Source organism: Oncorhynchus tshawytscha, linkage group LG10, assembly GCF_018296145.1.
Source record: "Oncorhynchus tshawytscha isolate Ot180627B linkage group LG10, Otsh_v2.0, whole genome shotgun sequence".
NCBI classification, from domain to species: domain Eukaryota; kingdom Metazoa; phylum Chordata; class Actinopteri; order Salmoniformes; family Salmonidae; genus Oncorhynchus; species Oncorhynchus tshawytscha.
In genome coordinates this window covers 65712253-65783493 of record NC_056438.1, presented here as the reverse complement: position 1 = coordinate 65783493, position 71241 = coordinate 65712253, and the positions used below count along the sequence as shown (strand labels likewise).

At 42.0% G+C, this 71241-nt stretch overlaps 5 protein-coding genes across 12 annotated transcripts; 2 read left to right on the top strand and 3 right to left on the bottom strand.

Moving 5' to 3' along the window:
- Positions 1-17300: 17300 nt before the first annotated feature.
- On the bottom strand, positions 17301-24705 carry LOC112261132 (lymphocyte expansion molecule-like). Of its 3 annotated transcripts, none has more exons than XM_024436469.2 (10): positions 24464-24704; positions 23720-23807; positions 23311-23481; positions 22814-22933; positions 22406-22549; positions 20470-20613; positions 19846-20019; positions 19482-19613; positions 19200-19345; positions 17301-17479 (listed from the first exon to the last, which is right to left on the bottom strand). In XM_024436469.2, exons 1-10 carry the CDS (start codon positions 24481-24483, stop codon positions 17380-17382), a joined length of 1239 nt encoding a protein of 412 aa, XP_024292237.1. In that variant the 5' UTR covers positions 24484-24704; the 3' UTR covers positions 17301-17379. The 3 variants fall into 3 exon arrangements, with proteins under 3 accessions (XP_024292237.1, XP_024292239.1, XP_024292238.1); XM_024436471.2 differs by having other exon boundaries at positions 23720-23793; positions 24464-24703; XM_024436470.2 differs by lacking the exon at positions 22814-22933 and having other exon boundaries at positions 24464-24705.
- A 47-nt stretch (positions 24706-24752) lies between these two features.
- LOC112261133 (leucine rich adaptor protein 1-like) lies at positions 24753-26425 on the top strand. Its single transcript, XM_024436472.2, has 2 exons — positions 24753-25064; positions 25380-26425. The coding sequence occupies exons 1-2, from the start codon at positions 24858-24860 to the stop codon at positions 25902-25904; spliced, it is 732 nt and encodes a 243-aa protein (XP_024292240.1). The 5' UTR covers positions 24753-24857; the 3' UTR covers positions 25905-26425.
- Positions 26426-28463: 2038 nt separating this feature from the next.
- On the bottom strand, positions 28464-35152 carry LOC112260674 (tripartite motif-containing protein 75). Its single transcript, XM_024435958.2, has 6 exons — positions 34416-35152; positions 34161-34256; positions 30311-30544; positions 30015-30034; positions 29627-29754; positions 28464-29426 (listed from the first exon to the last, which is right to left on the bottom strand). Exons 1-6 carry the CDS (start codon positions 35010-35012, stop codon positions 28843-28845), a joined length of 1659 nt encoding a protein of 552 aa, XP_024291726.1. The 5' UTR covers positions 35013-35152; the 3' UTR covers positions 28464-28842.
- Positions 35153-35446: 294 nt separating this feature from the next.
- Positions 35447-58268, top strand: LOC112260675 (outer dense fiber protein 2-like). 6 transcript variants are annotated; one of them, XM_042328854.1, is made up of 13 exons: positions 35447-35531; positions 40439-40568; positions 40712-40843; positions 44000-44071; positions 44209-44312; positions 44667-44852; positions 45003-45112; positions 45620-45753; positions 48894-49236; positions 51525-51625; positions 51913-52075; positions 57519-57644; positions 57822-58268. In XM_042328854.1, exons 9-13 carry the CDS (start codon positions 49147-49149, stop codon positions 57999-58001), a joined length of 660 nt encoding a protein of 219 aa, XP_042184788.1. In that variant the 5' UTR covers positions 35447-35531; positions 40439-40568; positions 40712-40843; positions 44000-44071; positions 44209-44312; positions 44667-44852; positions 45003-45112; positions 45620-45753; positions 48894-49146; the 3' UTR covers positions 58002-58268. The 6 variants fall into 6 exon arrangements, with proteins under 6 accessions (XP_042184788.1, XP_042184790.1, XP_042184789.1 ...); XM_042328856.1 differs by having other exon boundaries at positions 44667-44862; XM_042328855.1 differs by lacking the exon at positions 45620-45753.
- Positions 58269-64608: 6340 nt separating this feature from the next.
- Positions 64609-68479, bottom strand: LOC112260673 (CCN family member 1). Its single transcript, XM_024435957.2, has 5 exons — positions 67797-68479; positions 67371-67584; positions 66605-66952; positions 66183-66391; positions 64609-65995 (listed from the first exon to the last, which is right to left on the bottom strand). Exons 1-5 carry the CDS (start codon positions 67848-67850, stop codon positions 65702-65704), a joined length of 1119 nt encoding a protein of 372 aa, XP_024291725.1. The 5' UTR covers positions 67851-68479; the 3' UTR covers positions 64609-65701.
- Positions 68480-71241: the final 2762 nt, after the last annotated feature.

Below are 71241 nucleotides of genomic sequence, written 5' to 3'. Positions count from 1 at the left end.
CACACACACACACACACACACACACACACACACACACACACACACACAGCAAGAATGGAGTGACAAAGTGCGGTGCTTAAAGACACACAGAGCCTGCAATGGCATTTCCATATTCTCTAGGCTGTGCTGAGTTCAACGAGATGCCCCGCTTGACCGTAGCTTGCTCTGAGTGCAGCGACCGTGAAAAAAAGTAGGCCCAAAATGAAGCCTGGCCCTAAATGTAATTTGCTTTTGGGTGACAGTGAGAGAACCGTTAGGGTGAGAAGCACAATTCGACCTCAGGTACGATCCTGAGCATCCCGGCATTAACCCTTAACAGTAAAACAGGGTTTTTTGATCTCACAGATTACAATGACATCTCTCCCCATAGGAATACATTGCCTGCTCCTCTAAAGTCAACCTGAAGCCTATGTGAGTTATGAATGCCTTGTGAACCTGTCTTCAATGACAGTCCATCAGGACACTATGAGGTCTACCTGTGTCGATTCTAAGCTTCCTGAAGCAACCGGAAGTGGTTAAAATCACCCTAAACGTGTTTTTCCATACCCAACCAGCAGTTTGTGATAAATAGTGCATTCATCCCTGTGTAAATCGGTCAATTCTTAACGTAAACACTTAAAACTCGGGATTCTGTAAAGGCATACCCCAATGAGGATATGTATTTTACTTATAGCTTCCTGTGCCATCCGGAAGTGCCATAATTGGTGTCACAGGGGCTGTTTGAAAGGGTTAAAAAAGTCCAATCTTTCCAAAACTTCATATGTGTGATTAGGCAACCCCCATGAACTGTAAATCAGTCATTTCTCCCCAAAAAATTCAAAGAAAAACTAAATCACACACACACACACAGCTTGGAAGGAGGGACACATTGGGGTGCGTAGAGACAGACAGTGCCTGCATTAGTTAACCTTGTTGGAACTATTAAAGAACCGTCAGACCTAGAGTTCCGAAACTTTATAAACCTGTTCTAGACATCAGGTCGATAGTGCATGGTGAGTTACGTGGCTCTAGAAGGTTCTCGGACCGAGAAACAGCCTCGTACATTTGCAATAACTTCAATTCATTTTTGCATCACGAAAATCACGACATTTAGAAATGTCCCAGAGTCACAAGACTAGGTGCATTGCGACCATCTCGGCCCATATAGATGGACCTCAACGTTTCTGTCCGATAGCTCATTCAAGGACCCCGTAGCAAGTCATGGGAAAAAAATTGATTTTCAGCACCAATTAGGGTCTTGCTCGGGCACCAAATGACCTATCGAGCCGAAACGTGGGATTCGGGGTCGCCTCAGCTAGGCCTACACATAACATCAGAACTGGACCCGCAGCTGGACGTTTTTATTATGGTTTGAATAGGAGTTGGGCCAGCTCTGTAGTATGTGATAGTTGGCTACTAAACGAGTTGGAAAAAGTGGGTTTGGTGTCAGTTTGTATCAGTTTGGTGTCAGAATGATATCTAATTGACTGATGGACAGTGACTTGCTGGTGACTATTGTCCATTTGCAATATGTTTAAACAGTGAGGTACCATCACCAAAGTGACATTCTGAAATCAACCCTAACGAGCGATGGAGAGGAACCAGAATCACTGCCCAGCCATCCCGAGTTCATCGGGCCAGTCAATTATGCAATTCTGCATGATTTTTGAGCATGACAAATTCGTGATGGTACATGCCCATTGAAACATATTGCAAATGCACGTGCATTTGCAATATGATTCAACAGTGAAAAAAACATCACCAAATGGACATGCTGAAGTCAACACAACGAGTGATGGAAAGGAACAACTATCACTGCCCGGCCATCCTGTGTTCATCAGGCCAGTCAATTTTGCATTTCTGCAGGATTTTTGAGCATGACAAATTCATGATGGTACATGCCCATTGAAACATATTGCAAATGCACGTGCATATGGTCACTAGTGTAGCCAGGAGGTGAGGCCTCATTTAACACAGTAAATTCATCAGGCTTAAGCCATGTTTCAGTCAGGCCAATCAGATCAAGATTATGATCAGTGATTAGATCATTGACTATAACTGCCTTTGAAGTAAGGGATCTAACATTAAGTAACCCTATTTTGAGATGTGAGGTATCATGATATCTTTCAATAATGACAAGAATGGAGGTGGTCTTTATCCTAGGGAGATTGCTAAGGTTCTTACACATGATTAATTGACAAAAAAAACAAAGAATTTCGAAAAATGGTCCAGAAAACACTTTTTTACGGGGGTGATAAAGTTTTTGAAAAACAGTTCACATTTTCGACTTTTGACTTCCTATGAAATCATATTGCAAATGGACAAAACATATGCCTTATTCACAAGTTATTTTTATTTTTTTATTATGATAATACAATATGACTAAAGTATGTTGATACAGTTCTTATACATGTGTAATTGACACAAAATTCGAAAGAATTTCGAAAAACGGTCCAGAAAGCACTTTTTTAAGGGTGTGTGAAGTTTTTTCAAAATTTGTGCTATTTTTGACTTTTGACTTCCTATGAAATCATATTGCAAATGGACAAATTAAAAAAAAAAAAATACAAAAATGTTGATAATAAAATTGGACAAAAGTATATTCATACAGTTCTTACACATGTGTAATTGCCAAAATAAAATCAAAAGAATTTCGAAAAACGGTCCAGAAAGCACTTTTTTTAGGGGGTGTTAGGTTTTTTAAATTTTTTTTCACTTCTTCAAAATGTTACTTTTGGATGTTGACTTGTGTTGCATTTGCAATATGAAAAACCACGGTGGAGCGCATTCGCCACCTGTTCGCCACCTATTTTTAAAGTGCTACACCTGGCATTTGCCATATGGCATTTGCAATCAACTTTGAATGAAACGACGCCGAATTGAGTGGTATTGGACACCGTGTATATGGTTTGTCCAGTGCCAATGACTTCCCATTCATTTTTGTCCATTTCAGGGGGGTATTCCCTTACTCTAGTTGTGACTCACAACCATTTCCTGATGTCCCTAAAGAAGTGTGTTCTACATAGTTATTGCTATCTATTCTCTTGCCAGTTATGGTATTTGCCCACCATCGTCTTCCTGAGTAGATACTTGGCACAATTGAGGACTGAGAGGCCTGAGCAGTAACAGTGCCTTAAAACCTCAAAGTCAGTTTAGTCTCTCTCTGTTTCTATAAACAACACTAGTGAAAGTTACACAAACCAAACATGGAGCTTTTTTTCTGAGAGATGAAACGCTATTGACGCACAACTTTTTATTACTACCAAACATGGTTGTCTCTTTAATCTATTTTTTTGAACTACTGCCATAGAAGTCATAATAGTTAAAGGAAGATTAAGAAAGAATTTACAGTCTCTGAACTCTACATCTCAATGAAATAAATGTCGTTGTCTGATGAAGACAGTGGCCAAGAGTCTAATAGATATTCAGAAATGTGATGTGAAGCCTTCTTGAACCCCTTCGTTATGATCAGATGGTAAAGGTTTATTACTAGTCCAACTATGATGGGAACTACAGGTTCAAGGGCTTCATAAACCCTTCATAAGGCCTTTATAGATGCTTCAGAAATCCCTCTGTGTGCCAGTTCGACCTATATGTGTTGCAATGATTTGAAGTGAAATGTTTGACTTAAAGTTTTTCTCTTTGTTTTGACCAAACGTGTTTTATTGTTTCAGTTAGGGTCACTAACAGGCTTTTTTTCTTATTTTTTCTTATAAACATTTCTGTGTTGCAATTATTGGGAATGAAATGTTTGGCTTGAGGTTGTATACACAGTACTTTTTAAACATATGGCCACAACAGACATGCCATTTCTGGGAATTCTCCTCATGTTTTTTTTTCATTGAGAGAAAGAACCATTTCTTCATCAACAGTCCTAAGCATACTAATAATGGAATCTCTTAGATGTGGTCTTATAACAAAGAGGCTCATTTGTTGTTCGTGTTTTCCCACAGTCATTTAACGCCTATTATGTGTGCGGTCGCATTTTTGTGTTGAGTGTTGCCCTGACAGCATTCTTCACATGCAGTTAGCTCTGTGGAACTGTTGTGGTCACCTCTGAAGTCACATTTCAAGATTATATTTTTCTTGTTTGGTTATTCAAAGGGCCCCCCCCTTCTGCTCTTGAAATGTGAAACTTGAAGCAAAGCACAAATGTTATCAATTAAAATGACTGAAGCGGTTTATTTCTATCACACAAACAAATTAGGAGATTTGCTGAGGGGGCTCTGCTACATTCTCTGAGCAGCATTTTACAATGTGTGAGCTGTTATTTTGATGTGAGGTCTTATAAATGTGGAAAGTGGAACAACATACAACAACCATTAGAAGTTACATGTGATATTAAACTCCACTGATAGCGAGCATAACAAATGAGCTAAAGGGATAAGAGAAGAAGAACAACAGCAGCCAGTGTACATTGTTTGAAGAGTGCAGACCTAAGTGAGGAAGATCATTTTCTCCATTCAAGATCTCTCATATGGTCTGTCAGTTGTTGATGTTGCTGAAATCATCCCTCCCTCCATCCCTCCCTCTGACAGATTGGGGGTTGGCGCCCATTGCCTCGGCTGATAACTGGCCTCACACACACCCCCCACACACACACACGTATGCACACAGCTGATAGGTGACCTCATTACAACGTGGGTCTCTACTCAACATGTTCTGCACGAATCACAGGCCTTCACCCATGAGACTCCAACCAGCACCAGACTACGAGAGGGTAGTCAGTGTGCGTCATCGCACACATAAACACATCCACGAGCATGCACACACACACACACACACAAACACACACACTTTATACCTCTTTCCATCTCCCTACATAACCTTCCTTTTTAACTAGAGTATTTGTTGCCCATTAATGTTTTATGTGAAAGGTCTGGAATAAACGCTGGGCACTTGGGTGAGAAAAAAAAGAGTTAAGTATCAAAGACTTATGTACAAGGAGAGTTAACATCAATAGCATGCATGTCAATCTATCTCTGCTCAAAGTAGAGGAGAGATTGACTGCACCACTCCTTGTCTTTGAGAGAGGTATTGACATGTTGAAAGCACCGAACTGTCTGTTCAAACAACTAGCACACAGCTCGAACACCCATGTATATATATTTCACAGCCCCCGACGCCAGAAAAGACTATGGGAAATGCACAGTACTACATAGAGCCATGACTACATGAAACTCTATTCCACATGAAGTAACTCAAGCAATCAGATTAAAACATTTTTAAAAAAATAAAACGACACCTTACTGAACAACACGGACTGTGAAGAGACATAAACAGGCAAACACACACATGCATACGAACACACATGCCCTCACACACACACACACACACACACACACACACACACACACACACACACACACACACACACAGTATATTGTAATGTTGTGATTGGGATTGTATTGGGATATTAAACATTTTGTATTACAGATATCTATTGGAAGAGTAGTGGCGTAATAATGTGTTTTATGATGTACTGTTTCATTTAAAAAATGGTGATGTAATTGTCTTAATCTTGTTTGGACCCCAGGAGGAGTAGCTGCTCCCTTGGCAGGAAGTAATGGGGATCTAAAAACTAATACAAATACATGGGCAATGAAGTGAAATATTCTGAATGTGCAGACAGAGATGTAATAAATAGAGTTGACACAATTCCCTATTCTACTTGACAGACTATCACATCTGTTCTACACCATACACAACCGCTCAAAAAGTTGGGGTCAATAAGAAATGTCCTTGTTTTTGAAAGAAAAGCTTATTTTTTGTCCATTAAAAGAACATTAAATTGAGCAGAAATACAGTGTAGACATTGTTAATGTTGTAAATGACTATTGTAGTTGGAAACGGCTGATTTTGAATGGAATATCTACATAGGCGTACAGAGGCACATTATCAGCAACCATCATTCCTGTGTTCCAATGTTGTGTTAGCTAATCCAAGTTTATCATTTTAAAAGGCTATTTGATCATTAGAAAACCCTTTTGCAATTATGTTAGCACAGCTGAAAACTGATTAAAGAAGCAATAAATCTGGCCTTCTTTTGACTAGTTGAGTATCTGGAGCATCAGCATTTGTGGGTTAAATTACAGGCTCAAAATGTCCAGAAACAAAGGACTTTCTTCTAAAACTCGTCAGTCTATTCTTGTTCTGAGAAATGAAGGCTATTCCATGCGAGAAATTGCCAAGAAACTGAAGATTTCGTACAACGCTATGTACTACTCCTTTCACAGAACAGAGCAAACTGGCTCTAACCAGAATAGAAAGAGGAGTGGGAGGCTGCGGTGCACAACTGAGTAAGAGGACAAATACATTAGAGTGTATAGTTTGAGAAACAGAGGCCTCACAAGTCCTCAAGTGGCAGCTTCATTAAATAGTACCCGCAAACACCAGTCTCAACATCAACAGTGAAGAGGCGACTTCGGGATGCTGGCATTCTAGGCAGAGCAGAACCTGGACACAGAACCTGGACAGAAGAACTCTGCCTCAAAGGCCAGCATCCTGGAGTCACCACATCACTGTTGACGTTGAGACTGGTGTTTTGCAGGTACTATTTAATGAATGTCTTCATGACTGTATACATGTCAGTATAGATACATTACTATATGTGCTGTACTTTTCTCTTCATTGGATGACACAGTCTAGGCATATACAGTACCAGTCAAAAGTTTGGACAAGTGTTTTTATTTTTTTACTGTTTTCTACATTGTAGAATAATAGTGAAGACATCAAAACTATGAAATAACACAGATGGAATCATGTAGTAAGCAAAAAAGTGTTTAACAAATAGTTTAAACAAGTTGCCACCCTTTGCCTTGATGACAGTTTTGCACACTCTGGGCATTCTCTCAACCAGCTTCACCTGGAATGCTTTTACAACAGTCTTGAAGGGGTTCCCACATATGCTGAGCACTTGTTGAATACGTTTCCTTCACGCCACGTTCCAACTCATCCCAATTGGGTTTAGGTCAAGTGATTGTGGAGGCCAGGTCATCTAATGCAGCACTCCATCACTCTCCTTCTTGGTCAAATAGCCCTTACACAGTCTGGAGATGTGTTGGGTCATTGCCCTTTTGAAAAACAAATGATGGTCCCCCTAAGCCCAAACCAGATGGGATGGCTTATCGCTGCAGAATGCCATACTGCTTAAGTGTGCCTTGAATTCTAAATAAATCACAACAGTGTCACCAGCAATGCACCCCCCACACCATCACACCTCCTCCTCCATGCTTCACTGTGGGAACCACACATGCGATATTCACCTAGTCCGCGTCTCACAAAGACACAGCGGTTGGAACCAAAAATCTCACATTTGGACTCATCAGACCAAAGGACAGATTTCCACCGTTCTAATGTCCATTGTTCGTGTTTCTTGGCCCAAGAAAGTCTCTTCTTCTTATTGGTGTCCTTTCGTAGTAGTTTCTTTGCAGCAATTCGACCATGAAAGCCTGACGCAGGAGAGGATGGCTGATGTTTTATTGGCTCTTAACCAACCGTGCTATTTTGTTTGTTTTTCGCATTGTTTGTAATTTATTTTGTACATAATGTTGCTGCTACCATCTCTTATGACCAAAAATAACTTCTAGACATCAGAACAGCGATTACTCACCTTGAATTGGACAAAGAATTTTTCTTTAATGAGTCTGACGAGTGGGATTTACTCCAGACACCCAAACAGGCCCTCATCCCCGTCATTAGCTGGAGAAAGAGACAGAGGTTTTGCGGAAGGAGATCGGAGTGCCTTGTGAGGATTAGGCGACGAGTGGCTAATCTGCCTTTGCCATCCGTACTATTGGCAAACGTACAATTGCTGGATAATAAAATTGAGTAACTAAAAGCATGTGTATCATACCAACAGGACATTAAAATCTGAAATATCTTATGTTTCACAGAGATGTGGCTGAACGACGACATGAATAACATACAGCTGGCGGGTTATACATTGTATCGGCAGGATAGAACAGCAGCCTCTGTAAGCAAAGGTATGGCGGTCTATGTAAATTTGTAAACAAGAGCTGGTGAACGATATTTAATGAAGTCTCAAGGTTTTGCTCGCCTGAGGTAGAGTATCTCACGATAAGCTGTAGACCACTCTATCTACCTAAAGAGTTTATCTGTATTTTTCGTAGCTGTCTACATACCATCACAGACCGATGCTGGCACTAAGACCGCACTCAATGAGCTGTATACAGCCAAAAGTAAACAGGAAAACGCTCATCCAGCTCCTAGTGGCCGTGGACTTTAATGCAAGGAAACTTAAATCAGTTTTACCTAATTTATATCAGCATGTTAAATGTGCAAACAGAGGGGGGGAAAAACTCTTGACCACCTTACTCCAAAAAAGAGACGCGTACAAAGTGCATTGATTACTTCGTCCCCACAGTGACTGTACATACCCAAACCAAAAGCCATGGATTACAGGCAATATCTGCACTGAGCTAAAGGGTAGAGCTGCCGCTTTCAAGGAACGGGACTCTAACCCGGAAGTGTATAAAAAATCCCACTATGCCCTCCGATGAACCATCAAACAGGCAAAGCGTCAATACAGGACTAAGATTGAATCATATTACATCGTTTCTTACGCTGGTCGGATGTGGCAGGGCTTGCAAACTATTACAGATTACAAAGGGAAGCACAGCTGAGAGCTGCCCAGTGACACGAGCTTAACAGACGAGCTATATTACTTCTATGCTCGTTTCGAGGCAAGTAACACTGAAACATTACATTAGAGCACCAGCTGTTCCAGACGACTGTGTGATCACGCTCTCCGCAGCCGATGTGAGTAAGACCTTTAAACAGGTCAACATTCACAAGGCCACAGGGCCAGACAGATTACAAGGACCTGTACTCAGAGCATGCGCTGACCAACTGGCAAGTGTCTTCACTGACATTTTCAACCTCTCCCTGTCGGAGTCTGTAATACCAACATGTTTCAAGCAGACCACCATAGTCCCTGTGCCCAAGAACACCAAGGTAACTTGTTTAAATGACTACCAACCCGTAGCACGCACACCTGTAGCCATGTAGTGCTTTGAAAGGCTGGTCATGTCTCACATCAGCTCCATTCTCCCAGAAACCCTAGACCCACTCCAATTTGCATACCGTCCCAACAGATCCACAGATGATGCAATCTCTATTGCACTCCACACTAACCTTTCACACCTGGACAAAAGGAACACATATGTGAGAATGCTATTCATTGACTACAGCTCAGCATTCTACACCATAGTGCCCTCAAAGCTCATCACTAAGCTAAGGACCCTGGGACTAAACACCTGCAACTGGATCCTGGACTTCCTGATGGGCCAACCCCAGATGGTAAGGGTAAGTAACAACACATCCGCCACACTGATCCTCAACATGGGGTGCGTGCTCAGTCCCCTCCTGTACTCCCTGTTCACTCATGTTTGCACAGCCAGGCATGACTCCAACACCATCATTAGGTTTATCGATGACACAACAGTGGTAGGCCTGATCACCGACAACGACGATACAGCCTACAGGGAGTAGGTCAGAGACCTGACAGTGTGGTGCAAGGACCTCTCTACCAGGCGGTGTCAGAGGAAGGCCCTAAAAATTGTCAGACTCCAGCAACCCTAAACTGTTCTCTCTGGTACCGCACGGCAAGCAGTATCGGAGTGCCAAGTCTAGGTCCCAGAGCCTTCTAAACAGCTTCTACCCCCGAACCATAAGACTCCTGAACATCCCCCCCTTCTACTACTCTATTATTATCGATGCATAGTCACTTTAGTAACTATACCTACATGTACATATTACCTCAATTACCCCGACTAACCGGTGCCGCCGCACATTGACTCTGTACCGGTACCCCCTGTATATAGCCTCAATAGTTGTTTTACTGCTGCTCTTTAATTATTTGTTACTTTTATTTGTCACTTTTTTTGTATTTTTCGTAAAACTGCATTGTTGCTTAACGGCTTGTAAGTAAGCATTTCACTGTAAGGTCTACCTGTTGTGTTCAGGGCATGTCTCTGAACAATTGATGTTGAGATGTGTCTGGTAACTCTTATGAACTTATCCTCTGCAGCAGGGGTCATTCTTGGTCTTCCATTCCTGTGGTGGTCCACATGATAGCCAGTTTCATCATAGCACTTAATGGTTATTGCAACTGCACAAAGTTCTTGATATTTTCCAGATTGACTGACCTTCATGTCTTAAAGTAATGGACTATCATTACTCTTGCCTTATTTGACATGTTCTTGCTATAATATGGACTTGGTCTTTTACCAAACAGGGCTAGCTTCTGTATTCCACCCCTACCTCACAACTGATTGGCACAAACACATTAAGGGAAGATATTCCACAAATGAACCTATAACAAGGCACACCTGTTAATTGAAATGCATTCCAGGTGACTACCTCAAGTTGGTTGAGAGAATGCCAAGAGTGTGCAAAGCTGTCATCAAGGAAAAAGGTACGTGTTACGTACGCCTCTAAGAGGGAACGCAACACCCTGCTACAACTCAACTCCCCGTGGAGTGAAAGAGGTATGGGACTGTAGGTGCGAGTAAGGATGAAAAAAGGCAGAGAATTTACCGTTTACTAGGAATTTGCTTCCTTCACACTGTACATTTGGGGAAAAGGGGCTGGATGGTACCAAAGCAAAGAAAGTAAATGTCAAAACCCCCTCTCCTACCTTACCTGCCTACCCACTACTTACCTAACCTACCCTCTCCTACCTTACCTACCCACCCACTACTTACCTAATTTAGCACCACCTGGTGCTCTAACCAAAATACAGGGTGTGGTCCGCCCAGGTCTTACCTAGTGTGTATAGACAGTAAATACTACGGTTATGTATGCCCACGGGCCTCTTACCTAAGCACTCCCTAGGTGCCTCCCCCCGGGAACAAATTAAACAGAATATTACAAACAACTTTACAAAAAAACTGAGAAACACAGGACATCAAATAGGCTCTGACTGAGCAACAAACAAACACAGAACATAACCATTAACACTCTCAGACACAACTAACATAGTACATCCCAATTCTCTCTTAACAACCAACACAGGACACACTAATCATATCTCTCTCAACAACAACCAACATAGGACATACCAATTCTCTCTTAACAACCAACACATGATATAACCCTCAGCTCTCTTCTGAGCAACAGAACACTGGCTTATATAGCTGGAAGAAGGAGTCTAATGGGATACAGCTGTATCCTGACGAGGGGGCGGGGTCAGCTCTCCAATCATCAATGTGGCCGACCAATCAGCTGCTTGGGGGGAATTTCAGGAAGCCACCCTGAAACACACACATACAAAACCACAACACAGAAACTGGGAAACGTAACAGTGGGTACTTTGAAGAATCTCAAATATAAAATATATTTTTATTTGTTTAACACTTTTTTGGTTAGTACATTTTTTGGTTAGTACATGATTCCATATGTGTTATTTCATAGTTTTGATGTCTTCACTATTATTCTACAATGTAGAAAATATTAAAAACAAAGAAAAACCCTTGAATTAGTAGGTGTGTCCAAACTTTTTACTGGTTCTGTACAGTAACAGCTAATTACATTGTGACATTTCGATCTTTGACACTGTCTCACACAGTACCCCCTGTCCCAACCCACTTACCCCACCCCCTCCCTCTTCCAGAGACAGAAATCCTCTCCCAGCCCCTTTAGTCGACTTCCAACCCCGAATCCCAAGGCCCCCCCATTTATTTTTCTTGCCAAAGAATTTGAACAAATTACCTCCATGTGTGTGTGTGTGAAGGAGCCCCATGGGAAGGAGCCAAGAAGAATATATTGCTGACTGAACACAAACATTGACTTCATCAAAAAGCAAACTCTGATGTTCTCCATATGGTCACCTGGTACTGGCCCGCCATTCACTGCCACTAACTGCAGGGACTGCTACATACGTATGTCGCTTCACTGGTGGGTTTAACTAACCATCCCAGTCATCCATCCCACATATGTAGCCTACATACAGCATCTGACATAGAAAGACTGGTGTGTGTTGTCAGTGACACCGGTTACACAACTCACGATATGTCTGTGTGGGTTTCTTTGGAACATTACGGGGGAGCTTCTTTAATGAAGGAGAAAACTAAAGGAGAGTAAAACAATAACAGGTGTATAATTCCATACACAACAAGGTTTGAATGTTAGAAAAGTCTGAGCCGTAGGTTGAGAAAATTCGAAACAACATCCTCGACTGAATAATGATGACTGGTAGACGCTAAACATTTGGAGACCATGAGCCTTGGTTTGTCCCCTCATGTTTTGAACCCAAAACCAGAGCAGAGGGAGGGGTCAAGCAAGAGACAAGAGACAAGAGACAAGAGACAGACAAATTGGAAAAGGAAAAAATAGCAAAAAGAAAAAATCCCCAGTGTTTTGTTTACTTTTAGTTTCAGGTACCACTCTCATTCTCAACTGAAATATTGGTTTTTCTTGGCGAACGGCCAGAGGTATTTGACCTCATTCACTTTTCACTGCAGGATCATTCAGTGAGCGGTAACCCCGCTCCCTAGGCGATGAACCCTGGGAGTATTATAAATTACTGAAAAACTCCAACACACCAACCAAGGCGTAAGGGGAAAAAACAATAATTTACAGCCATATTTCATCTGATCATCATTCAGCTCTTCTATGAAACACGAGTGGTCCCCTGACACTGACCTGCACCACCAGGAATGTGTGATTCACAGGAAGTTGGGTGGATTTGGCTGCTGAAAGAAGAGAGATGTCGCCCTATCTAGATTGGACCAAGCTGGAGAACCAAGCTGGAAAACCAATCTGTACTAGCAGATCTAGAAGAATTCTGCCACCACTCTCCTATGCATGTCAAATGGAACAGTTTTGAGAACTTTTGGCAATAACAACATATCTCCATCAGAAAATGTAGAAACAAAGATCTCGAATTGCAGGGGTTTGCTAATGATATTATCTAACGGTCCAGAGAAAATAGGGATCTTCTTACCCTCTGTGTCCTGCTATATCACGGTGATTAGCTAACAATGTTCATCCAGGGACACAGAGTACAAAATGCAAGAGAGAGAGAACCATCTGGCTGGTCCTGGCTGTGGCATGCAGCGCTGAGAGACCTGGGGCCTGTTCAGGAGAGTGCAATGTTACAGAACATTCAGATGTGTTAGGTAGAACATAGAGTGCATTCAGAAAGTATTCAGACCCCTCAACTTCTTCCACATTTTGTTACGTTTCCTCATCAATCTACACATAATACCCCATAATGACAAAGCAAAAACAGGTTTTTAGAAATGTTTACAAATGTATAAAAAAAACTGAAATATCACATTTACATAAGTATTCAAACCCTTTACTCAATACTTTGTTGAAGCACCTTTGGGAGCGATGACAGCCTCGAGTCTTCTTGGGTATGATGCTACAAGCTTGGAACACCTGTATTTGGGAAGTTTCTCCCATTCTTCTCTGCAGATCCACTCAAGCTCTGTCAGGTTGGATGGGGATTATTGCTGCACAGCTATTTTCAGGTCTCTCCAGAGATGTTTGATCGGGTTCAAGTCCGGGTTCTGGCTAGACCATTCAAGGACATTCAGAGACTTATCTCGAAGCCACTCCTGCGGTGTCTTGGCTGTGTGCTTAGGGTTGTTGTCCTGTTGGAAGGTGAACCTTCGGCCCATTCTGAGGTCCCAAGGGCTCTGGAGCAGGTTTTCATCAAGGATCTCTCTGTAATTTGCTCAGTTCAACTTTCCCTCGATCCTGACTAGTGTCCCAGTCCCCGCCGCTGAAAAATATCCACAAAACATGATGCTGCCTGAATGCACCATGCTTCACCGTAAGGATGGTGCCAGGTTTCCTCCAGACGTGACGCTTAGCATTCAGGCCAAAGAGTTCAATCTTGGTTTCATCAGACCAGAGTATCTTGTTTAAGTACCTTTTGGCAAACTCCAAGTGGGTTGTCATGTGCCTTTTACTGAGGAGTAACTTCCATCTGGCCACTCTACCATAAAAGCCTGATTGGTGGAGTGCTGCAGCAATGGTTGTCCTTCTGGAAGGTTCTCCCATCTCCACAGACGAAGTCTGGACCTCTGTCAGAGTGACCATTGGGTTCTTGGTCACCTCCCTGACCTTGGCCCTTCTCCCCCAGTTTGGCCGGGCGGGCCAGCTCTAGGAAGAGTCTTGGGGGTTCCAAACTTCTTCCATTTATGATTGATGGAGGCCACTGTTGTCTTGGGGACCTTCAATGCTGTCTCGGAGCTCTACGTACATTTCCTTCGATCTCAAGGCTTGGTATTTGCTCTGACATGCACTGTCAACTGTGAGACCTTATATAGACAGGTGTGTACCTTTCCAAATCATGTCCACAATTGAATTTACCACAGATGGACTCCAGTCAAGTTGTAAAAACATCTCAAGGATGATCAATGGAAACAGGATGCACATGAGCTCAATTTCGAGTCTCATAGCAAAGGGTCTGAATACTTATGTAAATAAGGTATTTCTGTTTTTTGTTTTTAATACATTTACCAAAATGTTTAAAAAAAAACATTTTCCCTTGTCATTATGGGTTATTGTGTGTAGATTGATGAGAAAAATATATATTTTAGACATTTTAGAATAAGGCTGTAATGTAACAAAATGTGGATACTTTCCGAATGCACTGTATATGGTTGTCTGTGAAGAACAATAGGATATCATGAGTTGATTCTATTTGTTACATTTCTATCTGCAGTGTTGCGAACATTTTGCCTCATGGAATTCACCCCTGGTCCTAGCTCCTAATCTGGGGCTGTGGACTAGACTGGAGGTATCCCATCCTACTCATTATTCTCTTCTGGGCATTAAAAGGAAAATCCTGCTGAATGTCTCCAGAGTAACATTCCCTGGGGTTATTTATTCAGGAATGTTAAGGTGCTTAGAATCTGCATGTATGGCCCTTAATGTGGCCCCTATCAGGCAGCCGATCAGACGTACCGTCTCTCTGGTTGCGGTCCTTCTAGTTAACCAACAACACTGATGCAAAAGGAATCTGTTGACGGTGTCATCTATCTGAATGATGGGTGCTTTAGAGGAGCCTGGCCATTATAGGTGTCTTTATGTCCATCAGATCGTATCAGAAGCTCTAGAATAGATGGAAGGCAAACATTATAGTTGTAGGAATTAGCTGACGGTATGACCATTTTGGGGTAATTCTTGGCTTAATGTTTTCCCTGTTGCACTTGCTCTCATGTCTTGTTAGAGATTCAGGAGGACTTGAGTACATCCTGGGTATGATCCACTGTAAATATTTACATGTCTTCTTCTTATTCAGTCTCCAGTGAAGAGGTCGTAGGGTCCTCGTTTGATGATGTGGCGACTGAGGAGCACCTCAGTGAAGGTCGGTAAATTGTAGGTACCAGGACACAGACCAGAGTCCTGAACACAGAGAAGGAAACATCAAACACCCATAAACATCTGTCTGTGTTGTCTCTGTCTGTGTTGCTGCTGGTGAAAAACTAAATGTCCACCTTATTCCCCAAATAAACTTTGTTCATTCATTCATATATTCCGTTTCCCCTATACAGTTGAAGTCTGAAATGTTTGGTTGGAGTCATTAAAACTCTTTGGTTGGAGTCATTAAAACTCTTTGGTTGGGGTCATTAAAACTCGTTTTTCAACCACTCCACAGTTTTCTTGTTAACAAACTATAGTTTTGGCAAGTCGGTTAGGACATCTACTTTGTGCATGACACAAGTCATTTTTCCAACAATTGTTTACAGACAGATTATTTCACTTATAATTCACTGTATCACAACGTCTTCTTCTTCTTCAGTCTCCATTCTCCTCTCAATGATCTTGTTAGTCTATCAACTGGCTCCACTGCTCTTCATGGCATTATAAAGCATAAATACCCAAAATGCAACACAATTACAAATCTGAGAGAGGTTCTCTCTACACGTACGATCCATGACGTTTTACTATCACTTCATCTCTCTGTAGGCTCCTAACTGAAACCAGCTGTATGGTCCTGGCCTGGGCCATGGAAATAAATATGCATGAGGCAGAGCTATCTATTAACAATGCTTTTCCTTTTGCTGATTTCCCCCTCTTTTCCCATTCTCCGTCAGTTAAAGCTGTGTACCAAACTTCCCCTGAGGAGAATTTGAGCAATTCTCAAATTCCTTGTGGATAGTGTATTTTCTGACATGGATATGTGGAGACCTCAACACTTGAGTGGTTATATTTTCTTCAAGAAAAGTAAACTGCCTGTTGAGTTCATTGAGTGTTTTCTTGCGTAATTGCGCAATAAAAGTCCATAAAGCTCCCCACCCAACCCGACTGGTTTTTGTTTGCTAGTCGAGGCCCTTCCAAAAATCATGTGACCCAGGAGGATTTCCTTCCTGGCCCAGTGGCCTCGTTTGTAACACCGTGTTTTTCTGACCCCCGGCTCGCCGCATGCAAACCCATACGCCACGCTTTGATATCATCATCATCATGGACTCAACAGGACAAGGACTGAAATATATGCTCCTCTATCTATTTAAACAAACATAGATGTGTGTGTGTGTCCTGGTCTGGTCCAGTCAGGTCTAGGACAAACAGATCCTCTCCCTACTGGTGTGAGTCTCTCTGGTTGTGGTTTTATATCCACTTCTCAGCGCCCTTCAATACTTCAAGCCTCAACTGGTTTGGCAGAAAACCAGGGTTACTCCACAAATAACCCACAAACCCATTTTATGATTCATAAATAATAAATCACAGCTAATTTCACTGACAGCTGTAGTAAAACCTAATCTGCTTATAATGGTGGCCTTCAATGACATCCACATCTAGACCCCATTTCTGCTGTTTGTTTCATTTAACGATTTCCCTGAAACTGGAAGACAGAAGCCGGAGTTGTAAAAAATCAACATAACACTTTGAAAGCCAAATTTGAATGGACAGCCTACCTCATGTAACGCTGAACCCTCCGGTCATCAGACTGAAAACATTCACCTGGAGACTAATATTTCACTATCCCCTGTGGCATTAGTAATCTAATTTTTATATTCACTAACTTTACTATTGACTAACCTCTCAATCTTTGAGGGAATGTTGTGTCAACAAGTTGCTGTGCAACTGCAAATAGTGATCTAACTTATGTTTTCCTCATATCAAATCAGAGAGACAGCTATAAGCCAACTTTGACAGTGAAGGGCAAAACATGTTTCATATTTCAGGCTTGACATGGAATACAAACGTACAAACACTTCTATCTCTGATTGGACTGTGATTTCCATGGTTTCCCTAGCAGTGAAGATCATGAAGTTATAGTGCCCTCTATAGACCTTCTTCACACATAACAAGTAACTGTGAATCAGGTTACAGGATCTTTCATTTTATTTTCTCAAAAGTGTGTGTGTGTGTGTGTTGGTGTTGTGTTCAAGATTGAGCTGGTGCTTAAGTCTTTTCTCAACCTGAGGAGTGTAGAGCTGCAACGGCCGAAACCTCATCTGGCGGCCGAGAATAGGGCATCCTATGTGGGGGAATGTTGATGGGTTTCAGCCTCTCCCTGGAAAATCAAACTGGGATTTAACATGTTTCAGCATGGGTCTACTGGTCACAGATGATGTCGTGTGTGGTATGATCCGTGAGCCAAAGGTCAACAAATAAGTATAAAAAGTTATAATACTTTGACGAGAGAGATCCATAACTATGTTACATAACATTGCTATTTTGGTGTGTATAACTCCAATAACAGAAGACTGTTCACATAAAGTATTCATACCCCCTTATTACACATTTTGTTGTGTTACAGCCTGAATTCAAAGTGTACTAAATATATTTTTTTCTCACCAATCTACACACAATACCCCATCATGACAAAGTGAAAACATGTTTTTAGATTTTTTAGCAAAGTATTGAAACTGAAATACAGAAATATATCATTTATGTAAATATTCACACAGCCGAGTCAATACACGTTAGAATCACATTTGGCAGTGATTACAGCTGTGAGTCTTTCTGCGTAAGTCTCTAAGACCTTTTGCACACCTGGATTGTACAATATTTGCACATTATTTAGTCAATCGAGTTGTTGTTCATTGCTAGACAGCCATTTTCAGGTCTTGCCATAGATTTTCAAGCTGATTTAAGTCAAAACTGTAACTAGGCCACTCAGGAACATTGTCGTCTTGGTAAACAACTCCAATGTATATTTGGCCTTGTGTTTTAGGTTATTGTCCTGTTGAAAGGTGCATTTGTCTCCCACTGTATGTTTGAAAGCAGAGTGAAACAGCTTTTCCTCTAGGATTTTGCATACCCATAACATGATGCAGCCACCACCATGCTTGAAAATATGAAGAGTGGTACTCTGTGTTGTGTTGGATTTTCCCCAAACATAATGCTTTATATTCAGGACATACAATTCATTTATTTGCCACATTTGCAAAAAGAATGCATGTTTTGGAATAGTTTTATTCTGTCATTTAGGTTGATATTGTGGAGTAACTACAATGTTGTTGATCCATCCTCCGTTTTCTCCTATCACAGCCATTAAACTCTAACTGTTTTAAAGTCACCATTGGCCTCATGGTAAAATCCCTTCCTCTCCGACTCCTGAGTTAGGAAGGACGTCTGTATCTTTGTAGTGACTGGTTGTATTTATACACCATCAAAGTGTAATTAATAACTTCACCATACTCAAAGGGATATATATATATATTTTTACCCATCTACCAATAGGTGCCCTTCTTTGCAAGGCTTTGGAAAACCTACCTGGTCTTTGTGGTTCAACCTGTGTTTGAAATTCACTGCTCGACTGAGGAACCGTACAGATAATTGTATGTGTGGGGTACCGAGATGAGGTAGTCATCAAAAATCATATTAAACACTTTTATTGCACACAGAGTGAGTCAATGCAACGTATGTGACTTGTTAAAGCAATGTTTTACTCTTGACTTTAAGCTTGCCATAAAAAAGGGCTTAAATATTTATTGACTGTAGACATTTCAGTTTTTCATTGCACTTTGACATTATGGGGTATTGTGTGTAGGCCAGTGACACACGAATCTTAATTTAAAATGTGGGAAAAGTCAAGGGGTGTGAATACTTTCTGAAGGCACTGTATTACTGTAGCTTTCCCATCACATTGTTACTAAGCTGATGTGAACTTAAGCTATAAATGATCCTGTGAATGTATCTGAGTTTCATAAATAATACACATCAGTATTAACTAACCTCTTGCCAGCCACAACGTAAAACTAGGCCCTCAGAAGAAAGGTTGACCTTACTGGTTGAAGTTGTCCTTGTGCAGGTCATGTAGATATCTGGGCATGCGGGACTTGAAGACGTAGTGATAGCCAGCGTTAACGCTTTTCTTCAGAGTTTTCCTCGTTCGCTTCTTAGCCAGGTTGTAACGGCCCACTCCCACTGTGGTCTGGTTGAGGTGAAGAGAAGTGGGTGTCAAGATAAGATTGAAGGTCTTTCCTCAACTTAAAACAGGTCTATTTGGTCAGTATAAGAAAAAGAAAAGTAAAAACAAGATGAAGATTGATGATGCCAACATCACTCACATAGTTCCCCTGCATCAGCCTCTCGGCCCTCAGGGTGATACGAGGAGAGGAGGAGAGGAAGGGAGGAGGGTTGCGGTTCTCCACTTTGGGCAGACAAACATCTTCATAGAATCCATGACCAGAGTGTCTCTGCTGTTATTGTTTGATGTGAGTTTGAGGTATAAGACTGGAGGTGAGCCAGCTAACTACATCTGATTACTACATCTATGCTGCTAAAAGAACATATTCTGAATATCACTCTAATTGCATGGATATGATCACTTGTAAACTACTTGATATTTTAACTACGTTAGTCTACAATACAATGTGTTTACATTGTAGAATACTCATTTACATGAGTCGACTATGACAGGGCTGTACTGACCGCTGGCCGCGGATACTGGGGCAGGGAACCCAGGTAGATGCGTTCTGTAGGGAGGGAAGGGTACTGCTCTAGGGTGCCAAACTTGCCGTGGTGTCTTTTCTCTGGTCGCAGAACGTCCTCACATAAGACCTTTGCTGGCTTGGCGACCGTAGACAGATTCAGATTGGCTTTTTTCTAGGGCAGGAAGGAGGCAAAATAACCCAATTATTCAGAAATAGCATGTGAAGGTATGTCCTCAAGACAAGCAACATTCAAGCAGGGTTTTAGGTTGAAATACACATCAAACATGTAGTTTCCTTTTCAACTGCTTATCACAATGGAAAGAAAATTATGAAACATAATGTAGTACGAAAAATGATAATTTAATCAGTTCACGATGGAATGGATCAATTATCAACCTTCGCAGAGGATCATGATGACATATCATGAGATATCAATTCTCCATTTCGTCTGGCAATTCCTCTACATGCACTTTAACAGCTCTCTTAACAACACTCAATGGCGCTCCCTTCACCCCTTTGAATATGTAATTCTTATAATTGTTCTTAAATATATATTTTTTATTTAACCTTTTTATACAGGTTATTCTAATTGAGATCAAATCTAATTGAAGGGCCTAGTTACCGGGGCAGCAAAATATCCACAGGTGATTGGCTTGTCTCGTCGGCCAGTGAAGAGGTCATAGGGACCTCGTTTGCTGATGTGGCGGCTAAGGAGCACCTCAGTGAAGGTCGGTAAGTTGTAGGTACCAGGACACAGACCAGAGTCCTGAACACAGAGAGAAGGAAACATCAAACACCCATAAGCATCTGTCTGTGTTGTCTGTGTTGCTGCTGGTGAAAAACTACATCTCCCCTTATTCTCCCAATAAACCTTGTTCATTCATTCATATATTCTGTTTCCCCTATACAGTTGAAGTCGGAAGTTTACATACACTTAGGTTGGAGTGATTAAAACTCGTTTTTCAACCACTCCACAAATTTCTTGTTTAACAAACTAGTTTTATCAAGTCGGTTAGGACATTTACTTTGTGCATGACACAAGTCATTTTTCCAACAATTGTTTACAGACAGATTATTTCACTGTATCACAATTCCAGTGGGTCAGAAGTTTACATACACTAAGTTGACTGTGCCTTCAAACAGCTTGGAAAATTCCAGGAAATGATGTCATGGCTTTAGAAGCTTCTCATAGGCTAACTGACATAATTTGAGTCAATTGAAGGTGTACCTGTAGATGTATCTCAAGGCCCACCTTCAAACTCAGTGCCTCTTTGCTTGACATCATGGGAAAATCTAAATGAATCAGCCAAGACCTCAGAATTTTTTTTTTAGACCACCACAAGTCTGGTTCATCCTTGGGAGCAATTTCCAAACACCAGAATGTACCACGTTCATCTGTACAAACAATAGTTCGCAAGTATAAACACCATGGGACCACGCAGCCGTCATACTGCTCAGGAAGGAGACGCATTCTGTCTCCTAGAGATGAACGTACTTTGGTGGGAAAAGTGAAAATCAATCCAAGAAAAACAGCAAAGGACCTTGTGAAGATGCTGGAGGAAACGGGTACAAAAGTATCTATATCCACAGTAAAACGAGTTCTATATCGACATAACCTGAAAGGCCGCTCAGCAAGGAAGAAGGCACTGCTCCAAAACTGCCATAAAAAAGCCAGACTGCGGTTTGCAACTGCACATGGGGTCTGATGAAACAAAAACAGAACTGTTTGGCCATAATGACCATCATTATGTTTGGAGGAAAAAGGGGGAGGCTTGCAAGCCGAAGAACACCATCCCAGTGGCAGCAACATGTTGTGGGGGTGCTTTGCTGCAGGAGGGACTGGTGCACTTCACAAAATAGATGGCGTCATGAGGGAGGAAAAATATGTGGATATATTGAAGCAACATCTCAAGACATCAGTTAAAGCTAAAGTTAAAGCTTGGTTGCAAATTGGTCTTCCAAATGGACAATGACCCCAAGCATACTTCCAAAGTTGTGACGAAATGGCTTAAGGACAACAAAGTCAAGGTATTGGAGAGGCCATCACAAAGCCCTGACCTCAATCCTATAGAAAATTTGTGGAAAGGACTGGAAAAGCGTGTGCGAGCAAGGAGGCCTACAAACCTGACTTAGTTACACCAGCTCTGTCAGGAGGAATGGGACAAAATTCACCCAACTTATTGTGGGAAACTTGTGGGAGGCTACCCGAAATGTTTGACCCAAGTTAAACAATTTAAAGGCAATGCTACCAAATAGTAATTGAGTGTATGTACACTTCTGACCCACTGGGAATGTGATGAAAGAAATCAAATCTAAAATAAATCATTCTCTCTACTATTATTCTAACATTTCACATTCTTAAAATAAAGTGGTGATCCTAACTGACCTAAGACAGGGACTTTTTTACTAGGATTAAATGTCAAGAATTTTGAAAAACTCAGTTTAAATGTATTTGGCTAAGGTGTATGTAAACTTCTGACTTCAACTGTATTGGCACATCTGATCTTTTCTCCAATATATACACAGCCAAAAATAACATTTAAGGACTACTAACTCACCACTATGAGGTCTGGGAAGCGTTCCACTCCAGCACTGAAGTCCATCATGGGACAGGAGCCAATCGGCTTCCTCCTCCTCTCATCCAGCAGCCCAGATGGTATGCCCCCCTTCCCATAAGTCCCTGGGCCTGGAGTAGTTTGCTTCTGTCACATGACAAGGAGAAATTACAATAATACCATTAATCAATTATCTTCTACCCGGTGGAGAAAAAGGAAACCGGTTCCTCTAAAGATTTCTTACTTCTAGGGATTTTTTCCATGCCACTGTTCTGCTGCTCGTTCCTGAGTAGTCTAGGCTGAGTTACTGTAAAGCACTTGACCAATGTTCTAGTACCACAGTGACATACTTGTATGTGAGTATCGGTATGTGAGTATTTGTCTCCCTCTAGTGACGGGTTACTGCATTACCTTCATTAAGTCTTTAAACCTCTCCTCCCTGCTGTCACACACTCCTCTCACACTGTACGGCTTCTTACAGAGCTCTGTGAAGTCCTGGATGTCATACCTCCCTGGGCCTACCCTGCTTCTCTAGGTTGTGGAACAGCTTAGCATTAGTTACACTGGAACCTTCAACCAATATAATTATTATGTTTCATCAGTTTAGATCACATTTTATAACACATTCCATTGATTGTTTGGTGGTAATATTAATTTCACACAGCTACATAATCAAAATATAATTAGCCTTCATACTAGCTTCGACTGGAGCTGAAAAGTCCCTAAACTGTTGCCCTCATTACAGAAGCATCAATGCATCTATATAGGACATGACAGACCAAACAAAAATAACGGTCTATTTCAGTGTCGGTTCTGTGATGTCGTGAAGTGATAGATGCTGTATGAAACAGAAATAATTTCCCAACAGATACAAGTCATCATCATTATGATGGATGCTGCTCCCTCACCAGGAAGCGGTTGGTCAACCATGTGTCTCTATACAGCAGGTGGGGCATCTGGGCCTGCTGGGCCATCTCCTGCCCCCTCTTCCACCCTGGTCCCATGGCCCTGCTCTGGACTACCTGGGGGCTGAAGTCCCCTGTGTCCACCTCATACCGACCTGGACCCAGGTTACGCTCCTGACACAGACAGAGAGATACACAAACAGGAGTGGAATAAAATAGAATTGAATAGAAAATAAAATATAACTTTATTATTTCAGCTGTAGTTTATTAGTTCAGCTCAACACATGCATTGCACACACACACATTTAGGAGGAGAGTCATGCAAAGCCTTTACAAATACTGTATCTTCCAAGTAAATTGTTTTGAAAATCACATCAAATCGAATGAGATAATGTAATGTGCTTTTATTTACCAAGTCACTTATCAGTCTCTTGCAGTGGTTGATTTCTGTGAACGTGCCAATCTTCTTTTTGGATGGGTAGACTCCTGAAACATCAAACCTTATTGTGAAAAAGAATGATTGAAAGAGTTTATGATTGTTATTTATTTGGTGCTATAGACCTACAATGCTATAATAGATATTTACAAGAGGTGTTTACAATCATTATTGTCATGTTTCATATGGGTCATTTCATGGAAATATTAGAAACAAAGAACCTTGCAGACTGTGTTCCAAATGGAGCCCCTGTGAACTTTTTGTTGCTCATCTTTGATCATAACCTATTCCCAGGCATTTCCAATCAATTACAGCAAATGTCAGATGGCTATTGTTTACCTGTCCCAGAAGTGACGTCAGTGCCAACTCTGACGTCACGTGACATGTAATTAAGTCGTTATCTGGATCCATAATGTAAACCAGCATAAGCTTGTCAATTGTTTTATTATAGTTGGCTATACTAGACATGTGTTCATAAGTAAATTAAATAAATAAATCTAACAATCGAAAAAAAATGTATTCGTATGAAATGGCTATTTTTAAGTATCAAAACGTATTTTACACATGCTTGCATATTCTGCAGGTGCCCACTATCTCTCAATTGAGCACGGGTAGGCTACTTGCCGACTGCAGTTTATATTCAGGTTCATATTCACCTAAATTACATTCCTGGTGTTTTTGTGTCGACGAGTGGCTTTGTCTCGGCACATATTAGGTTACCTGTTGTTGGCTGTCCACATCTGTCCGTCTCTGACAGTGATTGCGTAACAATATCGACGGCCTTTGAGAATAATTAATTAAGCTGTCGACGCATCCAGTTATTTCTCCCGTTTTTGCAATGGCTCACGCTGCATTTGAAACCCGTCAGTGGAAAAGTTTGCTCCAATCTCTCAATGGAATCCTAGTTCATTATAGAGCGTTCAGGAACACAACGTGCACGTGAGGTCTTTTTTTCAAGTTGACTATGCCTGCGGGCAAGCTAACATGTTTTGTGTCACAGGTAACTTGTCGGGGCTGATTTCCAATATACTGTTTGCTTGGATCGTTGCGCGTAAGCTAGCCCTAAACTTCTCTAACAATTCTATATTCAAGTAGGATTTCATAATATTTTATTATGGAAGAAGGGAGTGTGTACGACTCATTTCCAGATTTGAAAGAGCTGGAAAATAAAATTGTGATGAAAACTCCGGAGAGCCTGTTGAGGTGGATGCAGGGGGATGCTTCGCTCGGTGCTGAGTGGAGTTCTAATCGTCCGGAGGGGAGAGACAACCGCACCAGCGACAGTCTGACCGACAAGATCAGAAACTTGAAACTGGAGATGGTAAGGATTCCTTTGCAGAATGCAATGTTGAATAGTTCTGTATGATTTGATTATACAAACTGTGTGTGCATTAATTTATTATGTTCAGTTGTTCTATGATTGAGTTTATTTTTCAAAGCTATACAAATGCTGAAAAGAACTCTCCCACCAGACCATGTTTGGCTGGCATTAGTGACAACCACTTCACCTTTATTAATGACAGTTCTGTCACCACCCCACCCCCCTCACCCAGCTGAGGCTCTCATTCCATTCAAAACATTTTAAGTCTAAATTCCTCTGCTCACTACTGTCATTTCACATTCTCTCCTTCCACAGGGCTGTCTGCGTGCTACAGACGTGCGGATCCTGCACCAGCTGGTGACGGTGCATGAGGCCATGGAGGCTGTGCGCTGGCTGCTTGAGGAGCGTGGCACCCTGGCCAGCAGCCTGACAAGCAGCCAGTGTAGCCTGGCTGAGGGGCCTGGGTCTGGCTTGTCCCCTTGCAGAGAGGGCCTGAGTCTGGCCCTAACTAGCTGGCAGAGTCCTCTAAATGATGCCAATGAAGAACCAGAAGAGTTGAAAGTACCAGATAGCATCTCTGGGGACAGCTACTTCCATATGCTCACAAATGCTGTTTCTTGTAATGACACAGGGTTGACACTAGATGGCGTTGTTGGCCCTCCTGAGAGAACAGGAGAAACTGGGACACCGCACTGTGGTCTCCCAGAGGAGAGACAAGGGGCCTCGGACGGTGAAATCGTGGGGGTGGAGGAACAGACCATTCCCAGTTGTGAGGTTCTGTTGGGGTATGACACTCAGTGGTGCTGGGTGGAGTCTCAAGACGATGTGACGTTTCTCTGACATTATAAGCGCAATTCAAAAGATGCTTTATGACATGAAACCTTCCCTCTTCGCCTACCAAAATTAGATGCAATGGTGCCAGTTGGACATGAAGTGCCGTCCTGGACTAGGAGCGACATTTAAATTGACAATGGTGGACTGGATGAATGCTAGTAGCATTGTTCTCTAGAGGAGCAAAATCAAGGCGTACTCATATTTTGATTTAGCTACTTTGGTTTGTCAGTTGTTGCCCTTTTGCTTTTCAATGAGTCACCGTTGCCACTTTCAACTAGATGTAAATCAGGTTGATGTCAATCATGTTCTCACTATCACATGTTTTGCTAGAGAAAGTTTATGTAGAGGGCTCAGCAGAAAATGCATTGACGTTATGACATATCATAAATGGACGCAGACATTTTACATCTAAAAGGCCATTACGCCCATCACAACTCCAGTGTGATACTATAATGAACCCTTATCTTCTGGATGCAAATGTGTTACTCAGAATATTATTCTGTTGAATAAAATAAAAAGACAATTTTTTGCCCAACCACAGTCTCCAGCTGCACATTTTCATTTAATAGGCCTAAGAATGCATATCAAGACAGTGTAGACCTTTGTGTGCCCTGTTCCTGTCCGTTGGAAGTTGGTGAGCCCGACATTGTCCAGCAGCTTGATGGGCTGATGACGTGTGAGAATGCCAGCTATGTCGGGAGATAACAGTAACCTACTGCTGTTTAACAATTATAGGACTGTGACCAGAACGAGGACTTAAGTCCCAGATACACATTATTTTAAAAACAATTATCACAATACAATGGTAATAGGACAAAGTTATTTTAATGCAGTGTTAAGAGGAACAATCCAACAGAGGACCACAATAAATAGAAACTAAACACCTGTCAATAAGCATTTGTAGATTTGGTAGTCTAGTCTGGCAGGAAACATGTAGAAAAAGACAACACATTGCTGATGCTCAGATGCTATGCACTAGAGGTCGCCCGATTACGATTTCTCAACACCGATTATTGGAGGACCCAAAAAAAAAACGATACCGATTAAATTGGCCGATTTTTATTTGTAATGACATTAATAATATTGAATGAACACTTATTTTAACTTAATATAATACATCAATAAAATCAATTTAGCCTCAAATAAACGAAACATGTTCAATTTGGTTTAAATAATGCAAAAACAAAGTGTTGAAGTAAAAATGCAATGTGCCATGTAAGAAAGCTAAAGTTTAAGTTCCTTGCTCAGAACATATGAAAGCTGGTGGTTCCTTTTAACACTTCAATAATCCCAGGTAAGAAGTTTTAGGTTGTAGTTATTATAGTACTATTTCTCTCTATACCATTTGTATTTCATTAACCTTTGACTATTGGATGTTCTTATAGGCACTTTAGTATTGCCAGTGTAACAGTACAGCTTCCGTCCATCTCCTCGCGCCTACCTGGGCTCGAACAAGGAACACAACGACAACAGCTACCCTCGAAGCAGCGTTACCCTTGCAGAGCAAGGGAAACAATTACTCCATGTCTCAGAGCGAGTGCCGTTTGAAACGCAATTAGCGCGCACCCCGCTAACTAGCTAGCCATTTCACATCACATCGTTACACCAGCCTGATCTCGGGAGTTGATAGGCTTGAAGTCATAAACAGCGCAATGCTTGAAGCATTACAAAGAGCTGCTGGCAAAACGCACGAAAGTGCTGTTTGAATGAATGCTTATGAGCCTGCTGCTGCCTACCATCGCTCAGTCACACTGCTCTATCAAATCAGACTTAAATATAACACAGAATAACAGAGCCGTAGGTCATTAATATGGTCGAATCCTGAAACTATCATCTCGAAAACAAGACATTTATACATTCAGTGAAATACGGAACCATTCAGTATTTTATCTAACGGGTGGCATCCATCAGTCTAAATATTCCTGTTACATTGCACAAAAGTCAATGTTGTCATAATTACATAAAATTCTGGCAAATTAGTTCGCAATGAGCCAGGCGGCCTAAACTGTTGCATATACCCTGACTCTGCGTGCAATGAACGCAAGAGAAGTGACACAATTTCACCTGGTTAATATTGCCTGCTAACCTGGATTTCTTTTAGTTAATATGCAGGTTTAAAAATATACATTTGTGTATTGATTTTAAGAAAGGCATTGATGTTTATGGTTAGGTACACGGAGCAACAACAGTCCTTTTTCGCAAATGCGCACTGCAGCTATTATATGCAACGCAGGACACGCTAGATAAACTAGTAATATCATCAACCATGTGTAGTTATAACTAGTGATTATGATTGATTAAGTTTAATGCTAGCTAGCAACTTACCTTGGCTTCTTACTGAATTCGCGTAACAGGCGGGCTCCTTGTGAGGCAGGTGGTTAGAGCGTTGGACTAGTTAACCGTAAGGTTGCAAGATTGAATCCCTGAGCTGACAAGGTAAAAATCTGTCGTTCTGCCCCTGAACAAGGCAGTTAACCCACCGTTCCTAGGCAGTCATTGAAAATAAGAATGTGTTCTTAACTGACTTGCCTAGTTAAATAAAGATGTAAATAAAATATATGTTTTAAATCGGCAAAATCGGCATCCAAAATTACCGATTGTTATGAAAACTTGAAAAATCGGCCCTAATTAAATCAGCCATTCCGATGAAATCGGTCAACCTCTACTATGCACACTGCATATATTTATCTAATTAGTTCACTTACAAGACATTCAAAGGCTCCGACAATTTACTAGATTTGGGGATTTTGCCTAACTGTAGGGTCATTTTAAGCTGTGTAACAGTTTGAGTGGATTTACAAAAACAGGTTCTCCATATTTTCTTACATTTCAAACAATTCAATGGTCAGTGTTTCAAACTAAGCATTTGGAACAAAAAGAAAAGCATGCTAGCTAGCTGCTAGTGAAAGTATTAGTGTGAAGGATACCGTGTTGGTTGTAGTGCCTAAAAGTTTGAGACTGGGCGCAGCACCCTCATTGGCTTAGTCGACAGTGGCTGGTCATCCTCCTTCAGCCTAGGGCAGAAGGCTGGTCTGAGGTAAGTTTGGCTGGCTGAATCCTGATCCAGGGTACAGTAGAAAGTGTAGAGACACGCCATTCTCACTGCATCATAGAAGCTCAGGATTCCACTGTCCACATCCAGAAAGACCCCAATCCGTCTGGGTGGGTTGGAGTCCGGTGCATGGAACGCAAATGCCAGCCAGTCATGCTGGGCAGAGAACTGCTGCTTGCTCTTGCTGTAACTCAGACTCCATGACTGGTCATCAGTGCCGAGCTTGCAGGTCACCGCAATCTGGGATGGGCCAAGGAAAGCTACACCGACGGCCCAAGAGGAGAGCCCCTCTACTTCCACCTCCCAATTGTGCACACCCTTGGAGGAGATAATGACTCCCATCACACAGTAAGGCCGATCAAGATAGCATGGTTCATCATGTCGCTGGTCCTCCTCAGTCACCCACACAGAGCCAGAGTCAGGGTCCAACTTCAGTTTAGGGTGGGCACTTAATTCAGAAAAGAAAATGACATCTCCTACAAAGACATAATATTAGAGATACAAGCAAAAACGTTACTTTAAAATGGCTGACAGGAACAATTAGCTGGCCAAAAACACAATAGGCTTCTAATGTACTATAGTTGTGTGAACGCTTAGAGAGCCGAATATTGAACTAATCAGTCTAATAATTATATATTTTTTAACTTGTTAACTGCGCTTCATGGAGACGGAGTACCTTGAAATGTTTTCTGGAGAGTCTGGAATAGGGGGGTGATTCTAGATGAAGCCACACGCTTGGTTCCACTCCAATTACTAAGCTTCTGCATCTGACGGGAACAAAAGTCCCTTTGAAGCAGGTCTGCCCTGCAACAGGGAAATTTACGATCACTAATGTTCAGAATTTAGCGAGATGAACATAATGTGTAGCATATGTACAGTCTGTTGCACCAATTATTTACATACTTGTAAAGACATTTGTCAATGAAATACTGTGGTGCTGGTCATTAAAAAAAAATTTTTTTTTTTTTTTAAAAGGAATGACATTTAATTATTCTACTTTGAGGGAATTGTTTGTGGGTGGTGTCTTCAGCTGTAATGCAGTCATAAAAATAATTTCAACTTACCACTCCTCATTCTTCAAGAGCTGTTTAATGAAATTGAACAGTTAAAATAAATCCTTATGAAAAGTTGCCATACTCTTAATGAATTGATAATTAGCATAAGTGGCACTGGGTGCGCTGCCTACTGTTTTTTTTTTTTTGTGGTGCCAAATTTCAACTCTCATTTAGACTTACATCCCAGTACACTCCTAGCCTGGACAAACCAGACAATGCTGTGCTCAGCATTGTTTCAAATCAGCATTCAGTCTTTCTTTAAAAAAAAAAACATGCATTATGCCCAAATCATGCTTTTGCTCTACCTGGAGAAGCACCAGGGGGTCACTGATGGTCTGAGTCTTCAGCAGGGTGTCCTGTGCCTGTGTCAGCCTGTCCTGCAGCCTCCTCAGCCCCTCTGTCCGCTGCTTCCCATTCCTGCTCTCCTGCACCATGTCCACAGAGAACCTCTTCTGCCACGCCTGCTCCTCAAACTCCAGGAACAGCTTGATTCTGCGCAGGAAGGCTGTGCACTCACTTTGCTGCCTCTCCAGACTGGCCTGTTAAATAAATGGGTGACCGTCAGGAGTGTAGCCTGATTAAACCAGACAAACACTGCATTCACGCTGGGGCCAGACAAACACTGCATTCACGCTGGGGCCAGACAAACACTGCATTCACGCTGGGGCGGAGTTATTGACTTGGAGGCCCCAGGCAGAAGCCAGTCTTAGTTAAATAGACATGGGCGGGGGCCTATCATGGCTACTGAACAAAGAGCTGTTCGGAGCCAGCTCTTCTAGGTGAAAGAATTAAAATGCCCCTTACTACTAAAAAGGTATTTGCATTGCCACAGAACAAGGGTGGGCAATAATTTTGACTAGAGGGCTACGTCAGGATTTCAAAGTTCAACGGAGTACCACACAGATTTAAACATTTTGACTGATTTGTTCACCGAAAGCAATTTGCATTATTAAAAAAAATTGCTGCGCCCATGTTTCATGAGGAAATAAAAGATCCCAGAAACGTTCTATATACACAAAAAGCTTATTTCTCAAAGATGGTAAACAAATGGTTTACATCCCTGTTAGTAAGTATTTCTCCTTTGCCAAGGTAATCCATACACCTGACAGGTGTGGAATATGAAGCTGATTCAACAGCCTGATCGTTACAGGTGCACCGAGGACAATCAAAATGTGCAGGTCTGTCATAACACAATGCCACAGATGTTTCAGGTTGAGGGAGCATGCAATGGTCTTGCTGACTGCAGGAATGTCCACCAGATCAGTTGGCAGAGAATTGAATGTTTGTTTCTCTACCAACAACCACATCCAACATGTTTTAGAGAACTTCAGTACATACAAATGGCCTCAACCACGTGTAACCACACCAGCCACCCACATCCAGCTTCTTAACCTGCGGGATCATCCGAGACCAGCCACCCTGGACAGTTGATGAAACTGAACTGAAGCATTTCTGCACAAACTGTCAGAAACCGTCTCAGGGAAGCGCATCTGCATGCTCGTTGTACTCACCAGGGTCTTGACCTAACTGCAGTTCGGCGTCGTACCCGAATTCAGTGGGTACACGCTCACCTTCGATGGCCACTGGCATGCTGGAGAAGTGTGCTCTTCACAGATTAATCCAGATTTCAACTGTACCAGGCAGATGGCAGACAGCGTGTATGGCATTGTGCTGATGTCAGCGTTGTGAACAAAGTGTCTCATGGTGGTAGGGTTATTATGGGCAAGCATAAGCTATGGCCAACGAACACAATTGCATTTTATCGATGGCAATTTGAATGCAGAGATTGCGTGATGAGATCCTGAGGCCCATTGTCGTGCCTGTCATTTGCCGCCATCATTTCATGTTTCAGCATGATAATGCACAGCTCCATGTCGCAAGGATCTGTACAGAATTCCTGGATGCTGAAAGTGTCCATGTTCTTCCATGGCCGACATACTCCCCTGTCATGTAACCCATGGAAAATGAGTGGGACAACATGCCACAATCAACAGCCTGTTCAACTCTATGCAAAAGAGATGTCGCGCTGCACGAGGTAAATGGTGGTCACACCAGATACGGACTGGTTTTCTGATCTACGGCATGACCTTTTAAGGTATCTGTGACCAACAGATCCATATCTATTCCTTCACGTGAAATCCATAGATTAGGGCCTAAAACAGGTCAATGGACAGATTCTCATATGAACTGTAACTCAGAAAACACTTACATTTTTGCATTTATATTTTTGTTCAGTGTACATATTGTCTGTTTTACACATTCAAGTTAGGGATTCATAAATTCTGGGCCAATACCTATATCTGTTATTTTCCTATGCAATATTGACAATACTGATATACTGATATTGACTTCAACAATTCTAGCACAGATACAAACTGCAACCAAGTTATGTTCATGAGGCTAAAAAGGAAAATATGGCAAATGACTTGAAGATGGGAAAGGAGAAAAACAAATATTTAACCACAACATGAGTGAAATGCATCAGGGAAGAGCATAGTTAATAATTGTATGCAAAGGAGATGCGTGTAGAAAAAAAAAGATGTCAAAACCACAATTGAAAATAATGCACAGTAACATGGTGACCAGACCGCATGCGTTGATTTTGTCCACACACACCAGACACGATCAAGACACGCAGGTTGAAAAATCAGAACCAACTAAATTAATTTGGGGACAGGTCAAAAAGCAAACAATTATGGCAATTTAGCTAGCTTGCTGTTGCTAGCTAATTTGTCCTGGGATATGAACATTGGGTTGTTATTTTACCTGAACTGCACAAGGTCTACGTCGACAATTAATCCACAGATAAAAGGGTAAACCGAGGTAGTTTCTACTCATTTCTACCGCTTCTTCTTTTTGGACTTTATATGGCAGTTGGCAAAGAACTTTAAGGTGCATTACCACCACCAACTGGACTGGAGTGTGGACCTCAGTTCATCTTTCAATCACCCACATGGGTATATGCTCCTAAAAACCAATGAGATAGGAGAGGCGGGACTTGCAGTGCATCAAGCATCACAAATAGAACCAAGTTCTATTTTAGAGCCTGGCTATGCAAACGCTCTTGAGCAGTGTAGTGCAATGATTGACGCTCACATGCCGCGCAGAGGGAAGCAGAAGACACATAGGCCTGTGTCTCAAAAACAGTCAGCTTTCAGGCATGGGGTCGTAATAGTGAAGTCGTTCAAAACTGTTCAATATCTAGACAAATTCGAAGGAGGAAAACAGATACCAATCCATTTGTCACAAGCACTATATTAGCGTACATGGGAGATTGTTCACGAGCGAAGTAGGACCTCAAGTGGAGTAGGATGGCAAGATAATTTAGTTTAATACATTAGTTATGCCAAGTTCATGAGGCTGCCTGATGATGTCAGGCCCCAGGCATGAGCCATCGTGCATACATTTATTTTGTCCCCCTACACCAAACGCAGGTTAAAATATCAAAACAAACTCTGAACCAATTACGTTAATTTGGGGACAAGTCAAAAAACATTAAACATGTATGGCAATTTAGCTAGTTAGCTAATTTGTCCTATTTAGCTAGCTTGCTGTTGCTGGCTAATTTGTCCCATTTAGCTAGCTTGCTGTTGCTAGCTAATTTGTCCTGGGATATAAACATTGAGTTGTTATTTTACCTGAAATGCACAAGGTCTTCTACTCCGACAATTAATCCACACATAAAACGGCCAACCGAATAATTTCTAGTCATCTCTCCTCCTTCCAGGCTTTTTCATCTTTGAACTTATATGGCGATTGGCATCTACACTTTTACCACAACATCCGGTAAAAAAAAATTGTCTTTCAATCACCCACGTGGATATAACCAATGAGGAGATGGCGTGGGTACCTGCTTCTATAAACCAATGAGGAGATGGGAGAGGCAGGACTTGCAGCGTGATCTGCTTCAGAAATAGAAAAAGTTCTATTTTAGCCATTGGCAAGGCAGGCGAGGAGTGTGGGTGCAATAATTGAATAACATGGATTTCTACATTTATTTTGCAACGCTTGCGCACACGACGTCTCCGGTCTGGTCAGCATGCACTCACTATTCAGACTAGTTTAACAGAAGTGGTGAGAGGAGCCTCAACATTTCATGTGGGGTTTGGGTTCATTTTCTTGCTGACATAGTCAACATGATAGGCTAGGTGTTACCTTGGAACGCGAAGCAGCTTCATCAACTTTTGCCAGGCCATTCTTTACTTCAGTCAGCCTCTCTTTAATACCCTGAAGTTTGACGTGACAGTTCTCCTATCAAAACAATTAAAGACATACCATTGATTAATTGTACAATTAGTGATTTACCAATTAACAAGACTCATTCTAATAGATTTTCTGAAAATAGCGCAAACTCAAAGTATCTTCCATGCATGCACAAGTGGCCAAAATGAAAATGAGACACCACCTCACCCTTAAAGTATCCAGCGCATCTGCCAGTTTCACGACATTGTGCCCATCCAGGTGCTTGGCCTCGGCAGGTAGCATGCAGTAGGCACACAGGGGGGTCTGGTCTGTCTCGCAGTAAAGTTCCTGTTCCTTCCCGTGCTCTTTGCAGAGTCTGCCAGTGTCGCTCATCGGGCTCACCAGAACGTGTTGGCGCAGTACAGCGTTCTCTAAGTGTGGTATGATGTGGACGGTGCAATATGACTCTTTGCAGCTGACACAACTCTTTTCTGCGAACATCCTCTGATCACCTTTGCAAACAGTGCAGTCGACACCGCTTGCACGTTTACTGTGGTACTTTTCAATTATGTTGTTAAGTACCACGTTATTTTTCAAGTTTAACGTTGAATCGCACGGTGCAAGGCAAAGAGGACAGGTGTAACATATACACAGTCTCTCGAATCCACCCTCGGCATTGATGTTTTCGACTTTCACCGCAGATCTTTTCAACTGCTTCACACAGCCTTCACAATAATTATGACCGCAGGGCAAAGTCACAGGCTCGACAAATATGTCACGGCAGACGGCGCAAATAAGCTCCTCGTCAAGAGATATGACCTCCATGCCAAACAAATGTACGGTTCAGAATATAACCAAAACGAGTGCGCTCTCTTCAATAACTAGGTAAATTGGTTGTGATGAAATCGAAAATTGAGAAGAGAAACGTAAGTGCTTCGTCCAATCAAAACGGTCCGTTCCAAATTTGAATGTCACGTGACTTTCCTGTACAGCTTTTGAATCCGGTGCAGTTTCATTTACACATGTTCATTACTTTGTTGTTCCAGTTGAATTACTTTGCTGTTGATTTTTTTTCACTTCGGTTTTACTCAAAATATTTTGTTTATGACATAATACTTATTTCATATAGAAAATGCAAGTGGATGGGTTAAACCCCGAACAACCACTGTTTGGTTAATTTAGCTAATAGTAGGGTTTGTTTACGTTACCTCTTTACGCCCAATGCCTCAGCCAATCACTTATCGCGAGTAAAAAGGCGGGACTCAAATCAACCAATGGATGCAACGAACGTCAAGCATCTTACAGTACAGTAGCATAAGACAAGAGGCACGAAAGTGAATGAAGGTAAAAATACATTTAATTTGAAATCTCACCTTGCCAATTTAGCTAGATACGTCTTGGTCATATTTGTTTCTTACCTAATGCAAACTCGGTTTGATTTTGCGTTTCATCTTAGTAATTCTAACTAACTGGCCTTTGCTAGCTAACTCAGCTAGTGTTAACAGTACTCTTCTTGCGTTGTGTACAATCAGTAATCGACACGGAACTCCAACATGTAGCACCAGTCATGTAGATTTATTCTGATAGGAACGGCACAAAATTGCACGTCATGCAAATGCACATCTCACCATCCAACTCTGCACTCACGCACGCAATTTGATATAAATTGTACATTTAAATCATCACTTTTGATGTACAGTGCTTTGCAACCAACAACTTACCGCTGGTTTGGTGCTTGTTCACTGGGACGATTCTAACTGGAACATCCCCCCTCGTAAGCAAGTTTACGCAAACCAGCCAATAAGATGCCATGTTGAGTAGGTGAAGGCAAGACAAACTCAAACCAAAACCCAATTGGCTTAACAATAAAGTGGCAAGGGGAATCACCAATATAACCCTGTTACACTAGCATACTGTATCCAGATACCAAAGCTTGTGTAGCTAGCTAACTACTGTTCCTTGGCTCTGAAGGTCAAAATGGATCATCTCAGCTAATAGCTAATGGTGGAAAGAACAAGCACTGGTTGTAGCCTAATAATCAGTGACAGTACAGGGTCGTTTGTAGAGGAGATAGTAATTGATTGAGAAGTAGAACAGGTAAATGTTGCCTTGGACAATTTCCATGTATGACACCTGTAAGTTAGCTACAATTCTAGCTATACTTGCAATACATTGTACACATGTCTGGTATTGTCTGTGTATATCTTCTCATATCATATTGTGTCAGTGCATCCATCATTTTCATAATTTCCTTGTCATTACAGTTGTCTAGTGTCTCTTATTAGAAAATGGAAATGTGATTATGGGAAAACTGTAAGACTAACACCTATAGTCCTCTTTCATCCCCCCTGCAGAAATGAGAGCCATGTCTCCTTAGGAACCCTTCCAGGACTCTTTAGACGAGGATGTAGATGGCTTCTCAGAGCCTGGGAGAGGGAGCAGGATACGCAACAGCGTCTACACTAAAACCCCTGAGATGGAGAGCAACTAGTGAGATCTATGGGCGACAGTTTTGTTTAGGGGATAGTTAGCTCTCGAAATCTCTAGGCGGCATTCTGCCTTCTCCCTACATTTCTCAGCCATTATCTTCGCCTACCGCTGCCTTATCTGAACTTCAAATCAAACTTTATTTGTCACATGCTTAATCCTGTATTGACGCTTTGCTCGTTTGATGGTTCATCTGAGGGCCTAGCGGGATTTATTTTAAGCTTTCGGATTCGTGTCCCGCTCCTTGAAAGCAGTAGTTCTAGCTCGATGCGGATGTTGCCTGTAATCCATGGCTTCTTGTTGGGATATGTACGTATGGTCACTGTCGGGACGACGTCGTTGATATACTTATTGATGAAGCCGATGACTGAGGTGGTATGCTCCTCAATGCCATTGGATGAATCCCGGAACATATTTCAGTCTGTGCTCGCAAAACAGTCCTGTAGCGTAGCATCCGCGTCATCTGAACACTTTTTTTATTGACCGAGACACTGGTGCTTCCTGCTTTAGTTTTTGCTTGTAAGCAGCAATCAGGAAGATAGAATTATGATCAGGTTAGCCAAATGGAGGGCGGTGGAGAGCTTTGTATGCGTCTCTGTGTGTGGAGTAAAAATGGTCTAGTTATTTTTCCTCTGGTTGCACATGTGACATGCTGGTGGAAATTAGGTAAAACGGATTTAAGTTTGCCTGCATTAAGGTCCACGGCCGCTAGGAGCGCCACTTCTGGATGATAATTTTCTTGTTTGCTTATGGCCTTATAGAGTTGGTTGAGTGCTGTCTTAGTGCCAGCATCGGTTTGTGGTGGTAAATAGACGGCTTCGAATAATATAGATGAGAACTCTCTTGGTAGATAGTTTGGTCAACAGCTTATCATGACCACAGGCGAGCAATACCTCGAGACTTCTTTAATATTACACATCACGCACCAGCTGTTATTGACAAATACTCACACCCCCACCTAGGGTTGCCAACTTTCTCACTCCCAAATAAGGGACAAAAGGTCGCATGCCAGTGCACGGTGGTATGGGTATGGTGTTGTGTGAACAGTGTATATTCTTATTCAATTGGAAAGGCAAAACATTTGTATGGTAATGAAACAGCAGGGAGCAGGTCTCAAACCCTCAACCTTCTAGCCCAAAGTCCAGCGCGCTATCGACTGTGCCGCAAATGCATGCTCGAGCAGCAGAGTCGATATCCACGCTTAAAAACCCAGGGTCGTTACACTATATTCAATTTAGTCTGTAGCTTTACTAAAACTGTATCATTATATAAACTTATGTGAATAAACCTCAAAATAAATGATCAAAGAAATCACAATTTGTACCTTTACAGCCAAAAAACAACTTTTCAAATGCAAAAGAGGGGCATGAGTCACTCACCAAGTCTACATATGTTTTGCTGCTCTTGACTAATTCAAGCCGTCCTTTCTCCTAGCCAGAGAGAAGTCATCACATGACAAGTCACAGTTCACAGATATTTGAAGTTCATTTTTGATCAGCTCTGTCACAGAGCCTCTGTGCTACATCTGTTTCTTGAGTCTGACCATTTAATGGTCATCAGACAGAATCCTCTCTACAAAGACATTTGAGTCTGGGACACGGAGGAGAAATGAGACAATCCTGAACATGTTGATCAAGTTAGCTTTCCTGAGGTTTTGGAAAACTGCCACCCACTTCTCACTGGCGGATTTTGTGGTATCCTGTCTGGCTTTCTGTATTTCCTCCCGGCTAGCACAAAACTCTTCATAGAGTTGGTCCATACTGACTGTCTCTGTCATTTTGAGGGCCACCACCACCTGCTCCAGGTCAGTGAAGGAGAGCTCCTCATAGAGTTGGTCCATACTGACGGTCTCTGTCATTTTGAGGGCAACCACCACCTGCTCCAGGTCAGTGAAGGAGAGCTCCTCTTAGAGGCTGATCAGCTTCACCATTACAATGTTCTGGTGAGAAATCAAACCACTTGTCAATGTATGTAGTGACAGTGTCATATAACTTCACAGTCATGTTGCTGCTTGGACCTTTGTGCTTACAATTGTTTGTCCATCAGCTGCTTGGTCTGGTATCCAAAAAACTGTCCTGTTTCATCTGAAGCATCTTCATTTTGAACTTTTGGTCTTCCTCGTAAACATCTGTGATGCAGAGCGATGTTTCCTCCAGCTTTTTTACGAGTTGGTCAAAAAGACACCCACGTTGTGGAAAAAGCACAGATAAATCTCAGCATCTTCTGTTTTTTCTTCACACTCAAAAATACTCTTCAGTGCCACAGGACAGGTCTCGCCAAGGGACTTGAAGTTTGATGTAAGAGCTGGCCAGCCTCGCAGGAGACTATCGACAGCTGGATGAAGAGAGAGCCATCGTGTGGAAACATGTCGCAGAATTTCACGCCACTCAATGTCAACAAAGGCAAAAAATGCACGCAGTTCCTCTCTTCGGGAAGCAGATACTGATAAGTGGCTGTAGATCTGTAAAACAATTGTCTCAATATCCACTGACAGCTGATCGCAGGCGTGCTTGCAGGCATTATGAGCTATGTGAGCTGGGCAATTAGCTTTCAGAATGCGATTGTTGGCACTGCTCAATAACTGGTAAACGGAGGTGTTTTCCAATTTGGTCAGTTTCCACAGTAGACGTCACGAAGAATGCACCAACATTGCTAGCACCTTTAGCTAGCGTGGCCTTGTGCAATTCTGTGGATGCATGCTGAGTTAGGTCAATCTCCCCTCCATGGCCAATTGAGAATTCCCGACGCATAAAGTGTAGAACGCTTTCGTCTAGTCACCACTGACAGGCTTAACCCACGTCTTTTTTGCTTCACATTGTTTGTTGTAGCTGCACAGTCTTTTCTTTTTGCAGGTTTATCCATATATTCTTGATATGCCAAACCGACCGAACAATAACAGAAATTACTTGCAGGAATTGTCGAGTTTACACTTTACTGTGATTGGATGAATTTACGGGACAAGGGAGGTCCCGTATGGGACAAACCAAATTAGCCAAATATAAGAGACATCCTGACTAATACGGGACAGTTGGCAACCCTACCCCCACCGCTTGTCTTACCAGACGTAGCTTCTCTGTTCTGCCGGTGCATGGAAAATCCCGCCAGCTTTATATTATCCGTGTCGTCTTTTAGCAATGACTCTGTGAAACATAAGATATTACAGTTTTTAATGTCCCGTTGGTAGAATAATCTCGATCAACTAACAAAATAGCACAGTTGGTTAGAAGCCTGTAAAACGGCAGCCATCCTCTCGGGTGCCATTCCTTCCATCCTGATGCTGTGTTTTAACATTTAGAAGCGTCAATAATCATTGCTTGCGATACGGCTTTCAAAACATATTCATCATCAAGAAAGAATCTTTCAAATAAAAGAGATACACTTACTCTAGCAGTTTTAGACAGATCCATACAGCTAGATAACTAATTAGCACAGGTGGTCGCCTCCTGTCTTCCGTCTGTTGTCCCTAAACAAGCGCTGTAACATGGAGATATGGCCGTGTGGGAACACTAACCTATCAAGTTGTGTATTAATTTAACATTGTTATTTGAAAATGATTTCTGGCTGATATGAAAGATAAGGTCCCTATGCTTCCAAATACCGCAAGTGATGCATGTTAATGTTCAGACCGAGCGTCGGGATCACAAAATACGCTATACATCTACATTATAAAACGATTGCATTTGTGAGAAACACTGCACAGGCACAGCTCTAAGTGTGGATCCAACTGATTTGTAACCCTCTCTCTGTCTTGTCTTTATATGTAGTTATGGAGACTATGGTGCAACCATGGACAAAAGTCCCCTGTTGAAGACATTGATGAATGCCGAAGCAGCGGCCAATTCTGCAGCCATACAGCTCATGTCATTCAAGGAGACACTGGAGGACGATTTTGCTGTACGTGAAGTCCTTTGCAGTTAATGTGCAGACAGTGCACCTGTCTTTATTTTGAGAGGGATAACATATCATGAATTAGGTTACTATGTTTAAGGTGTCAACGGTGTCAAAAGCAGAATTGAATTAATCCTTCTGTTACAAAGGACTCAAGACAGTCTGCTTCTGATAACCGGCGGATGTCAAGGCAGAGAGGCCTTCTGCTGGAGAAGATGGAGGTTTTTAAACGGATAAACAAGTCTGTTCGACTGCAACTCCAAGACCTGAAGGATGCAGAGGTTGGCAGTTCTAATCTTGATGGCTAATGATTACTACTTTGAAGGACTGTCAGCTAGCAGCTTATAAGGGACAAAGTTTTTAGAATGCATTAAACCTGTGCACTAAAGTAAAGGGTTATTGCAACTTTGTCTTCTTAAATTAACATGATTTGACTACCCTTTTTGTCTCCTGTATTAGGCGTCTCGAATGGAGACAGACAAACACATCGATCTCTTAATAAAGAAGCTTACACAGGCTGAGTGTGATAATCTGGTAAATTGCTTCTCCCTTGGTGAAAAAAATAAAACTTCACACATTACTCCAGACCTGTATTGAAATGCTTTGAAATGTTGACATAGCGGTGCCAAGGCTTAAGATTTTATCATGTCTTAATCGTTGCTCTGGACAAGAGGAATACCTATGTGAGAATGCTGTTCATCGACTACAGCTCTGCATTCAACACCATAGTACCCTCCAAGCTCGTCATCAAGCTCGAGACCCTGGGTCTCGACCCCGCCCTGTGCAACTGGGTACTGGACTTCCTGACGGGCCGCCCCCAGGTGGTGAGGGTAGGCAACAACATCTCCTCCCCGCTGATCCTCAACACTGGGGCCCCACAAGGGTGCGTTCTGAGCCCTCTCCTGTACTCTCTGTTCACCCACGACTGCGTGGCCACGCACGCCTCCAACTCAATCATCAAGTTTGCGGACGACACAACAGTGGTAGGCTTGATTACCAACAACAACGAGACGGCCTACAGGGAGGAGGTGAGGGTGAGGGCCCTCGGAGTGTGGTGTCAGGAAAATAACCTCACACTCAACGTCAACAAAACTAAGGAGATGATTGTGGACTTCGTTGCTATGTTTTAATCGTTGCTATGGGAACGACATCTTCAACGCACGTTCTAATGAACTCGCACACCGAATCAGCATATTCGTCAATATTGTTATCTGACGCAATACGAAACATCTCCCAGTCCACATGATGGAAGCAGTCTTGGAGTGTGGAGTCAGCTTGGTCAGACCAGCGTTGGACAGACCTCAGTGTGGGAGCCTCTTGTTTTAGTTTCTGTCTGTAGGCAGGGATCAACAAAATGGAGTCGTGGTCAGCTTTTCCGAAAGGGGGCGGGGCAGGGCCTTATATGCGTCGCGGAAGTTAGAGTAACAATGATCCAAGGTCTTTCCACCCCTGGTTGCGCAATCGATATGCTGATAAAATTTAGGGAGTCTTGTTTTCAGATTAGCCTTGTTGAAATCCCCAGCTACAATGAATGCAGCCTCCGGATATATGGTTTCCAGTTTGCAGAGAGTTAAATAAAGTTAGTTCAGAGCCATCGATGTGTCTGCTTGGGGGGGGGATATATACGGCTGTGATTATAATTGAAGAGAATTCTCTTGGTAGATAATGCGGTCTACATTTGATTGTGAGGAATTCTAAATCAGGTGAACAGAAGGATTTGAGTTCCTGTATGTTTCTTTCATCACACCATGTCACGTTAGCCATAAGGCATACGCCCCCGCCCCTCTTCTTACCAGAAAGATGTTTATTTCTGTCGGCGCGATGCGTGGAGAAACCCGCTGGCTGCACCGCTTCGGATAGCGTCTCTCCAGTGAGCCATGTTTCCGTGAAACAAAGAACGTTACAGTCTCTGATGTCCCTCTGGAATGCTACCCTTGCTCGGATTTCATCAACCTTGTTGTCAAGAGACTGGACATTGGCAAGAAGAAAGCTAGGGAGTGGTGCACGGTGTGCCCGTCTCCAGAGTCTGACCAGAAGACCGCCTCGTTTCCTCACACTCAACGTCAACAAAACTAAGGAGATGATTGTGGACTTCAGGAAACAGCAGAGGGAACACCCCCTATCCACATCGATGGAACAGTAGTGGAGGGGTAGCAAGTTTTAAGTTCCTCGGCATACACATCACAGACAAACTGAATTGGTCCACTCACACAGACAGCATCGTGAAGAAGGCGCAGCAGCGCCTCTTCAACCTCAGGAGGCTGAAGAAATTCGGCTTGTCACCAAAAGCACTCACAAACTTCTACAGATGCACAATCGAGAGCATCCTGGCGGGCTGTATCACCGCCTGGTACGGCAACTGCTCCGCCCTCAACCGTAAGGCGCTCCAGAGGGTAGTGAGGTCTGCACAACACATCACCGGGGCAACCTACCTGCACTCCAGGACACCTACACCACCCGATGTTACAGGAAGGCCATAAAGATCATCAAGGACATCAACCACCCGAGCCACTGCCTGTTCACCCCGCTATCATCCAGAAGGCGAGGTTAGTATAGGTGCATCAAAGCTGGGACCGAGAGACTGAAAAACAGCTTCTATCTCAAGGCCATCAGACTGTTAAACAGCCACCACTAACATTGAGTGGCTGCTGCCAACACACTGACACTGACACTGACTCAACTCCAGCCACTTTAATAATGGGAATTGATGGGAAATGTTGTAAATATATCACTAGCCACTTTAAACAATGCTACCTTATATAATGTTACTTACCCTACATTATTCATCTCATATGCATACGTATATACTGTACTGTATATCATCGACTGCATCCTTATGTAATACATGTATCACTAGCCACTTTAACTATGCCACTTTGTTTACATACTCATCGCACATGTATATACTGTACTCGATACCATCTACTGTATCTTGCCTATGCTGCTCTGTACCATCACTCATTCATATATCCTTATGTACATATTCTTTATCCCCTTACACTGTGTATAAGACAGTAGTTTTGGAATTGTTAGTTAGATTACTTGTTGGTTATTACTGCACTGTCGGAACTAGAAGCACAAGCATTTCGCTACACTCGCATTAACATCTGCTAACCATGTGTATGTGACAAATAAAATTTGATTTGATTTGATGTCTGCCAGTTTGTTAAGCTCCCCTTGGCAGATAATAGGGTCATGCAGTGCAGTATGGCTCAGTGGGTTGAAACATGATGCCAGCTACATTAAAGTTGAGGATTTGATTCAATCCCACATGGGCCACATATACTAAACTTGTGTGCTAAATTTGTAAGACACTTTGGATAGAAAAGCATTTGCTACTGTTTGCTATACACATTTGTCATTTGAAATGAAAATTGTACTGTGAGAAAGATAAAATATTTGTATTATATTTTTTATTTTTGTTTTGTTTCCACCAGCATTTGAAAGGAGATTTGAATGATAAAGAAAAAATGGCTGAAGAACTGATGGGTTTGCGGAAGAAAGAAATGGTTAGCATTGGCCTTTAATTTCACATGAAATACACAAGCGATGACCACAATTTGTACATGGTAAAACATTGACAAAGGTACAAATTAAATAAAGGCATTGTCCTCACACCATCTCTTTCTGCTTTGATGCTCCACAGGAGAACACAGAATGCGGTCCATGCCACCAAGTCTGTGGAGACACCTGCAGGGCCAGCTACGCAGCAGGGAGGCCGACAACAACCGTCTCACCGTACAGCTCCGGGTAACACACATTTTCAGGCATCAGTCTATGAATATATCAATCACTTTATTATCCCATTTGAGAACTTAGAATGGCTTGTCCTTACTATCTAGAATAAGACACAGAGAGCAAAATACACCATTTCCAGTAAATATGAAGCTTCCAGCCTGTGTGTCTGGGAGGGTTGGGAAGAAAGTCAGCAAAAAATAGATGATTTTCTGTTTCACAAAGAATGGTGGACAATATTAATTTACAACCCATCCAAGATGGACGTCGTCTGTAAGTGAAATCCTTTTTTTTTTTTTAAGGCAAGGAATTAGTGTGTAGATATGTTTATAGCTTAAACACTGTGCGTGTTCCCTCACTTTTTTCCAGGGTTTGGAGACGCAGTTGACGGCACAGAAGCTGGAGATAGATGGTCTGAGGGGGGAGATCTCTGGTGTTTCGGAGAAGGCAGAGCAGAAGCAAGAAGTCCTGAAGAAGGCCACCTGCGCCCAGAAACAGAGGGCCCAGAGGTTCGAAGCTGCTGTGGATAAATGCTACACGAAGCTGAGGGAAAAAGTATGCATGGGTAATGTTGGGAACCAATAAGAACACAGTTTTTACTTTAGCTACGGTGTCCCCTACTTTACACGACTTGGGTATCCCGTTCTTGGTGAGTTCATTGCCACTGCCAGTAAGGTGCGTTATGTTATGTTCTATGACATGTAGGATGTTCAGCTGGCTGAGGTTCATTCAGAGAGGGACACATGGAGGAGACAACAGGAGCAGAAGACAGATGAGAGAATACAGCTTGATGCACAGATAGGACTGCTAAAAGGGTATGTCATTTCAAGCCTTAGTATTCATTTTTTGTCATGGACACAAAGTCTGGCATATTGTCAATCCAGGTCCTTGAGGCAATAAATAATGTTCTTTAATTTTTTTAGCTTTTCAGATCTTCTCCTCACAGAAAGTATTTAGGCAAGCGGCAATTGCTTATTTCTTAATTCCTTTATTTTTATTTTGGGGATTTGTGTGTATTGTGGGGCAGCAGGTAGCCTAGTGGTTAGAGCGTTGGACTTGTAACCGAAAGGTTTTTATTTCACCTTTATTCAACCAGGTAGGCTAGTTGAGAACAATTTCTCATTTACAACTGCGACCTGGCCAAGATAAAGCTTCTTAACTGACTTGCCAAGTTAAATAAATAAAACATCGTTAGGTATTAATGCACTGTTGGAGCTAGAAACATCAGCATTTCACTACCCCTGTGATAACATCTGCAAAATATGTGTACATGACCAATAAAATGGTATTTTATTTAGATTTTTATTGTTGTTTCAATACAGCCAAATAGCAGACATTACTGTGAAGCTGCAGAAAGAGAGGGATGAATTTGCTGCTGCAAATGAGGTCTTATTGTTAAAAGTGGAAACTCAATGCTGAAAACAGAAACATTGGCCTTGAGAACGCAACCCTCAAGGTAGGAAAATAAAACGGCAATATATACCTTGAAGTTGTGTGTGCCCCACCCAACAGTTATTGATTTTTTTATTTAGTTTGACCAAAATGTTACCTTGAGCCATAGAGTAGCCCCTATATAATCTAAAGTAAACTAACTATCTAAGATAACAAACTTACTGTAGCTCTACTGCTTTCTAATTCGAATACCTTCTCTGTATATTCTAGCATGTCATTTATTCAGGATGATATAATTGTATATATACAGTACCAGTCAAAAGTCTGGACACCTCATTCCAGATCATTTTTACTATTTTCTGCATTGCAGAATAATAGTGAAGGCATCAAAACGATGAAATAACATATATGGAATCATGTATTAACCAAAAAAAGTGTAAAACAAATAAATGTTTATATTTGAGATACTTCAAAGTAGCCACCCTTTGCCTTGATGACAGCTTTGCACACGCTTGGCATTCTCTCAACGAGGTAGTCACCTGGAATGTATTTAAATTAACAGGTGTGCCTTTTTAAAAGTTTATTTCTGTAATTTATTTCCTTCTTAATGCGTTTGAGCCAACCAGTTGTGTTGTGACAAGGTAGGAATGGTATACAGACGAAATCCCTATTTGGTAAAAGACCAAATGCATATTATGGCAAGAAAAGCTCAAATAAGCAAAGATAAACAACAGTCCATCATTACTTGAAGACATGAAGGTCAGTCAATTTGGAAATTTCAAGAACTTTGAAAGTTTCTTCAAGTGCAGTCGCAAAAAACATCAAGTGCTATGATGAAAATGGCTCTCATGAGGACAGCCACAGGAAAGGAAGACCCAGAGTTACCTCTGCTGCAGAGGATATGTTCATTAGAAATAACTGCACCTCAGATTGCTGCCCGAATAAATGCTTCACAGAGTTCAAGTAACAGACACATCTCAACATCGACTGTTCAGAGGAGACTGCGTGAATCAGGCCTTCATGGTCAAATTTCTGCAAGGAAACCACTACTAAAGGACACCAATAAGAAGAAGAGATTTGCTTGGGCAAGGAAAACAGGAGCAATAGACATTAGACCGGTGGAAATCTGTCCTTTGGTCTGATGAGTCGAAATTTGAGATTTTTGGTTCCAACCGCCTAGTCTTTGTGAGACGCGGAATAGGTGAATGGATGATCTCTGCATTTGTGGTTCCCACCGTGAAGCACGGAGGAGGAGGTGTGATGGTGTGGAGGTGCTTTACTGGTGACACTGTCTGTGATTTATTTAGAATTCAAGGCAAACTTATCCAGCATGGATACCACAGCATTCTGCAGCGATATGCCTTCCCATTTTGGTTTGCGCTTGGGACTATAATTTGTTTTTCAACAGGATAATGACCCATAACATACTTCTAGGCTGTGTAAGGGATATTTGACCAAGGAGATTGATGGAGTGCTGCATCAGATAACTTGGCCTCTACAATCACCCGACCTCAACCCAGTTGAAATGGTTTGGGATGAGTTGGACTGCAGGAAAGGAAAAGCAGCCAACAAGTGCTCAGCATATGTGGGAACTCCTTCAAGACAGTTGGAAATGCATTCCTCATTAAGCTGGTTGAGAGAATGCCTAGAGTGTGCAAAGCTGTCATCAAGGCAATTTTTAAAAATGTTTTTAAATACAACCTTTATTTAACTAGGTTCAAAACAAATTCTTATTTACAATGACGGCCTACTGGGGAACAGTGGGTTAACTGCCTTGTTCAGGGGTGGAACGACAGATTTGTACCTTGTCAGCTCTGGGATTTGATCCAGCCACATTTCAGTTACTGGCCCAACGCTCTAACCACTAGGCTACTTGCCACCCCAAAGGGTGACTACTTTGAAGAATTTGATTTGTTTAAAACCTATTTGGGATAGGGGGCAGTATTTTCACGTCCGGATGAATAGCGTGCCCAAAGTAAACTGCCTGCTACTCAGGTCCAGAAGCTAGGATATTCATATAATTGGTGGATTTGGATAGAAAACACTCTAAAGTTTCTAAAACTGTTAAAATAATGTCTGTGAGTATAACAAAACTTATTTGGCAGGCGAAACCCAGAGGACAAACCATCCAGGAAAAACAATTTTTGAGTTCACTGTATTTTCTATTCTATTTTCTATAGGGAACTAGATTTATAAGGCACTTGGTTGCAGTTCCTATGGCTTCCACTAGATGTCAACAGTCTTTAGAAATTGGTTGATGATGTTTTTCCTTTGAGAAATGAAGAAGTACGGCTATTCAGAATGAGCGTCAAGCCAAGTGGACTCTTTTGTTTGGGGCGCGCAACCTGTAGCTCGCTCCACTTTGATTTTATCCGCTATTGAACACAGTATATTCCGTCTTAAATTTTATCGATTATATACGTTTTAGGATACCTAAGGATGGATTAGGAAAGTTGTTTGAAATGTTTGTACCAAGTTTACAGGTAACTTATTAGATCATTTATAGTCATGTTGGGCGAGTTGGAACCGGTGTTTTTCTGAATCAAACGCGCCAAATAAATGGACATTTTGGGGATATAAAGGAGTTTATCGAGCAAAAGGGCCATTTGTGATGTTTCTGGGACATTTTGGAATGCCAACAGAAGAAGATCTTCAAAGGTAAGGCATGAATGATATCGTTATTTCTGACTTCCGTGTCGCACCTCCCTGGTTGAAATGTTTGTCATGCATTTTTATGCCGGGTGCTGTCCTCAGATAATCGCATGGTTTGCTTTCGCCGTAAAGCTTTTTTGAAATCTGACATGGTGGCTGGATTAACAAGAAGTTAAGCTTTATTTTTATGAAATACACTTGTGATTTCATGAAAGTTAAATATTTATACTACATTAATTTAAATACATTAATTTAAATTTGGCTCTGCCATTTCACAGGCTGTTGTCAAATCGATCCCGCTAAAGGGATTTGATCCCTAAGAAGTTTTGAACACTTTTTTGGTTACTACATGATTCCATATGTGATTCCATATGTGTTATTTCATAGTTTTTATGTCTTCACTATTATTCTACAATTTCGAAAATAGTAAAAAAATAAAGAAAAACCATTGAATGAGTAGGTGTGTCTTAACTTTTAACTGGTACTGTATATTATTATTACGTGATTTATTCCCGTCGTGTTCAAGATTATATTGGTTTATGTATGTTCCAGGCGTCCATCGCTGAGCTGGAACTGCAGCTGGTCCATTCTGAAGCAGCACTGAAAGAGGAGAGCACTATCTTACAGGAGAGGAAAGACCAAGCAGAACAGGATCAGAGTCAGGCAGGGATCCCACATCCCCCCATATCCAAGTTTCAATACTTACTAATCCTATAAAAATGCATTGAGAGATTCATAGGAAAGGTAGAAGTTGTCTGTTATTATTGACCTGTTATTGCACACCTCTCAGGTAGCAGAGCTTCAAATGAAGGTGGATGATCTGAGAATAAAGTTGGAGAGTGTTCTGAGGGAAACCGAGAACATTAGAGAAGGAAGAGAGGCAGAAGTGGAGAAGGTATAGTCTTCTGTTGGCTACATTCAATGTAAAGAGCTTTGTCTTAAATTGGTTTTCATCCTTCGAAATTGAAGCAAAAAGATAGCCTATTCAACATGTGTAAGAATACAATCAAATTGCTTGAAATAGTTTGACACTAACCATATTTGATTCAATGAAATCAAAATGAATGTGACATCCTGTGTTTTTGATATTTGTTTGCTGAAAGCCTTTAAAAGATTATCTCTGTGTAAACACACATCAGTGAGTGGTGAATGGGAGTGTCAAAAATCAAATCAAATCAAATTTTATTTGTCACATACACATGGTTAGCAGATGTTAATGCGAGTGTAGCGAAATGCTTGTGCTTCTAGTTCCGACAATGCAGTAATAACGAGCAAGTAATCTAACTAACAATTCCAAAAAAAACTACTGTCATACACAGTGTAAGGGGATAAAGAATATGTACATAAGGATATATGAATGAGTGATGGTACAGAGCAGCATAGGCAAGATACAGTAGATGATATTGAGTACAGTATATACATATGAGATAAGTATGTAAACCAAGTGGCATAGTTAAAGTGGCTAGTGATACATGTATTACATAAGGATGCAGTCGATGATATAGAGTACAGTATCAACGTATGCATATGAGATGAACAATGTAGGGTAAGTAACATTATATAAGGTAGCATTGTTTAAAGTGGCTAGTGATATATTTACATCATTTCCCATCAATTCCCATGATTAAAGTGGCTGGAGTAGAGTCAGTGTCATTGACAGTGTGTTGGCAGTAGCCACTCAATGTTAGTGGTGGCTGTTTAACAGTCTGATGGCCTTGAGATAGAAGCTGTTTTTCAGTCTCTCGGTCCCAGCTTTGATGCACCTGTACTGACCTCGCCTTCTGGATGGCAGCGGGGTGAACAGGCAGTGGCTCGGGTGGTTGATGTCCTTGATGATCTTTATGGCCTTCCTGTAGCATCGGGTGGTGTAGGTGTCCTGGAGGGCAGGTAGTTTGCCCCCGGTGATGCGTTGTGCAGACCTCACTACCCTCTGGAGAGCCTTACGGTTGAGGGCGGTGCAGTTGCCATACCAGGCGGTGATACAGCCCGCCAGGATGCTCTCGATGCTCTCGATCAAAGTGGTCCAGCTTCCTATGCGTGTATTGTCAGTTGTGGTCCAGTCAGTGAGAGCTACTTAGAGAGGTGTGGCCAATCAGTAATGAACATTTCTCTGCACCCCGGCGCGCCCCTCCCCCCATGGACCCCAGGTGAGACTGGAACTGGAGGGGTGTGTAAGGGAGTTGGAAGAGTACCCAGAGTTACGGAGTGCCACAGAGCAGAGTCTTGCGGAGTGCCAGGACAACCTGAAGTGCTCCGAGAAGACGTGCAGACAAGGCAGAGGCCATTAGACAACTGCAGTTCAAGGTGTGCATTTTAGCAGTAAAACTATGGTAACCTGTAGATGGGCTAGTAAGTGCTGTTGGAGTACAGTACAATATGTAGAATGTGGCCGTTTACCATTGCCAACCACCAGATGGCAGTCAAACCCTATACGTGGTTTCCTTTTATAGTGTTATAATCACAATGGTTATAATGGTGTATCCCAACCCGGTCCTGCTTTGACTTGGTGTTAAGGTTTGTGACTGAATGTGCTCGGATTGCAGTGGGAAAAAAGTAAGGTCGCAACCCTGTGTGCCCCTGTTAGTTGTATATAGAGCCTTGATGGTCACCTTAAACTGATTTAAGATGTGTGTCGACTACGGTTTCAGCACTGTTCAATCAATCCTTGCCTTTGAATGTTGCTCATGTTACCTTTGTGCAGTGTTGAGGGTGCTGTGTTGATAAACCAATGTAATTCCAGTCATTGCATGGTACAGATCTACTATCTTAATTTGTTCACTCTGTTGTCGCAGAGAATATTCCTGAGCAGCAGGACATTTACATTTTAGTGTATTCAAGGTTTAAAAAGGCTTCTAAAGTTTGTAATTTCCACTTAAAAATTTCTGACTTGATTTCTGCAATCAGAAAATTGATCAACCCCTACAAAAATGTCCATTCATTATAATCCCCATAATAATTCACATTTCCTGTTGCTGCAGGATTATTTTCCTGCTGTGAGAAGCTGTGTCAAATTAAGTGCATCTGTACAACTCTTTGTGTTGTTGTACTGTATGTGCTTGAACCCCAATTCATGTCTCCATGTTCAATACTAATTGAAAATGCATGCAGCATGTAAGATATTCAGTCAAAGAGTACATTTCTTGACCAACCTCAATTCTGAAAATATGATTATTCTCCATCCAGGTGGAGAGCCAAGGGGAGAAGATGAGATCGTCATTGGACACGAAAGAGTCTATCCACGAGGCTAACTCACAGCTACAGCAGAAAGTGGATGCTCTTCAAAAGTAAGTTTATCTTTCTCTCATTAGACATAATTCATACATGCTCCCATTTTATTACGAGTGGTATTCTCAAATGAGATTCTTCTATATTTCTCATGTCAAAGTACATTAGTGACATTGAAGATATATTGTATTGTTTTTCATTTTAAAAAGTTTCAAGCCTGTCCAGGGTGAATTCTGAAATGTGTATACAATGCTGATGACTGTTTTATGTGTAGGTTATGAATGTGTTATGAAGTACTTATGTAGCTAAATAGGTGCCCTTCAAGTATCTTTGTTTATTCCTCAAGGCAGAAGGAAGAGCTGCAAGGGGAGAACCAGGGGCTGGTCCGTAGGCTGGCTGGTCAGGAGGATGCTTTACACTATAGCAGCAGGCACCTAGAACAGCACTCAGCAGACTGCCATGCTCTCAACAGAGAACTGGAGGCCGCTCTGGCCGACGTCAGGCAACAGGTACTGTATGTTAGCAGCTGCTGGATTATATAGAGTGTGGACAGTATTTCATGCTCATATGCTTAGCATATGGTTTTACTCAAACCTATCATGTGTATATTAGCAAATGTAAATGCTCAGAATAAATATATATGTATATAGTACCAGTCAATAGTTTGGACACACCTACTCATTCAAGGGTTTTTCTTTATTTTTACTAGCTTCACCTGGAATGCTTTTCCAACCGTCTTGAAGGAGTTCCCACATATGCTGAGCACTTGTTGGCTGCTTTTCCTTCACTCTATGGTCCAAATCATCCCAACCATCTCAATTGGGTTGAGGTCAGGGGATTGTGGGGGCCAGGTCATCTGATGCAGCACTCCATCACTATCCTTCTTGGTCAAATAGCCCTGGAGGTGTGTTGGGTCATTGTCCTGTTGAAAACAAATGATAGTCCCACTAAGCGCAAACCAGATGGGATGGTAGCCAGGCTGGTTAAGTGTGCCTTGAATTCTAAATAAATCACAGACCGTGTAACCAGCAAAGCAATATCACACCACCTCCTCCATGCTTCATGGTAGGAACCACACATGGGGAGATCATCTCTTCTCCTGCTCTGCGTCTCACAAAGACATGGCGGTTGGAACCAGAAACGTCAAATTTGGACTCATCAGACCAAAGGACAGATTTCCACCGGTCTAATGTCCATTGCTCGTGTTTCTTGGCCCAAGCAAGTCTCTTCTTCTTATTGGTGTCCTTTAGTATGTCCTTTAGTCCTTTAGTGTCTTTGGCTATTCCGGATTAAGTGATATGCTATTCTATAAAATAATTTCTCTGTAATTAATATCACCTGATTGAGCTAATCATGTAAATGTAATTAACTAGAGAGTCGGGCACCACAAAATAATATTTAAAGAGCTGTTATCTTCCGAATAAACTCTTAAAGACCTGGTAATATTTTACATCAATAGCAATCAATATCAATCGTCATCTGAAAGTTGTAAATTATTGGTTATCTGCACGAACCCTGGCTAACAATTTGAATCAGCAATACAAAATTGGGTTTAATTATTTATTTACTAAATACCTAACTAATCACACAGAATTACACATACACATAATTAAATAATAACTTGATTACAAATGACGTCATAAAGGAAAACGTCTCTAGCGGGCGGAACAGATATGAAAGCTTGTTACACAAAGGAAAAGGGGCGTGGAACCCACGCTGAGGTCTGTTCAACGCTGGTCCGACCAATCTGATTCCACGCTCCAAGACTGCTTCCATCATGTGGACTGGGATATGTTTCGTATTGCGTCAAACAACAACATTGATGAATACGCTGATTCGGTGAGCGAGTTCATTAGAACGTGCGTTGAAGATGTCATTCCCATAGCAACAATTAAAACATTCCCAAACCAGAAACCGTGGATTGATGGCAGCATTCGCGTGAAACTGAAAGCACGAACCACTGCTTTTAATCAGGGCAAGGTGACCGGAAACATGACGGAATATAAACAGTGTAGCTATTCCCTCCGCAAGGCAATCAAACAAGCTAAGCGTCAGTATAGAGACAAAGTAGAATCTCAATTAAACGGCTCAGACACGAGGTATGTGGCAGGGTCTACAGTCAATCACGGATTACAAAAAGAAAACCAGCCCAGTCACGGACCAGGATGCCTTGCTCCCAGGCAGACTAAATAACTTTTTTGCCCGCTTTGAGGACAATACAGTGACACTGACACGGCCTGCAACCAAAACATGCAGACTCTCCTTCACTGCAGCCGAGGTGAGTAAAACATTTATAAACGTGTTAACCCTCGCAAGGCTGCAGGCCCAGACGGCATCCCCAGCCGCGCCCTCAGAGCATGCGCAGACCAGCTGGCTGGTGTGTTTACAGACATATTCAATCAATCCCTATCCCAGTCTGCTGTTCCCACATGCTTCAAGAGGGCCACCATTGTTCTTGTTCCCAAGAAAGCTAAGGTAACTGAGCTAAATGACTACCGCCCCGTAGCACTCACTTCCGTCATCATGAAGTGCTTTGAGAGACTAGTCAAGCACCATATCACCTCCACCCTACCTGACACCCTAGACCCACTCCAATTTGCTTACCGCCCAAATAGGTCCACAGACGATGCAAACTCAACCACACTGCACACTGCCCTAACCCATCTGGACAAGAGGAATACCTATGTGAGAATGCTGTTCATCGACTACAGCTCAGCATTTAACACCATAGTACCCTCCAAACTCGTTATCAAGCTCGAGACCCTGGGTCTCGACCCCGCCCTGTGCAACTGGGTACTGGACTTCCTGACGGGCCGCCCCCAGGTGGTGAGGGTAGGTAACAACATCTCCACCCCGCTGATACTCAACACTGGGGCCCCACAAGGGTGCGTTCTGAGCCCTCTCCTGTACTCCCTGTTCACCCACGACTGCGTGGCCACGCACGCCTCCAACTCAATCATCAAGTTTGCGGACGACACAACAGTGGTAGGCTTGATTACCAACAACGACGAGACGGCCTACAGGGAGGAGGTGAGGGCCCTCGGAGTGTGGTGTCAGGAAAATAACCTCACACTCAACGTCAACAAAACTAAGGAGATGATTGTGGACTTCAGGAAACAGCAGAGGGAACACCCCACTATCCACATCGATGGAACAGTAGTGGAGAGGGTAGTAAGTTTTAAGTTCCTCGGCGTACACATCACAGACAAACTGAATTGGTCCACCCACACAGACAGCATTGTGAAGAAGGCGCAGCAGCGCCTCTTCAACCTCAGGAGGCTGAAGAAATTTGGCTTGTCACCAAAAGCACTCACAAACTTCTACAGATGCACAATCGAGAGCATCCTGTCGGGCTGTATCACCGCCTGGTACGGCAACTGCTCCGCCCACAACCGTAAGGCTCTCCAGAGGGTAGTGAGGTCTGCACAACGCATCACCGGGGGCAAACTACCTGCCCTCCAGGACACCTACACCACCCGATGTCACAGGAAGGCCATAAAGATCATCAAGGACAACAACCACCCGAGCCACTGCCTGTTCACCCCGCTATCGTCCAGAAGGCGAGGTCAGTACAGGTGCATCAAAGCTGGGACCGAGAGACTGAAAAACAGCTTCTATCTCAAGGCCATCAGACTGTTAAACAGCCACCACTAACATTGAGTGGCTGCTGCCAACACACTGACTCAACTCCAGCCACTTTAATAATGGGAATTGATGGGAATTGATGTAAAATATACCACTAGCCACTTTAAACAATGCTACTTAATATAATGTTTACATACCCTACATTATTTATCTCATATGTATACACTGTACTCTATATCATCTACTGCATCTTTATGTAATACATGTATCACTAGCCACTTTAATCTATGCCACTTTGTTTACATACTCATCTCATATGTATATACTGTACTCGATACCATCTACTGCATCTTGCCTATGCCGCTCTGTACCATCACTCATTCATATATCTTTATGTACATATTCTTTATCCCTTTACACTTATGTGTATAAGGTAGTAGTTTTGGAATTGTTAGCTAGATTACTCGTTGGTTATTACTGCATTGTCGGAACTAGAAGCACAAGCATTTCTCTACACTCGCATTAACATCTGCTAACCATGTGTATCTGACAAATAAAATTTGATTTGATTTGGTTTGAGTGAAGGAGTGGGAAGACTGAGGAACAAAGGGGAAAAGCTGTGCTATCGTAAATACAGTATCTTATGCATTCTAAATTACCGCCCATTTGGAAAAGGAAAATGCAATAAATATTTACTCTGAGCTGCGCTTCGGTAGGTTGGTGGTAGATGGAAGGCCGTATTGCCCAACTGAGTCCTTTGTCCCTTGAAGAATGTCTCTGGTGGTCAATTGGATACTTTGTTGTAACGTCATTGTGTGATAGACGGGATACTCTGTCTGTTCCTTCCTAACCCTCGTTTGCATCTGCTGTTGCTAACTCAACGGCTAGGAGGTATCACTTCTGTAGTGAATAAGAGTTCAAAGTTCATACCATTCACAACCAAAGCTCACACTGATGTTGGCTTCGTTCTGTAGTTATTATCTGAACCATTCTGACATAGGACCGTCGTCCTCACATCATCGGAATAGGAAGTTATATTGTCGCCAAGAGCTTAAGGGAAGGGAGCGGAGGGGGTGTTTGAAAAGTTTTATAGCCCATGTCCCTTCACAGGGGAGGGCCACTGATTGAGCAGAGCCATATCTTATGAAGACCCAAATCTCACATTTTAGAAGCTAAAATCACATTTCATCCCATCACGAATAATTTCATATTCAAACATTTAAATTGAACAATTCCATGCGAATCCGATAACTCTGATGTGTAGAGTTTATGTCATCTTATCATTGATGAGAATATCTCAGATGACAACCGAGCTGACATCATATTCATTAAGTACCACTGCATATGTTCAATTGTTCGGATTACCAGAATATAGTTAATTTTCCCCCACCTACTGATTTTCCTAGAATCTCTATGTTAACCAAGGGTTTTGCAAATGTAACCTCAGTAGGGTAGAGAGAGGGAAAAAGGGGGGAAGAGGTATTTATGACTGTCATAAACCTACCCCCCCAGGCCAACATCATGACATAGTGGTTTCTTTGCAGCAATTCGACCATGAAGGCCTGATCCACGCAGTCTTCTCTGATCAGTTGATGTTGAGATGTGTCTGTTACTTGAACTCTATGAAGCATTTATTTGGGCTGCAATTTCTGAGGCTGGTAACTAATGAACTTCTCTGCAGCAGAGGTAACTCTGGGTCTTCCTTTTCTGTGGCTGTCCTCATGAGTGCCAATTTAATCATAGCATTTGATGGTTTTTGCGACTGCACTTGAATAAACTTTCATAGTTCTTGAAATGTTCCGGATTGACTGACCTTCATGTCTTAAAGTACTGATGGACTGTCATTTCTTTTTGCTTATTTGAGCTGTTCTTGCCATAATGTGGACTTGGTCTTTTGCCAAATAGGGCTATCTTTTGTATACCTACCCTACCTTTTCACAACCCAACTGATTGGCTCAAACACATTAAGAAGGAAAGAAATTCCACAAATGAACAAAGCACACCTGTTAATTGAAATGCATTCCAGGTGACTACCTCATGAAGCTGGTTGAGAGAATGCCAACGGTGTCGTCAAGGCAAATGGTGGCTACTTTGAAGAATCTTAAATATATATATATATATATTTTTGGTTATTACATGATTCGTATGTGTTATTTCATAGTTTTGATGTCTTCACTATTATTCTATAAAAACAAAGAAAAACCCTTGAATGAGTAGGTGTGTCCAAACTTTTGACTGGTTCCCAGAAGGAAATGTAAAGGCACAGAAACCATTTGAAGATAGTGTTTTTTAGGAGTTGAGTTTGTATCAAGAGGTCAAGTTTGACTTTTTGATACATCTCATCATCTCTATTTCTTTAATGCCAAGGTGTCCAAAGTGAAAGACAAAGCTGTTTCCAGAGAAAGTTCCTTTCAGACTAAAATCCTGGAACTGGAGGGTGAGAAGAGCATGAGAGAGAATGAGCTGAAACAGATTAAGCAAAGCAATCAGTTGGTGAGTATCAGACACGATCACCTATGATCACCTACTGCATACCATAGGATGTTTCTCATATCCCTTAAAGCTAATGATAATACAGTACAGTACTTTTTGATGCCAGAGCCATTTTTTTATTTTAAAGAATAAAAATACATACATTTTTCCGTTCAATGGATTGATTCCTTTGTGTAGGCTGAGAAGAAGTTTGAGGTGCGTCTGAAGGACCTGCAGCTCAGCCTGAACCAATCAGAGAGCCACAAGCAGAGCATTCAGAACTACGTAGACTTCCTCAAGAACTCTTACTCCACCATGTTTGATGAAGGACTACCACCGGCAACATCTAGCTTTGGATCATCCTACTTTTTAAAATGATAATTACTCAGATATGTGTGTTTGTGGTGTGTTATGTGTAACTTGTGTTGTTGTGGAAGTCAAATGAGCCTTACTTAGGAATGTTTTTAATAATGTGCGTGTTTTAGAAAACAAATGAATTTGCACGTTGATTCATGTTCGATGAAGAAGTCCATGTTTGTTTTTATATCGATCAGTAACTACTTTTTTCCATTATACAGTGCCTTGCGAAAGTATTCGGCCCCCTTGAACTTTGCGACCTTTTGCCACATTTCAGGCTTCAAACATAAAGATATAAAACTGTATTTTTTTGTGAAGAATCAACAACAAGTGGGACACAATCATGAAGTGGAACGACATTTATTGGATATTTCAAACTTTTTTAACAAATCAAAAACTGAAATGTTTTTGACTTGGCCATTCTAACACCTGGATATGTTTATTTTTGAACCATTCCATTGTAGATTTTGCTTTATGTTTTGGATCATTGTCTTGTTGGAAGACAAATCTCCGTCCCAGTCTCAGGTCTTTTGCAGACGCCATCAGGTTTTCTTCCAGAATGGTCCTGTATTTGGCTCCATCCATCTTCCTATCAATTTTAACCATCTTCCCTGTCCCTGCTGAAGAAAAGCAGGCCCAAACCATGATGCTGCCACCACCATGTTTGACAGTGGGGATGGTGTGTTCAGGGTGATGAGCTGTGTTGCTTTTACGCCAAACATAACGTTTTGCATTGTTGCCAAAAAGTTAAATTTTGGTTTCATCTGACCAGAGCACCTTCTTCCACATGTTTGTTGTGTCTCCCAGTTGGCTTGTGGCAAACTTTAAACGACACTTTTTATGGATATCTTTAAGAAATGGCTTTCTTCTTGCCACTCTTCCATAAAGGCCAGATTTGTGCAATATACGACTGATTGTTGTCCTATGGACAGAGTCTCCCACCTCAGCTGTAGATCTCTGCAGTTCATCCAGAGTGATCATGGGCCTCTTGGCTGCATCTCTGATCAGTCTTCTCCTTGTATGAGCTGAAAGTTTAGAGGGACGGCCAGGTCTTGGTAGATTTGCAGTGGTCTGATACTCCTTCCATTTCAATATTATCGCTTGCACAGTGCTCCTTGGGATGTTTAAAGCTTGGGAAATCTTTTTGTATCCAAATCCGGCTTTAAACTTCTTCACAACAGTATCTCGGACCTGCCTGGTGTGTTCCTTGTTCTTCATGATGCTCTCTGCGCTTTTAACGGACCTCTGAGACTATCACAGTGCAGGTGCATTTATATGGAGACTTGATTACACACAGGTGGATTGTATTTATCATCATTAGTCATTTAGGTCAACATTGGATCATTCAGAGATCCTCACTGAACTTCTGGAGAGAGTTTGCTGCACTGAAAGTAAAGGGGCTGAATAATTTTGCACGCCCAATTTTTCAGTTTTTGATTTGTTAAAAAAGTTTGAAATATCCAATAAATGTCGTTCCACTTCATGATTGTGTCCCACTTGTTGATTCTTCACAAAAAAAATACAGTTTTATATCTTTATGTTTGAAGCCTGAAATGTGGCAAAAGGTCGCAAAGTTCAAGGGGGCCGAATACTTTCGCAAGGCACTGTAAATAGAATTTCAATAAAGTTGATAATGGATATTGTACACAGACAGAGTTTTTACTCAGCGTACTGATCCAAATTGTTTTTCTTAAGTCTTAAAGGGATAGGTCGAGATTTTGGCATAGACTTCCGCTAGTTAGCAATCGCATCACAAACAACCTTTAACTTCCTTCAAACTGCATGCGGAGACAAAAATGGTATCCCTGAGTTCATCTGACTCTTGGTAAGTAGAAAACAATTGCTTAATTGACAAAATCTCGAGCTATCCCTTTATTTAAGGAAGGTCTTAAGGAAAGTCTTAAGCCTGTATATCACTCAGCGGTGCTGTGCAGGATATGCGAACCTCGGAGAGCCAGTTTCATGACCTGTTTGGGATCTCACTGTCTCCAGGGTGTTGTTCAGGAGTAGTCAGTCAACACTTTGCATAACATTTGGAGGGAAACAATCTGATTGATTGCCAACATCTGAAAACAAGGTACAGTTGCTTTAGCTGTCAGGCCTGGTTTCATCACAGGATCTCCAGATATCCAACGCAGAGCTAACACAGTCTCAGTTATGTAAAAGACAAAAACAATTCAACTGATAGGTTGTGAACAAACAGGATGAACTCAGAAGGACAACTAGAAAAAACTCTAACCAAGTTTATTCAACCCACTGGATGCTTCAGCTGCAAACACACTTGTACAGTGATCAAACAGGCATATATACTGTATGTCAAGATGAGATGTGTGTGACTTCTCAGAACTGTCCATCTGTTTTCCAAACTGCCTAGATGTTGCGCGGTTAAGCGGTCTGGTAGCGGTTCCCCTTCATCAGGTCACTTCTCCGTGATGTTTACAAGGGACCTTCTGTTCAACTTACTCAACATACTTTGCTGTTCCCCTTTTTTCTCACAGTAACTTTCCATATAAAAAGTTAATCTTCTCCATTCATTGACATACCATATACATTTATTAATCAGGTAACATAAGGTCAAATATAGTGACAGGAGTAAGTATATTTCAAGATGGAACACAACAAACGAGCAGCAATGTGAACCACATGTCCACTGATACTTCCTTACTTCCCCTCTTGGCCTCTTTGTGTTTCGCTGTTGATGTGTTTATGTGAACTGGGATATTGAGTTTTCGAGGTTGTTTGGGTATACAGGCCTCCAGTCGAACTAAGGTACACTCCATAGCCTGGCCTACCAACAGGAACCTTGGCATCTCTCACAATGCTTTGTTACATAAGCTTGACTTGACACATCTGATGACATCCAGGAACAGTTGTTACTCCCTGTGACAGCCAGAGATGGACAGTGTTGTTTCCATTGGACCTAATCAATGCGAATTACTGTTGTACTGTGTTTCCCCTTCACTGACCATAAGATAACCATACAACCATACATTCTATGTGAGGGTATATTACCTGGCTGCCATGAGTTGGACCAAAGAGTGTGACAATGTGATGATGACTTCATTCTGACTTCATTCTGTTTTCTTTGCCTCTAATTACAGCCAAAGACTGAAGAGGCTGTAATTTAGACGTTTCAAACCTCTGTTACAGCGTTCACAGAAGGGAAGGTTTGACCTCAAATGATTAGTTGTCCAGAATACCCAGTGTACTGGACCACCATTGATTATGGTATGATTATGGGGCTATTGGTTGAGTCAAAATCCTGCCTGCATTTGTCTGGTGGTGAGCTGCTATTATGTAAACTCATCAAACCCTAGGGCCCTCAAACTCAACTCTGGACCTCTAAGTGAGTTCCACTGCGTTTTTTAAATTGTTCCCCTCTCATCAGGGACTGACTTAGACCTGAGACACCAGCTGTGTGCAATGAATTATTAGGTAGGACAGAAAACCAGCAGGCTCCGGCCTCGTAGAGTAAGGATGGAATACCTCTGCCCTGGGGTATAGGCCATAGCCTAATAATGTCAGTCAAGTTCTCTGCCTCCCATGGTTAGCGACAGGGTCAGTTCCATTTAAATTCAGGAAGTAAACTGAAGGGGGAATCTAGGATTTTTAAAGCTCATATATGGACTTGTTCCACTCCTCTCAAGTGTTCAAAGACAAAACTCCTTGGTTGTCGGATGTGTGTGTACTGGTAGCGAAGTCAGGTGCAGGAGAGCAGAGATTTGTGAACAGGCGCACACTTTATTTAGGCAAAAGTGCAAAACAGTCACAAGAATTATGTTTAACAATAAACATCTTCGTGAAAAATAACACAGAAAAAACAAGCCAGTCTGGTGCATCAACAATACACACGTAACACAAACAATCTTACACAAAGACATGATGGGGAACAGAGGAATAAATACATGTAGATTGATTGGGGAATGAAAACCAAGTGTGCAAGGAACAAGACAAAACAAATGGATACATGAAAAATGGAGAGGCGATGGCTAGAAAGCCGGTGACGTCGACCGCCGAACGCCGCCCGAACAGGGAGAGGAGCCGACTTCGGCGCAAATCGTGACATTGGTACTCCTCAGACACACGATGGACGCATTTTACTTCTGTGTGCGTCAATGCCCTCATTTCCCCCTGTCCAAGTCTGCTTACGTAATACTGTCAGTGATGCATCTCTGTCTCTTTCTCTTTCATTCTTCTTTCATGCTGATGCCTGACATGTTAAGCAAATGAAGTTATAACACACTTTTTTTATTACAGACACAAATACACACACGTGCATGAGGGCCACTGCTGACCCAGGGGACTGGGTAATCTCACTCTCCAAGGCCGACGTGAGTAATGTTTTTAATCCGGTTGACACTCGTAAGGCCGCGGGGACGGTATTCCAGGGCGTGTTCTCAGAGCATGTGCAGAACAGCTGGCAGGCATATTCATTTTCAACCTTGTACCAGTCTGTAATCCCCACATCTCTCAAGCTGACCTCCATCATTCCTGTTCCCAAGACCTCTAAGGCTACCTGCAACAATGACTAGCAATCTATAGCACTCACATCTGTAGTCTGGTTATGGCACACATCAACTCTATCATTCCAGATGCCCTAGAGTCCCACTCCAATTTGCATACCGTCCCAACAGATCCATAGACGATGCAATTTCACTCCATACTGCGCTCACCCACCTACAGTACCAGTCAAAAGTTTGGACACACCTACTCATTCAAGGGTTTTTCTTTACTTTAACTATTTTCTACATTGTAGAATAACAGTGAAGACATCAAAACTATGTAATAACACATATGGAACCATGTAGTAACCAAAAACATGTTAAACATTTCAAAATAGATTCTTCAAAGTAGCCACCTTCGCCTTAATGACAGCTTTGCACACTTGGCATTCTCTCAACCAGCATCACCTGGAATGCTTTTCCAACAGTCTTGAGGGAGTTCCCACATATGCTGAGCACTTGTTGGCTGCTTTTCCTTCCCTCTGCGGTCCAACTCATCCTAAACCATCTCAATTGAGTTGAGGTCGGGTGATTGTGGAGGCCAGGTCATTTGATGCAGCACTCCATCACAATCCTTCTTGGTCAAATAGCCCTTACACAGCCTGGAGGTGTGTTGGGTCATTGTCCTGTTGAAAAACAATGGATAGTCCCACTAAGCGCAAACCAGATGGAATGGCGTATCGCCACAGAATACTGTGGTAGCCATGCTGGTTAAATGTGCCTTGAATTCTAAATAAATCACTGATAGTGTCACTAGAAAAGTACCCCCACACCATCACACCACCTCCTCCATGCTTCACGGTGGGAACCACACATGCAGAGATCATCTCACAAAGACACGGCGGTTGGAACCAAAAATTTGATCAAAGGACAGATTTCCACCGGGCTAATGTCCATTGCTCATGTGTTTTGGCCCAAGCAAGTCTCTTCTTATTATTGTTGTCCTTTAGTAGTGGTTTATTTTCAGCAATTCAACCATAAAGACTTGATTCACGCAGTCTCCTCTGAACAGTTGATGATGAGATGTGTCTGTTACTTGAACTCTGTGAAGCATTTATTTGGGCTGCAATCTGAGGTGCAGTTAACTCTAATGACTTTATCCTCTACAGCAGAGGTAACTCTGGGTCTTCCTTTCCTGTGGCGGTCCTCATGAGAGCCAGTTTCATCATAGCACTTGATGGTTTTTGCGACTGCACTTGAAGAAACTTTAAAAGTTCTTGATATTTCCGAATTGACTGACCTACATGTCTTCAAGTAATGATGGACTGTCATTTCTCTTTGCTTATTCTCTTCGCTTATTGGCTCCCGAGTGGTGCAGCGGTCTAAGGCATTGCATTGCAGTGCTAGATGCATCACTACAGACCCTGGTTTGATACCGGGCTGTATCACAACTGCCCGTGATCAGGAGTCCCATAGGGCGGAGCACAAATGGCGGCGCAATTGGCCCAGCGTCGTCAGGGTTAGGGAAGGGTTTGGCCAGGGTAGGCCGTCATTGTAAATAAGAATTTGTTCTTTACTGACTTGCCTAGTTAAATATGGACTTGGTCTTTTACCAAATGGGGCTATCTTCTGTATACCACCCCTACATTGTCACAACACAACTGATCGTTTCAAATGTATTAAGAAGGAAATAAATTCCACAAATGAACTTTTAACAAGACAAACCTGTTATGAAGCTAGTTGAGGGAATGCCAAGAGTGTGCAAAGCTGTCAAGGCAAAGGGTGGCTACTTTGAAGAATCTCAAATATAAAATATATGTTGATTTGTTTTACACTTTTTTGGTTACATGATTCTATATGTGTTATGTCATAGTTTTGACATCTCCACTATTATTCTACAATGTAAAAAATAGAACAAATAAAGTAAAACCCTTGAATGAGTAGGTGTTCTTAAACTTTTGACTGGTACTGTAGGTAAGAGTACCTATGTGAGAAGGCTGTTCATTGACTACAGCTCAGCGTTCAACACCATAGGCCACTCCAAGCTCGTCACCAAGCTCAGGACCCTGGGACTGAACACCTCCCTTTGCAACTGGATCCTGGACTTCCTGATGGGCCGACCCCAGGTGGTGAGGGTAGGCAACATGCTTTGTATGGCAAATGCACCGCCCTCAATCGCATGGCGCTACAGAGGGTAGTGTGGACAGCCAAATACATCACTGGGGCTGAGCTCCCTGCCATCCAGGACCACTATATCAGGCGACAGGTGCGGAGATGCATCTTTTAAATGCAAACATTAGCTAGCCAAAACAGACAAGCCAACCCACCAACTGTCCTGCAACTAAGTGGGTAAAAACAACCAGGCATATCCAATCAACAACTCAATGACTTATCAAAAACCACATAAAAACCTCTAATATATGTACAACATTAACAGAGATCTCCACTACCGTTGCAGATCATGGCCCACAGATCAGGTTAAAGACACTTACTGTATGAAAATAGACTTGGATGTATTTAGAGGTTTTATGATGAGTTGATGTTTGTGCAGACTGAATGAAATGTAGGAGCTGGATTAGATGACCCACAAACACAATGAACTACTAGATTATATATATATGTACACATTTGAGCCATCCATTCAACTCTAGATCCCCTCAGAAGTGGGTCAGCCAGAAACACAGCAGGTATCCCTTACTCTAAATTAACAATGGGCGGAGGATAGATTAAACTAGAGAAAGCAATGCCAATAAAACTAGGTTAAATATCAACTGTCCATACTGTGATATCTAGTCATTCACAACAGAGCATCAGGTTCCATAAATACATACATTTTATAAATAACATTAAAAAACAAATGGTGGAAAACATGATTTTCCAATATGGCCTATCATATCTTAAGAAAACATCAAGATTTTAGAAATAAATACAAATAATGTTGTGGTATTAAAAACAATGGCACTTGTTTGACAAATCTACTCATGATTAAATCATTCTAGTAGCTGCCACGAAGCAGATGTTTTCATATTTACAAATAAACACAAAAAGATAGCCATGCATACAAAACAAGTTGTCATTGAACAGAAATATTACAACATAAAACGCTCCATATCGAAGCAGCCAATAACTCCAATATTACGAAGCAATTCATTTTTAAAAATCCTCAAAATAAATGTCTCCAGCATAGCAGTGCACATATGGAGTTATCCTTACTCCCCGTCATCTCACCCCTTTGTAATCCTAGTTTACATACAGGGTGTGGAACGCTAAACCTTCCCCTCAGACTCTGGATTCACGGATATCATTGGAGAGCCCAGAGAGCTTCTCGTTGTTATGGGAACAGCTAAAGTCACATGAACAGGACTCTATGACCATGACGTCTTTGCTGAAAGTGTCTCCGTCCTCACAGCGGAAGCGAACGGCCACAGTCTGGGTCTGCTGAGGGGTGCAGCAGCGCCCGTCCAGGCAAGAACCACAGTACCTGGAGTGGAACTTCTTCACGCTGCTGCAGCCTGCATAGGTCAGCGTCACTGGACGGCTGGCCTTCGCAATGCGACTACACTTCTTACCCTTCTGTTGGTGAGAGCAGAACAAGAACAATATGAAACAAAATATTGATGTACTGGACATGCATGCGTTTCATCAAGTGATATCAGCATTGCTCCTGCCGGCTCGATTCCCACATATACTCAAAATATCTGTAGAAGTAATTTAGGATAAAAGCATCTGAAAAATGACCGTATAATGTATAGACGCATACCTTCAGGAATGAGTAGGATGACTGGGAGCATGGGCGGACCTCACAGAGACGAGTCACCTTCACCAGCTTGCACTGGCTGTTGTTGTTGGAGACCCTGGAGGAAACTCCTGTACCACAGGACTTAGAGCAGGAGGACCAGGCTGTGGTCTGAGCCACACACCTCCTGTTCCCCTTGGACATCAAGCGACTCTCAGGCTTACTCCTGAAAGCTGTGGGGAAAGATGGCAAGACGATTAGTCAATGTGTATTGGATGGGTCTCACAAAACTTGGACATGAGTTGAAATCTACATACAGATGGGGATAATAAATCGCTTCTCCATTTAAACTCTCTGTCTGGATGTATTCCAAAGTTTTTTATCATTAGGAGCTCAATAATTTCACAAACTGAACCATTGGAATAAACAGAGTTCCATTGACTCACCAGCTAAAGACTTGAGTCCTCCTCTGATGAAAGACACCAGCTCGTTTCTCTTTGTGAAGTCATCATCAGAATGCTTATCCTTGCGGCCATCTTTGCTGACCTTCTTGTCCACTGAGGCTTTCCCCTTCTCCTCAGGGCAGACCAGCTCCTCAAAGCAGTGACCGGGCACTTTGACCAGCTTGGATATGGCACAGCCCAGTTTGGGCAGGGAGAGCTGCTGGGGGCACAGGGACACACACCCCAAGGCACCATCCATGCATGTACACTGGTGCTTGCAGTTGGCAGTGAAGCTCTCTCCATTCTGGTAGATCTTGCTGTTGTACTCACAGGGTCTTCCATCTGATTTGGCTGTTTGGAGAAGCAGACAGGGAGACTGTTACAATGTGAGTCATGTGTAATATTCTAATTATATAGAATGAACTGTAAATAAACCAAAAGCATAATTACTCATTTGTAATTAACAAGTTCATAACCGTAAAATCCTACAGGCAAACCTATTGGAGTCTGTACTAATTTGTAGAAGTTAGTGACCACAGCAGGGTATCAGTATTTCCAATACACTTGTATCATTTTTTAAATTTAACCAGGCAAGTCAGTGAAGAACAAATTCTTATTTACAATGAAGGCCTACCCTGGAACAGTGGGTTAAGTGCCTTGTTCAGAACGACGGATTTTTACTTTGTCACCTCTGGGATTCGATCTAGCAACACTTTCCATTACTGGCCCAACGCTCTAACCAATAGGCTACCTGCCGCCCCAATCATACCTCGACAGATGCCTTTTGCTGTGCCATAACCAGCCCCAAAGTTGCACTCCAGTCCCTTGATGTGGTCGCATGGCTCTGTCTTGCTGCAGTCCTCATTGAGCTGCCTCATGCAAGCTTTGCAGCATCCACAGCCGTCTGGCACGAGGCTGATTCCTGGAGCGCACCTGGCTAACTCAGGAGGACACGAACATTCGGAGGGACAAGATGCAGATACCTAAAATAACAAAAACATGTTATAAGATAAATTCATGTTCACTTCATTCCTTGTTATTACTTCTACAAATATTCACTTAATTTATGTTATTTATTCTACAAATACTGTAAAATGGAGTGAGGACTATCTGAATTAATCACCCTCGGCATTGACAATCAAGCACGGATTTTAATTGTAGGTTACGATGAATTAATTAATATATATTTTCTTACCGAAGTAAAACTCCCATAAAGGAAAAAAACAAAGGAAAGCATCAACATATTCATGTCTATTGAAATAGTCTTCTTATCTTCCTTAGTAAAGAAAAAGCCTCCTTTAGATTGATTATTCCAGACACGGAGCACACAATGTAGGCTTAACTACAGTGTGAATTACAAGGTATATATAGTCTTCTGTTTCGCTGGTGTAGCCTCTCATTTTTTATATCCGAAAGAGATCTGACGTAGCCTATGGGGTGAATTGTTCCAAAACTATGCGAGGAATGTCTCCCAATGTTCCATTCAAGCCAAGTACCACCCTGTCTACATTATTTTTTACAGGGATTATTTTATTTTCTATTCCTTTCTTTTTTAGGCTATTTAATGTTGGAAACTGAAGTCAAACATGTATTTAAAGTATTTATTTTAAGATATTTTTATATGTTGGCTGTTATGTTCTGTCCTAGAGTGCAGCTGAGGAAATCTGGAAGAAGTTTATTATATTATATTAAGTTATATTCTCTTCTATTGTAGTTACCCTTTTTAATATCTATACCTGTATGATAATTGTTCTATTATGTGCTACTTTGGGGTGGCAGGCAGCCTAGTGGTTAGGCAGGCCTGGGCGATTCCAGTCCTCAGGGCCTGATTGGTGTCACGCTTATCCCCCATCCCCAGCAAACACACCGGATTTAAACTAATTGCATTTTTAACTGAAGATTATGATTAGTTGATTATTGGAGGCAGGTGTGTTAGCCGGGGCTGAGGCAAAAGTGGGACACCAATCAAGACCCAAAGACTGGAGTTGCCCAGGCCTGGGTTAGAGCGGTGGGCCAGTAATCTGAAAGGTATCTGGATCGAATCCCAGAGCTGACAAGGTAAAAAGCTGTTGTTCTGACCCTGAACAAGGCAGTTAACCCACTGTTCCCTGGTAGACTGTCATTGTAAATAATAATTTGTTCTTAACTGATTTGCCTAGTTAAATAAAGGTTTTAAAAAATACTTTTGTTACTTTTTCACAATGACACTATGTGACTATTTTGCCCAGCCATGTGATGGACTGGTCTAAATGTGATGGCTCAGCACTAGGGTTGCAAAGGGTCGGAAACTTTCCAGAAATTTTCCATAGGAAGTTAAGCCCAGGAATTTTGGGAATTTTGCTTAAATTCACAAAAAAAGTTAGCTTACAACACTGAGCCTTTTTTGTGTGATACACAAGGCAGTTCTAGGTCTTGTGGCATATTTTGGTTGAACTATCCCCAATTCAATGGAATTGCAACCCTCTGCATGCACAGTGCATTCTTCCATCCATGTACAGCTGATTGTCAAGATCTTGCACACTAATGAGATGCTATTGAGCCCACACTACTATATGGTCTGAGCCAAGGACTACATGCTTTCTGGTAAGTTTTATTAAAATACTGGGTGAGGTGAATATCTTTTATATGACACGTTTTTTTAAACTAGTAAATAGTGGCCTACAGAAAATTGTGTTTAAATCATTTCTAACTTGTAAACAATTTCTGCTTGTTAGTTTTTGCTACCATGTGGGTTTTAGCTTGCTTGAGCCTGCTAACTGAGGAGTGTTAATTCACCTGTTTCCATATGTTTCATTTTCAAAAAATCTTACAAAGGACTTGTTTAATCTAACTGCTTAACTATCTGTAAATGGAATTGTATTTATTTTCTTTTGTATATATTTTTCCTAATCATTACAGGAAAATGCCACGGGCACTATCTGATGTGTGGAGACATTTCATTGTAGAAGGAAAAACTGTGTACATTTGCAAATGCAGTGCCAAATCATGTGAATAATGCAACAAAGATGCAGAATCATCTGGCCAAGTGCATAAAATTCCCTCAGTGCTCACAACAAGCAACCTCTGACAAAAGTCACTCTACTTCTATTCAAGGTTAAAATTATGAATCTGACACCTTATCGATAGCAACAGCTCATGATCCTCCTGGAATCAGAAGTTATTTTGACTCAATGGAGTAACGTAGTCAGAGAAATGCTGATGAATGTCTTGCTCGAGCTGTGTATGCAACTGGTTCACCTCTGATGCTCACAGGCAATGTGTATTTGAAGAGATTTCTGAATGTTCTTTGCCCAACATACAACCCTCCAACCAGACATGCTTTATCTACTCATTTGCTGGATGCAGAATTCAAGTGAAGGTCAAACAAATCATAGAGAAAGCAGACTGAATTGCAATCATCTCTGATGGGTGGTCAAATTGTTTGTGGGCAAAGGAATAAGAACTACATAATTTTCACCCCTCAACTAGTATTCTACAGGAGCACAGACACAAGGGACAACAGACACACTGGTCTCTATATTGCAGATGAGCTGAAGGAAGTCAATGACCTTGGACCACAGAAGGTATTTGCACTAGTGACAGACAATGCTGCGAACATGAAGGCTGCTTGGTCTAAAGTGGAGGAGTCCTACCCTCACATCACACCAATTGGCTGTGTTGTTCATGCATTGAATCTGCTGCTCAAGGACATCATGGCACTGAAAACAATGAATACACTCGACAAGTGAGCCAAGGAAATGGTTAGATATGTGAAGGGTCCTCAAGTTATAGCAGCAATCTACCTCACCAAGCAAAGTGAGAAGAATAAGAGCACCACATTGAAGCTGCCCAGAAACACCTGTTGAGGTGGTGTTGTTATGTTTGACTGTCTCCTGCAGGTGAAGGAGTCTCTCCAAGAAATGGTCATATCACAGTCTGCCAAAATGGGCAGCAGCATCAAGAGGATCCTCCTGAATTATGTATTTTGGGAGAGCGTTGTAAGCAGCCTGAAACCTATAGCAGTAGCCATTGCACGGATTGAGGGAGACAATACCATCCTGTCTGATGTTCAGACTCTGCTTGCAGAAGTGAGAAATCCGTAATGCCCTGCCCACTTCACTGTTCCTCCAAGCAGAGGAAACTGCAGTTCTGAAATACATCAAAAAGTGTGAAGATTTCTGCTTGAAGCCCATACCCCGCGTACATGTTGGACCCCAAGTACGTTGGAAAGAGCATCCTGTCTGGTGCAGAGATCAACAAGGCCTATGGTGTTATCACTACCATGTCTTGCCACCTTGGCCTGGATGAGGGCAAGGTTCTTGACAGTCTGGCGAAGTACACTTCCAAGCAAGGGTTTTGGGATGTCGATGCAATAGGGCAGTCGTACCAACATATCTCATCAGCCACCTGGTGGAAGGGACTTTGTGGATCTGAGTCTGTTTCCCCTGTTGCCTCCATCCTCCAAATCCCACCAATATCAGCCGCCTCAGAGCGCAACTGGTCCTTGTTTGGGAACATACACCAAAGCACGCATCACATATCTAAACATTTCCTTGGATCTCTTGTCGAGTGTATCCAATACAAGGGTTGAAAAATTGATGGCCATCTGGGCAAATTTTGGGCTTTTTGAGACTGACAACGAGCCATCCTCAACAAGGTTG

Coding starts and splice junctions, on each gene's coding strand:
- LOC112260675 (XM_042328855.1), top strand. CDS start 49,147: ATGAAGGTGGATGATCTGAGAATAAAGTTGGAGAGTGTTCTGAGGGAA. Junction 51,626..51,912: donor AAAGTGGATGCTCTTCAAAA/GTAAGTTTATCT, acceptor TTATTCCTCAAG/GCAGAAGGAAGAGCTGCAAG. Junction 57,645..57,821: donor TTAAGCAAAGCAATCAGTTG/GTGAGTATCAGA, acceptor TCCTTTGTGTAG/GCTGAGAAGAAGTTTGAGGT.
- LOC112260673 (XM_024435957.2), bottom strand. CDS start 67,850: ATGAATATGTTGATGCTTTCCTTTGTTTTTTTCCTTTATGGGAGTTTT. Junction 66,392..66,604: donor AGGACTCAAGTCTTTAGCTG/GTGAGTCAATGG, acceptor CTTTCCCCACAG/CTTTCAGGAGTAAGCCTGAG. Junction 65,996..66,182: donor CATCCTACTCATTCCTGAAG/GTATGCGTCTAT, acceptor TCTCACCAACAG/AAGGGTAAGAAGTGTAGTCG.
- LOC112261132 (XM_024436469.2), bottom strand. CDS start 24,483: ATGTGGACAGCCAACAACAG. Junction 22,550..22,813: donor GGTTTAAAGACTTAATGAAG/GTAATGCAGTAA, acceptor GTCATGTGACAG/AAGCAAACTACTCCAGGCCC. Junction 19,346..19,481: donor GGCTGATGCAGGGGAACTAT/GTGAGTGATGTT, acceptor CACCTCAACCAG/ACCACAGTGGGAGTGGGCCG.
- LOC112260674 (XM_024435958.2), bottom strand. CDS start 35,012: ATGGAGGTCATATCTCTTGACGAGGAGCTTATTTGCGCCGTCTGCCGT. Junction 34,257..34,415: donor ATGCGCTGGATACTTTAAGG/GTGAGGTGGTGT, acceptor TTGTTTTGATAG/GAGAACTGTCACGTCAAACT. Junction 30,545..34,160: donor AAGCTGCTTCGCGTTCCAAG/GTAACACCTAGC, acceptor TTTATTTAACAG/GCCAGTCTGGAGAGGCAGCA.
- LOC112261133 (XM_024436472.2), top strand. CDS start 24,858: ATGGAAGAAGGGAGTGTGTACGACTCATTTCCAGATTTGAAAGAGCTG. Junction 25,065..25,379: donor GAAACTTGAAACTGGAGATG/GTAAGGATTCCT, acceptor CTCCTTCCACAG/GGCTGTCTGCGTGCTACAGA.